General features: G+C 36.9%; 1 protein-coding gene across 1 annotated transcript; it reads right to left on the bottom strand.

Moving 5' to 3' along the window:
* Positions 1 to 39,529: 39,529 nt before the first annotated feature.
* On the bottom strand, positions 39,530 to 62,428 carry LOC131149922 (uncharacterized). Its single transcript, XM_058100718.1, has 5 exons — positions 62,184 to 62,428; positions 61,471 to 61,613; positions 61,192 to 61,321; positions 56,412 to 56,603; positions 39,530 to 40,127 (listed from the first exon to the last, which is right to left on the bottom strand). Exons 1-5 carry the CDS (start codon positions 62,355 to 62,357, stop codon positions 39,918 to 39,920), a joined length of 849 nt encoding a protein of 282 aa, XP_057956701.1. The 5' UTR covers positions 62,358 to 62,428; the 3' UTR covers positions 39,530 to 39,917.
* Between the last annotated feature and the right edge of the window lie 9,661 nt (positions 62,429 to 72,089).

Raw genomic sequence — 72,089 nt, 5'->3', positions numbered from 1 at the left:
ATGGAACCTGAATTTCTACATAAGTTTTGTCCCTCACAGACAATTCAATTTTTGTAGGAATAGATCATTCAGTTTATGCAGAAGGGTGACAAGACTTTTCGGGCTTGCTAGGAGAGGTTCAAGGATCTAATAAATATTTGTCCACATCACGCGTTTGAATCATGGAGGTTAGTCAATTATTTCTATATAGTTCTTACTCTTGATTGCAAACAATTTTTCAAGACTATGTGCAATAGAGAACTCTTCAGTAAGGAACTGGATCAAGCACTATCATTCTTTGATTACTTAGCTAAAAGTGTCAAACAATGGAATACACAATACAATCAGGCACCAATGGCAATACAACCTATCAGCGCAATTAGTGGTAGAGGTAAATATGAGCCAACATAGTATCCTGACGCTCCTTCGCATCAGTATCTACCACAGTAGATCTATCAAAGCTATGCATTTCTAGGATTTCAATATAATGAAGCTCCTGTTCCACCGACGACGTCTTGTAAGGATAACATGGCACAAATGGCTAATACACTTTAGGAATTTATGCAGATTAATACTCAGACCATGAATGAATTATGGGACACCATTAATGAGATGAGCACGCAGTTGAATATCTTAGAAAAATGGGAATTTCGTGTAGAACCTTAGCCTAATCCTCAAGAATACCAGCATCAACAGCAACAAATACATAATGTTTCTCTTGAGACATCGGAGGCCGTTATTACCTCGAGAAGTGGAAAAGAAGTTTCCTAGCCTGAGATACTCATCGATGGATAAATAATTGTCCTGACACCTGAAGTTACGACTGAGACAGATGAAGTCAAAGAAAAATCAGAAGAAGTGAGCCTAGAAGTGAAGAATTCAGTTAATAAGGAGGTTGAGACTAATAAGGAGTACCAACCTATGGTACCTTATCCTCAGAGATTGGCATACGTGGAACCGTTACTTCCTACTAGAGTAAATGTCAAGGAGTGCAATGCTAAAGCAAATCCCTGCAGTGGTAAGGTGATTAGTACACCTGATAAGGAAGTTGCGCAGAATGGTGAGAATTTAACTTTCAAAGAATCAGGTAAAAATTTTAATGTTGATGCTTTTGAAGAACTAAAGGTAACTGTTCCGACAACTTTTCCTTAAAAACCAAATCTTAAAGAAGTGAATTTCCTGAAAAATATACTGAATAAAGACTCTTTCTTGTTAAAACAAGGAAGGCAGTCTGCACATGTTTTGTCTGGTACCTTAGAACATATTGATTTATTTGAGGCTAACTTGTGTGCAAGTAACAAAATTGATTCATTGTGACGAATCAAATTTGGAGACTCGCTGATTCAAATTATAGTCCTGCACCCACCAGATGAAATTCCTCCAGAGCCTCCGCCAAACAAACTATAATGTTTTTCTTTTTTTTCTTTTCATTTTGTTTTACCTTGTTTTATTCATAGTTAATTTTCAAGTACATTTTTCCTTAATTTTAGTTTTATTTTTAGCTACTTCTCCACCCAAGTACGCTCTACTTTCCCTGCGCACATCTTTTCTATTTCCCCTATGCTTTCACATTGAGGACAATGTTTCACTTTAGTTGGGAGAGGGGGTGAGAAAGTACATTGAAAAAAATTGAATATGGATGATTAGGCTATGATTAACACTGACTTATACTCTTTACATACTTGCATATAACCTAAAAATTACACACTTGGGTTATTTATGTATAGTTTCTCTTTATATGGCTAATCTAGGAATTGTAACTCTATGTAGGTTGAATAGTAGTTCATTTGTGTAATTCTGGTTATATAAACTCTTGTATTTACATGGTGTCTTATGAGGCTAAAAATACACGTTCACGTGACTTGTACCACTTAGGGTTCCTTGTGAGCACTGAGAGAGCGCCTGTGGCGACTTTGACACCTTGTGAGATACTGTTGAGTCATTTATCATTCTTTTGAGTTTTTGGTGTCAACTCAGAGTTCATGAAACTCAACTTTTCCTTTTTTTTTTTTGGATACTCTTTGTACACTAGTCTGGATTTTTTACTTGCTAGCCTAAAGGTGACATCCAGTGGAGAGATAGAAACCTAGGCCTTGTAGCCTACTCAAGAGATGAAGGTTGAGCCACCCTTAGAAATAGACTTAGTTTATGAACCACTGTTCGAGCTTAATTTACATGGGTGATATGAAGACAACAAAAAAAGTGTAATAATTTTCCTAATTGACCATGAAAAGAAAGAAATTGAAAAATGAGCAAAAGAAAAGAAAAGAAATAGAAATGCACCAGAACGAGGTAAAAGATTAATACCTGCTCCACACAACTACAACAAAAAGTCAAGGACACGACACATGTTCTCCACATATGAAGACTCATCAAACGCCTAATGCTTCATAAATATTCACGTCTGATTTGTGAATAAGTTGATCTAGGGTGGTCTTGGTTGGATATGGTGAGTAGGTGAGAAGATGCTAGGGTGAAGGACCCGACACCTCACAAATAGGCTAGATCCTTTTCAGACTAGTCCACTCCGTACATCTAGCGTTGTTCCTTGCAATATGTGGGATGTTTGATCATGACACTCCTCCTCACATATGATGAGTGAACTCATCCTTTTTTAGTATTTTTTTTAGAGTATACCAGTTAGGCTGAGTCAAAACAACCGTTCTATAAGTGTTCATAGATATCCTGGATGTAAGGAGTCATACACATTACACATGCCTTGAGATTTCGCCTATTTATACTTGAATTTATACAGCTACATTAACTCTAAATTGAATTGCTAGTTGATTCTAAGTGAGTATACTATTTGTGACGATTATATAATGATGAAACTTGCATGAATGACTTGCTTCGGAATTGTGTGAATTGTGTATGATCTTGTGTGTAATCCGGTGATATTCATGTATATGAAATGGTATATTCGTGTTGCATGTACATTCATTTAATATTCATTGGAATTGGTGCTTATGGGTGTCGCCTTAGAAACCCTCACAAGACTACAACTCGTCCACTAGGATCGACCTAGAGGTATAAAGTCTTGTTGCATTTGGTAAATGCAACTGTGTTTCCTGCGAAAGAGAAGGTAGATAGGGTTTGGTAGTTCTCTTAGCTTTTGGCTTGCTCGAGTACTAGTAAAACATTATGGCATGTGGTTTTCATGAGTATTGGAATTTTAGTTGCTACTTTCCTAGTCTGATTGCATTCACATTATTTGCTTCAAGTTATTTTTTTTTCTTGCTTTAGAATAATTGTTGAACTTTAATTTTGTTTGGGTTATTCAGTTTATTTTGTTTTTCTTTCTTTTATTCAAAAATCTTTGCAGAGATTTAAATATTATCTTTGGGTAATTTTATTAGTAAAGTCAGTATTTTTCTTCAGTAATCTTGTTAGATTTTAGTTTTGCTTGATCACGAGATAAAATTTGGTACTTTTATTTAGTTAGATTTTCATTATTGCTTAGCATAAGTTAGTTTTTATTTAGTTGAATGTTTGCATGTTTATTTCTTTCATTATTCTGGTATTAAATCTGGCATTTATTTAGTTATTTTATGCATGTTTAATTTTTAGTTAGGGTTTAAGTTTCAGTACAAAAATCTCAAACATCCTAGGAAACTGAATCTGAACTATATTCAGTAAAATCTTCTTTTTCTTTTTTCTTTTTTTTGGATTTACACGAGTTTGTAATTAAACTGCATTCCCTGAGGAGACGATATGACCCTTAGGCTAATTATTACACAACTGAACTCTTATACTTTGGATAGCTTCTGAGCTGCTCATTTTTCGAGTGAGTCAACTGAAGATTTAAATGACATGATAAACTTGGTTAGACCAGAAATATGCACAAATCATTGTAATTGAAACATTTCATAAGATCCGTGAAAGATTTTAGTTGAAAGCATACGGCATATGAAAGCAAAGAGTAGGTTTGAGCATAATTTCAGTATAACTAGTTCACATGCCTTTTCATATGCAATCACCAAACCAGTTATGCAATTTTAAAATACATACATATATAATAAGGCAAGAAAAAGAATTTTAGTTTTGGAACATATTTTTTGCCAAGAAAACGAACCCCCTTTGATATTTTCAAAAATGCCCTGGGGGTGTGCTTGCTAAAAGATAAACTTTAACAAAGAAGATCAAGCAAGCATTATTTTCATGGTTAAGCAATATAAGCACACTTCATAATATAACCAGAAAAGGACAACCATATAGATCCTAAAAATTTAACAATCAAATGCAAGATCATACGGCAAAGAAGAACCATTGTGGCTAAGCAATATATTTCAACTTATGATTTTCAATGAAATCATCACAATTTAGCACATGCCACAATATTTGAGATCTAAGCCTAAAAATTTTGGTGAGCAGAATAAGATGGAATTTTAATTTTAGATGCTCCCCCTTTCGATTTGAATCCTAACTTAGAGGAAATGAATTACTTATACCTTTTTTAACTTATTTTACAAAGCCTACCAAGAAGTATAAGTAATTATCTTAAGTTCCTTAAACTAACTATACTGAATATTTATTAAGCATATTTATCATTTGAATAGTATAGTCGTCCTTGTTGACTACAAATGCATCAGAGAAAAGATATTAAGGCATGATATAATGCTCATAAACCTAGAACAATCTACATATAATTATGAAGCCTTTTAAGAGCTAGATATGATGTTGAGGGTTTCTAATAGAGCCTTAATATTTAAAAGAAAAAAAAAAAAAAACCAAGCACGTGAGATGCAAATGAGTCCTCTATGCATTTTCTAAAGGATGAAGCTCAGCTCTCCTAAACATTCGATGATTATGTAAAGATGAAATTTAATATTTATTTAACTTTCACCCATCCTTTCAAAAATATTTTAGTATTAATTTTATCATAATCATCTTTGTACATAATTTTATGTTGGAAAAATTTTAGTAAAATTTCGGCAACATGTCGTCTATAATTTGGACATTTTCCCATAAAAGATGCATATGAAGTCTGGTTGTATTTAGCAAATAGTTCATATTAAGCACGCAACAACCTAAATTCACTACTAGCATGCAATTCACATCACTATATCAGCCATGCAGGTGTCATTCAATTCAAGAATGCACTCCAGTAGTATTTCAATAGCAGTTCAAAATATCCCATGGTAGTTCATGCTATAAACAAAATAAAAATATAATTACCATCCATCAAAGAATTTAAATACTATGAATAGTAGGTTGAAGTGCTGTTTTCATAAAGGCATGCGGACATAAAATGATTATAAGAACTTTTCAGTTTATATAACATGAAAGAAAATACTCCCCCTGAGTTCTGCACTTATCCATTTTATGCCTTTTTTTCTATTTATCAAATTCTTTAGCCAAGAGTCCTAAGATTCTCAATGATTTAAACTTGGCTTTGCATGCATAAGCTTAGCGGACCAAAAACTCACAATGAACATCTCGTCAGAGTCATAAGCCTACATTTTCCTCTTTTCTTATGAATTTCAATGCGTGAGAGGCACACATTGGAATGACTTTGGACTTTTAGTGACCGTGCATAGGTTTCCTTTGAAATATGTTTTCTTCTAGATTGAAACCTATAACAATCAACTTAGCCATTCAGCTCATTCACAAACTCTAATTGATTTGATTCAAAGTTGAAGAGCTCATAAAGGGAATAGAATAAATACTCTTAAAGATTTAAATCACTATTGAGTTCCGAAGAGTATTATGGAGTAGGAAAATATTCAAAATATTTTCGTGTTGGGAAGAATGTCCTAACAACTTCAGCAAAGAGCATTTGAGAGAATATGACTGTTGTGAACAATGCTCCTTGGAAATTGGAAGGTATCCTTTAGATATGATCACAATTTAGAGTAAGGATACAAATCAAGGAATAAGTAAGTCTTTACCAGATGCGATCGTGGTGTGATAAAGAGTTCCTATGGAGGATAACATTACTCATATCAAAATTAGAGAATTTTTTGCATTTAATGCACAAAGGGAATAATTTAATTTAACAATAAAACTTGAGTCCCTTAGTGGATGCCTCTAATTTTGATTACTAGAAGGATATCTTTTAACAAGCATATGAAAGTTATAGAATTTATGATAACCAGTGCATATGGCTAGAGTGATGACTGATATTTGATCAGACTTTTATGTTCAAGAATAAGCTTAGGGTTAAATGATATACAATACAGGATGAATTCCCTAAGACTAAACTTGTGCAATGGACAAAATATGCTTAACGTAATATTTATATTTAGGCATGAATTAATCATTATGAAATATTTATCAAGTAAAGATTGCTTTGTCCATTTGGAAGTGGATTTGACTTAGCATGCTTCTGAGATGTTATTCAAGATAATGATTTATGGTTTATATCTCAGAAATGAAGGTTCCAAATATATTTGACAGTTAAGTTCTCAACCTTTACTTTGAACAATATGAAGGAATGATACGAATTATGGTGAGACTAACGTCCCATTCAAGCAGAGACTAACTCATTCCTTTTTAGTTCAAAGTTTGCATGCTATGGCCAATAATTTCATATTTTAACTAACCATTATGATGTGTATGCTCAAATTGGATATATTACTTGAATTTTCATATTGGCTTGATTTTCTAATGTTCTTAGTATACCAAAAATGTATAGTGAATCCATATACTAAGATTTGACATTTTAGGCACAGACCACTTTCTAAGCCTCTTAGTCATCACTACCCCTAAACCTAAGAACTGAGAAAAAATTAAATAATTAAGTAATTCCAATTGGAATCAGTTCTTTCTTAGGTCCTAAGAGGTTTTTTTTCCTTACAACCCACATCATTTCCTTATCCATGCTCCTGGCACTTCTAAATAGACAAGCAGCAGACATGCCCTTTTCTTTTAAAATATAAAAAAGTTTTGTGTATGCGTGAAAGATCATGCTTACTAATCTTATTTTTGCTCGATGAAGCATAAAGATTGCTATGGGATTTTTCAAATGTTTTTTAACCCTCTTTGAATGATTTGCTTCGTTTAACTCCTAAAGGCTTATCATGATTATTCTTTTCATGATTAACTTTGAATGTAATTCTAGAATAATCATCCATTTCTTCTTTTAAACAGATAATTTTCAATATCCTCTTAATATTTCTCTTTTCTAATGTGACATGATAATATTTTAGATGTTCTAATTGTGCTGCCAACTTTTTACTTTTGTTTTTCAGAAAGATTATATGCTTTGACATCCTAGCTAGAAGCTTTTACATCCTAAGTAAAGCAATTTTTAGTTTTGCAGAGGAGGGCAATGCTTTTTTTCATTAATTCCAACGATTGATTCATCACAAGACTTGTCAAAATATATATCACATGAATCAATGCATGCATTATTATCATCAGAAACAATAGATGATTCATCATATAAAATATCACAGGATTGGGCACAAGAATCATCACAATAAACATCTCATGAATCATTTAATAAAGGAGATTGAGACATGTATACCTCCTCCTCGACTAAAGCATTCAGCCCATGATTCACCACTTCTTGATGTTTGAACATGAACTCTACTGAGTGGTGGCCTCTTCTTTCCTAGATCCTCCATACCTCCTCTCTAGCTCTTCCCAAATTTTACTCGCAAGTTTACATGCCATAATTTCATGAAAAATATGAGAATAAGAAGCACGATATATCAACTCCATGGCTTATGAATTTACATGCACAAGAGTAGTATCATTTTGATTTAATTGCTTACACTCATTGATTTTATAAATACACTCATTCTTTGCTTTTAGGCAGAAAAATTTTCACCGCAAAATACTAGGGGCCTAGTAAATGATTGTCCCTCGCCAAATGGGGATGCACCAAATTGAGCCACTACAATCTTTTACAAAAAACATTTAAGTCTATACAACCTAGCTATGGTACCAATTGATGGAATTGGTGTATTCCTAAGAGGGGGGTGAATTGGGTATTTAAAAAATTTTCTCCTACGTTAGGTTCAAATCCACAATCAGTAATTCGCAACTTAGGGTCTGTCTAAGCAAATACCAATTACCCAACAGTATAAAACTGAGCAAATAAATAAAACAGATCAAACATGCTTAGTACTTCCCAATCATTCACAATACTTAAGATTTAAACATTCAAGTGCGGAAAATTAAATAGCATGGGGAAGAAAAAGCACAACATGATATGATATCAGGGTTCGGCCAATACTGCCTACATCCCCATCTCAACCTCACAAGTAAGAGGATTCCACTAATACTCACTTAACAGGTGGAGTGACACCAATTACAACCTCCTCTCCTTACTGGGCGAGGAATACCCCAGGTCACATTACAAGGCTGACCCCAACCTAATCACATCTTACAGGATGATGCACCTAGTTCTCCAAACCGGGTCTGAAGCAATCCGAGACTCTCCTAATCGGGTCAGAGCCAATCTAGGACTCTTAACAGGGCGAGTCTCCCTCTTCTAACGATCACACGCTAGGAATACAATAGATATTAAATAAAATTTTTGTACAAATAAAGTGCTTCTAACAAAGCAGAGATGTACAACTTTAAGCACAACTACACTCACATATGATATGCAATAAAGTTCAAGTGAGTTTGGGTACTTTTCTCAAAATAAGTATTCCAATCTTTGAGGTAAGAAATATATGAAGAGTGCTCAAAGATTTAACCCCTAATAAACTCTTCTCCTTAAAAAAATTTTTCAAAAGTGTAGGAGAACTTAGGGTTTTTGTTTTCAAACAATCTTTTGCAAAAATTACTATATGTGATCTTTGAGGTATAATGAAATATGCAATAAAAATTTCAAAGATTCATGTGTAACTAATATTTTCTCCAAAAATGATTTTTCAATAAAGAGTATTTGGAGAAGTTAAGATTTACGCTCAAAAATAATTTTGCAAACAAAAATCAAGTGAGCTTTTGAATCTTGCAATACATGTGCAGAGATTCACAAGCTTAAGTGAAGTTTTCTCCAACAAATATTTTTCAAGATGAAATGAGTGGAGAAAACTTTAGATTTACTCTCTAAAATGATTTTCTAAAATGAAGTAATGAATGAGAGTAAATGCTTGAGATGTTAAAAATCAATGCTTAAAATAAATGCCCAATGAATGTTCTCTTGAAATATTTTCAAAAATAATAAGAGTAGGAGAACAAGAATGAATAAATTTAAGAAATAATTTTGGAAGATTTTCTCTCTAATCTCTCTATTTAAAAATCAGTTATGAGGGGATATCTATAGAGTTTGGAAAAATTTTGACTGTTAGGGACATAACAGGAATAGTTAAAATTATTTAATGAAAAATTTAAGCCTATTAGCGTTGAAAATTACATCAACCTGAGAGATTCGATTGAGTGACGAACGTGTCGGTCAACCGTCCTCAAAAAATTTTGAATTTTCACACTGAGGTGAGTTGGCTATGTAAGGTGTGGGTCGATCGGCCAAAGGCAATTTCTGAACCTTCGTAGGTTCAGTCGGCTAAGGATCAAGGTCGGTCGATTGTCACTTAAGATCGGTCAGCCGTAGTTGTTTTAAACTAAATGGTTAGTCGGTCGAGGAGTCAAAACATTTCCAATTTTGAAAGTCACTTACACTTGTTAGCATCAAAACAGGGATCGGACTTAAAAAGTCAACAACGTTATTTTGAATCTGAACCACAAGTATGTAGGGTGGTTTTAATCTTCTCCATTATATTCAGGAAAGAATTTAATGTTGGATGAGTTTGTGCTCAAGATTGGACTGTGCAAATGTTTGCAATACTAGTAGTTGTCAAAGTCTCAACTTTTGGACCACGTCAAAGACCTAAACGTTGCTTTGTACTGTGTCATTATCATTTACGTGCATTCTTCTTCTTCTTCACGATCACCATAGCAGATGCCAGACACTACAGTCGTTTGCGGCTTTGGACTTTTCCTGTATTTTTTGTTATATGAACATAATTAATTTTTTTATTTTAATATGAATTTGTACTTGAATTTTGAACAATTTGTATTTTAATTTTGAATAATTTATTAATTTTTTAGTAATTATTGTTTAATTTTATGTATGCTAAAATGTAATTACAGGTTTTTACAAGAATTAATGAATGAAATCAAAAAAAAATTATTTATTTTAAAGTATTAATGATGGTTTGTTAATCGTCACTAATAAGACCACGACAAAGTATTAGTGACGGTTTCAAAATCATAACTAATTAAACAATTATTAGTGACGATTAAGAAATCGTTACTAATAGTTCATTATTAGTGACGGTTCTTAAACCGTCACTAAATATCTGGACCTGAGAGCATTAGTGACGGTTTTAATAACCATCACTAATGATGGACTATAAGTGATGATTTTCAAACCGTTACTAGTAATTGAGCTTTAGTGACATTTTTGAATCATGAAAATGTAGAAATTATAGTGACGGTCTTAGGATTTTAGTGACGGAATGAAACTGTCACTAGTACTAATTATTAGTAACAGTTTTGGAAATTTTCTCTAATAAGTATTAGTAACCGTAGATTTAGTGACTAATATAGAACCGTCACTAATGCTCATGAAACCGTCACTAATAAGTATTAGTGACGGTTTTGTATTATTAGTGACGGCTTAAAACCATCACTAATAACCTTGTTTTTTGTGGTGAAAAATGGTCATGTTTCCGACTAATATTGTATCACTTATACAATATGTTTTACTATGCCAAATGAGGCAAGTGGGAGGATATAACTATAAGAAACTTAATATGGCTCACTTATTATCACACATGTAGATAAAATAATATTTATCTTATGTGATAATTAAGGGTATTATCAAATTGTGATGATAATTATCACATTCTTATCTCCTAGAAGCAATTATTTTATCTACACTATAGAAATGTTTTTTCAATGGTAGGAAGAGCTGGAATAGGAATCCAATAGGATGTCTGACCTGGTTTATAAATAGAGTGTGATTATGATCAATTGAAGGCGTCTAGTTTAGACATAGGTTAGGAGACATCTTTAAATTACTATGAGATTGGGGATATGATATGATTTTACTTTATCAACTATTACTAGAAGTACATACTTATGAAAGATGGAAGTACTAATTTTTCATTCAAAAACACTTATCATATCTTTGGGTGAAGTTATGGTTTTGGATTTTTATTTTGTGTGCATTTGGATAAATTTAATATAAAAATATATTAAATTTTGTCTAAATTTATCTAAGAGTCAATTTAATGTATGCTCGGGTCTAGACAAGACCTAATCTTGGATTCATTGTGGGAATGCTTGGAAGATACCAAAGCAATCTAAGAATGAAACATTAATAAGTTATTGAGAAGGTCTTGAGGTATTTGCAAGGGAGCTAAGGATTACATATTGACTTACAAGCACACTGATCATTTGGAATTAATTAGGCATTCAAACTCAGATATTGACGATGGGGTAGACACGAGAAAGTATAGTGGAAGATACATCTTCCTTCTAGTTGGAGGAGTTGTGTCTTGGAGAAATATTAAGCTATTATAGCATCATCTACCCCGGAGGCATAAACCATTGCATGTCATGAAGCTAAATCACAAGACCTATGGTTGAGAAATTTCTTTTATGGGCTACTAATTGTCACTTCTATAACAAGACTAATAAAGATTTATTATGATAACTCAATTGCGTTATTTTTCTCTAAGAATGAAAATAGTGGAAGTCGCAGCAAGCATATTAATATAAAGTATCTTATTATTAGGATCATGTCGAGAAGTGTAAATTGGATAACCAACAAATTAGTGCTATACTAATGGTCACCAATCCCATAACTAAATTATTGTCAACTTAATAATGTAGAGATCATGTGAATTGTGAATAATATGGGACTTGTTATTTCATTTTGCATTTGAGTTTTCTTCTTCACTTTTGTTTCAGACATTATTTTTGCAACAAAGTATATATTTATGTATCATGCACATGCAATTCATATATTAAATTTTTTATTTGAGTGGGAATTTTTCATGACTAAAGCTATTCCAAAAATGCTCATATCTCAGGGTAATACTTTATCACTTATGCAATAGCTTTTACTGTGCCAAATTAGTCAAGTGGGAGAATGTTAACTATAAGAAACTTAATGTGGCCCACTTACCACACGTGTAGATAAAATCATATTTATCTTATGTGATAATGAAGAGTATTATCAAATCAAATGATAATTATCATATTTTTATCTCATGGAAGCAATTATCTTATCCGCACAACAAATATGCTTCTTTGATGGTAGGAAAAGTTAGAAAAGGAGTCCGATAGGGTACCTGGCCTAAATTGCCTGTGATTATAATCAATTGAAGGCGCCCAGTTTACACATAGGTTAGGATACATTTTTAAATAACTATGAGATTGAGGATTATATGCTTTTACTTGATCAACTATTGCTAGAAGCACGTACTTATAAATCTTATAAATTAGAGACCGAAGTGTCAATTTTTCATTCAAAAATGGTTACCCTATGTTTGAGTAAAGTCATGAATTTGAATTTTGTGTGCATTGGGACAAATGTAATGTAAAATTGTTCTAAATTTCGTTCAAATTTACCTAAATTCAAATTTAATTTTCAAAATTCATACTTTCAAAGGAAGACTTTGGATTTAGATCCACAAATCCATACTACCTAAACTGCACTTAAGAACAAGTGCGTCAAATACTAGATTTGAATTTGAGCAAGATTCAATAAAATTTAATATAACTTTGCATAAACTTTATATTCAAATTCACATTAATTTAAATTTAAAACTTCCCCCAACTGCAAGTCATGGACTCAAACCCTGTTCCCCCGGGAGACCGCAACTTTGAATTGGATCTGTTAACAATTTAAACTTGTTTAATCTGGCAACAGCAATGCGTGCAGCGCATTGGAGAGCTAGCCAGACTTTTTTCTTTTTCAAAGCTCTGCAGGTACCGTACCCTACATTTCCTCCTCCTCCAATTACTCTGGCTAATAATATATTATCTGCACCGACGTGATCGCTTACTCTGTTCAAATCACGCTGCTGCAGAAAATAATTGTAAGAAATTGCAATCTGAAGGAAGCAGTGAGATAATGGTGACGAACGCGAACGCATTGCAAAGCGCGCCGATGATTAAACAAAACAGAGGCTCGAAATTCAAGACAACAAATAACGATTAAACTAAGATGAACCAAAGGAAAACAGAGACTTTATACAGCAGGGAGGGTGAGGCGCAGAGCGCTGAAACCTGTGCTCATTAAAACTAACCAGTTAAGTATTTAGTTGTGCAGTTTAATTGGACAGGCTGAGAGGAGAGCGGATGGATCGAGGCCAGGTGCTTTTCACACAGTGTATCATTGTAAACTCTTTTGTTTTGTTTTATCGTGAGAGAGAAGATAATTTTTGTCAATGTTCAAACAGAGTTCTCTGAAGATTCAAAGTCTATTCTTTGATGACGCACGTTGATCAATCACAGCTAGAAATTTGACCGAAGTGATCTGTTTTTGTAATGAATTATTTAAAGTAGCATCTGCTGGCGTTGAACTCTTCCCACTTTTTTGGGTCATCGTGGAGGAAGCAAATCCCCCCCATCAAGGGCGTGTTTGGATTGGGCTATCCACTGTTTGGAAACTCACTGGAATCTTAGAAGTCCAAGAAAAGTCTTAAAACGCTAATTGGATGCCTCTCTTTGGAAACTCACTCAAATCTTACATGAAAGGCATTTTTAATTTTTTTGGAAATCCAAAATACCCTAAAGTATAAGTATATTGGAGTGGGAAATTAATGACCTCTAGAGATTTGATAATAAGATATGAATTTTCCTCGATGGAAAATTGGAAGGGTTTTATTTTTTTATGTTTGGTTATCAAGAAAAGTAAGAAAGAAAATAATAAATATACCAAATTAATAAATAAAATTTTAATCTTATACATCCTTAATTTTTTATTTTTCTTAAATCGTAATCATATTAGAATAATTTTTCATTTTCAATGGTACTTGTTATATAGAAAAAATATAGTTGGAAATGAATTTCCTTCTTATTTTCCTTTCCTTTTCTCAAACAAAATCTTTGATCCAAATTGACCCTGGATGTTTCAAGAATTTTATGTATCCCTCTGTTAACTTTACCGTGATCCCAAGAGGAGGGGTGAATTGGTATTTTTAAAATTTAAACCCTACGTTAATCTTCTAACACCAGTATATTCACAATCTTATAGATAATCTAGTGCAAGCAATGTAAGTGTATACCAGAAAGTAAATAAAACAATTTAATCAATCACACATCACTAGAAAGTAGTAAAGTAAGAGTGACACGCAGGAATGTTATCGAGATTCGGCCAATTGCCTACGTCCCCGCCTTGGCTAACAAGCACAAGGATTACCACTATAACTTACTCACTTAAACAGATGGAGCGACACCTATACAAACTAAGTCAATTAGCACAGGGCTGATCTCAATCTTTACAACAATCCTTACCAAACTGGATTACCGCCCCCTCAGGTCATGTCTGGAAACACTCAAATTTTACAATCAAATGATACAGAAAAAAGTGCTTTCACGTAAAGCAGATATGTACCCAAATGCGTTCAATCACATACACCACAAATGATTTAATACATACGCTCAGTGTGATCCAATAGTTCAATTCTCAAATGTATTTTCTATCAATGTAATGAGTTCGTGAAAGTGTCAACAATCAATTTTGTATTTCAAGATATTCTCAATCAATGTGCTCAAACAAAGATATCACTCTAGTTTCAAATATTTCAATGAGCAGAATATATTAATCACGCAAACAGTGTATATGCTTGGTTTGCAAAAGATATGCAATCTTTGTATTCAGCAAAATGATATGTCTTTGAATAAATATTGCAACAAAAATCAATATCATAAACACAAATATCTTATCACTAATATGTCAATGTAAATCCCACAAGATATTTGAGTTAGTTTTGAAAATGTTTTGCAACCCAAAACAAATACAAATTTCCTAAGATATTGCAACGAAAATACAACACTCGGAAGTTCAATACAAGTCTTCTTAGGATAGGCTTATGAGCAAAGCCCCCTAAGAACACTTAGGTTTTGCTCTCGTAAAAATCGATTCAATCACACAACAATGAGAGAGCAAACCTCTTTGCACAAACATTCAATACACTTACAGAAGATATGGAAACTTGAAGAAAGTAAGTTTGAGTGATTTGAGTGACAGTATGAGCAGTAGGGAGATTTTGGCTTGAGAGAGATTTTTCACTTTGTTTTTCAAATTATGTTACTAATTTCCCAAATGAAGGGGTATTTATAGACACCCCATGAATTATAACTGTTGGGGACAAGGCTGGTATTATTAGAAAAGATTAATGGCATTTTAATTATTTTAACCATGTTAAAATTATTTAACCACGGTAAAAAATATAGGGCAACCTGAAAGGCTTGGTCAACCATAAGACTTTCGGTCGACCGAAGTTCATATGGCTCGGTCGACTAGGCCAATTTTGAACTTCAGAGTCGGTCGACTAGGAAGGGCGATTTTTTAAAATAGCATGGTTCGGTCGACCAAGGTGAAAATGATGTCAGAACCCGAACAGTGATAAATGGGTTTAAATAAATAAGAGAGGGGCAAATTAGGTATGTGACATGTTTCGTCAACGAAGCCAGATTTCGTCGACAAGGAGAAGCCAAGGATTTTCAGAAATCGAGAATATCAGGACTCGTTGACGAGGCCATTGATTCGTCGACGAAGTCAATGGAAGATTCATCGATGAGAACACGATTTCATCGACGAATTTGCCCAGGTCAAAGGGCTATAAATATCAAATTTCATTACTTCTTCATTATGAAACTCAATTCCTATCTCTCTCTCTCTCTCTAGAACTCTCCCTACTCTCTCTTTCGCTAGAATTCTTCGTTGATCATTGCTAGAATCAAAATTTTGAGGTTACCACAAGGATCGTGGAAGGATTCTCTACAACTTCTATGGATTGGAATCTCGTTTCGGAGATTTTCAAGTTTCGGCGTAAAATCGAGGTAAGGCTCGGTTTTCATTTCTGATCCGGTAGTTTTGTAGGTAACTGTCTTGTGAGTATATTGTGTACTGTGATTTGTAGGTTTTGAAACTCGATACACTGTTTAGGGGCATTGGAGTTCGGGATTTGTTATTCGGGGAAAAGGTAAGGAGAACTATGTTTATATTGGTTATTTTTGAAATCGGACTCGGTGGAACTGTGGTTCACGGTCCTGTGTGTATTTTAGCTACTCATTTGGGGGGATCTAATGGAAAAAATTATGGGTTTTTCATTATTACAATTTTGGGAAAAAGGGGGCGACGGACTGCATCCCTGTTTTGTTGAAAACCGAGGGTATATGTTGATTTATACTGTGATATTGGGATGGTTGTGCCTTGACTTATTTAAACTGTATTTTTTTGAAAAATCATGATTTAGATTACCAAATGGCTGTGGTTTGTTTGGTTATATGAGCATGTATGTGTGTGTGATATGTTGAAATGCTAGTAGGAACGCAGTTCCGAAATTGTTCCAGGTACTGAAAGTGTCCGGCTTTATATTCGAGGGCATGAGCCTATACTGGCAGATCAGGCAAAAGGGTGTGGATCCACCAGTTAGGGCCGATGCGATGCCATAGGAGTCGGGGACTAGCCATGTGCCGGTGGCGTTGTGCTTCACGGGTTGGCTACGGGCCAACGCTGTATTGTCATGGACCGGCTTCGGGCCGAAGGGTGTGACGACATCAGGATTGCTGATCATGTGTTGTTTGTGCATGTATGCACTGTGTAAATTAGTACTAGATTGCATTCAACTGCGTGTATGTTGCATCATAATAACACTCAAATGCCACACACCGATATAACCTGTGTTCTTCCTTACTGAGAGGTGTCTCACCCCTACTGTGCGTACATTTTTACAGGTCCTTCGAGTAACCGGAACTAGTGTCCTGGTGTAGGGAGCGTAGTGGCCGATGTACTGCGTTTAGCGCTTGGGTAAGTGCTAGGACTGTATTGTGGTGGGTTGCCATTTTGAGATGTTTTTGGGCACCCGTTTGTACGTTTTGATAGAGCCATTTTTTGCTCTTGTATAGACTTTGGTATGGTACTGTATATGTTGATATAGAATGACCTTTTTCCACTGCGTATATGATTGTATTTGGATGTGTTTAGGGTGCCTAGGAACCCTACGGGGTCGGACCCTTATCCATTGTACTGTATCTTTGGATGCTTTATCAAATATAGGGACTGGTTAGTTACATTTTCACCCTTGGGTCCCATTTCGAGGTTTGGGGCGTGACAGCTTGGTATCAGAGCTAACCAGGTTACTAGATCTTGTAGACTTGGTTAGGCTTATTTGTAAGTACATACCAGAGTATAGGATGTGGATATGGGTAGACTTGGATGAGGGTTGTTCGGTTGCTAGACTGGGATTTGTCGATGGTATTCCATTTTTTCCTGGGATGACGATTCCAGTAAAAGTAGGGCAGATCATTGATGACTTTTGTGTCGGTGTAATAAGACAGACCTAGACTTGATAAGGAGTAGTTAACATGATTAGTGTAGATCATTGTGTTAACTGTATGTGTTGTAGGGATACTGATAGATTCCTATTGTGCTATAGAATGAAGCCCAAGGATAATAACCTGGGAAGTGGCTCCGAGGAGACTGCGAGTGATTAGTCTCCTTCTGTGCCTCGAGGTTTGACGAGGCAGGTCTTACAGGAGATCAGGCAAAGTGTGAGGAGACGCAAGGGCTCTCCTACTGCTGCGGGGTGCACCATTGAGAGGTTCACACACATGCATCCTCCAACGTTCTCTAGAGGACCTGACCCGACGATAGTAGAGGATTGGGCGGAGAAGACTAAGAGAATCTTGGAGGTCCTACACTGCACGGATAGGCAGCGAGTCCTTTATGCCACCTTCCAGCTGTCTGGGAAGGCGGGTTGATGGTGGACTGCGATGAGTCTGCTAGAGAAGCAAAGAGCTGGTCCTGAGGAGATGAGGTGGAGCCATTTCAAGGAGGTGTTCTTTGATAGATACTTCCTGGCTTCCGTACATGATGCGGAGGCAGATGAGTTTTCTGCACTGACTCAGGGGAGTTTGAAGGTGCAGGGGTATGCGGCTCGATACATAGAGCTATCCCACTTTGCATCTTGTTTGATCTCAAGCGAGTATGAGAAGACTCGGAGGTTCGAGAAGGGTTTGAGGAAGGATATCCGCAGACTGGTGGGTATGCTTCAGATCCGCGAGTTCTCGGTGTTGGTGGATAAAGCCACGTTGATTGAGACTAGTATCTGAGAGGACGAGGTGGATCAAGAATCGAGGAAGAGAACAGTACTTTCTGGTTCTCAGACAGGATCTCGTTAGGGATTGTGGAAGAAGAGGAATAAGGGCTCGGGCTACCGTCAGAATACCGAGCGCCAAGATTCTTAGGGGAGCCAGATTAGTGGTCGTTGTACCAATGCCATAAAGGGCACGAGGGTGAGTGTCGGTCATTTGAGGGTAACTATTATAACTATGGCCAGCCAGGTCACATGGCTCGTGATTGTCGAGCACCGAGGCGAGATGTGCCTACATTCAGTGGGGACCGAGGGAGCAACCAGATACCTCGGGGAATTGTTCAGACGAATACAGCTCCGGCCAGAGTATACTCACTTACTCCAACGAACGCTGAGCATGCAGGGAACGTGGTGACAGGTACCTTATTGTTACTTTCAAATAAAGCTTATGTTTTTTTTTTATTCGGGTGCAACCCATTCTTTTGTATCTGTGAATTTTATGGGATGATGTGGGGTTGAGACCCGAGACATGAATGAGGTATTATCTGTTACTACGCCTTCTGGGAGTGTATCTTTCTGTAGGAAGATGTTGGTAAACTGCCTAGTGGAAATTCAGGGAAAGCTACTACCGACGAATCTTGTGATATACGACATGTCGGGGTTTGATGTCATTCTGGGGATGGATTGGTTGTTCTCCAGTTATGCTGTGATCGACTGTCGTAGGAAGGTGGTAGTTTTTTGACCTCTTGGGGAGCAAAAGTACGAATTCGTGGGATCGTGTGTGCGTCCAGCGCCACAGATTTTGTCGGCACTACAGGCGAGGAGGCTACTCTTGGATGGATGTCGGGGGTACCTTGCTTGTATGAACGAACTGCCATGGGATGAGTTGAGACTCAAGGACATTCGGGTAGTCAACGAGTTTCCAGATGTGTTTCCAAATGATTTACCCGGTTTACCTCCAGATCGTGAGGTGGAGTTTGAGATAAAGTTGCTGCCTGCTAAGGCACCGATCTCTAAAGCTCCGTACCGGATGGCTCCAACAGAATTTCAAGAGTTGAAAGAGCAGTTGCAGGAATTACTGGACAGGGGATTCATTCGACCTAGTGTTTCGCCCTGGGAAGCTCCACTATTGTTTATGAAGAAGAAGGACGGGTCGATGCGGATGTGCATTGATTACCGTGAGATTAACAAGTTTACTATGAAAAATTGCTATCCTTTATTGCGTATATACGATCTCTTTGACCAGTTGCAGGGAATACGGGTCTTTCGAAGATTGACTTGCAGTCAGGGTATCATCAGGTGAGAGTTAGAGCGGAGGATGTAGCGAAGACTGCTTTCCGAACCAGATATGGCCACTACGAGTTCTTAGTCATGCCATTTGGGTTGACGAATGCTCCGGCAGTGTTCATCGATCTGATGAAGAAGGTTTTCCATGAGTACCTAGATCAATTCTTAGTGGTGTTCATTGACGACATTTTGGTATACTCGAGGAGTACGAAAGAGCACATGGAACATTTGAGGTTAGTGTTAAAGATTCTGCGGGAGAAGAAGTTGTATGCTAAATTGAAGAAATGTGAATTCTAGTTGAATCATATTACATTCTTAGATCATATGGTTACTGGGGATGGTATATCAGTTGATCCTAGTAAGATTGAAGTTGTGGTCGACTGGGTAAGGTCGAAGAATGTGCAGGAGGTTCGAAGTTTTCTGGGACTGGCAGGTTACTATCGTCTGTTCGTGGAGGGTTTCTCTAAACTTTCTGGACCTCTGACATGATTGACCAAGAAGGGAATCAAGTTTGAGTGGACCAATGATTGCGAGTAGTGCTTTCAAAAGTTAAAGCACCTGCTGGTTACTGCTCCAGTGTTGACCATTCCTTTGGGGGATGGTGGATTTGTGATTTATAGAGACACGTCTCTAAAAGGCTTGGGATGTGTGCTTATGCAGCAAGGTAAGGTAGTGGCGTATGCTTCTCAACAACTAAAAGAGTATGAGAAGAATTACCCTACACATGATCTGGAATTGGCTGCTGTGGTATATACACTGAAGATCTGGAGACATTATTTGTACGGGGTGCAGTGTGAGATCTTCACTGACCATAAGAGCCTTAGATATTTCTTCACATAGAAGGAGTTGAACATGAGGTAGAGGCAGTGGCTAGAATTGAGGCAAAGACTACGATTGCACCATCAGTTATCACCCGGGGAAGGCTAATGTGGTGGCTGATGTGTTGAGTCAGAAGTCAGGGTCTACGGCTATATCTGCAGTTGTAACTCAGTGTCACATCATACAGGATTTGGAAAGCTCATGTAAAGAGTTGGTGGGTGGTGATCATCAGGCTTATCTTTCTGGTTTGGTGGTCCATCCGACCTTGTTTGAGCGTATAAAAGTCGCATAGGCTAGTGATGCAGAGTTGGCAGAGGTTATGGAAAAGGTACAGCAAGGACTGACTACGGAGTTTAACATCTCTGATGGAGGTGTGTTGAGGTTTGGGATCAGTCTATGTGTTCCAAACAATGATGAGATCAGAAGGACGATTCTGGAGGAAGCGCATCGTTCTTTGTTTACGGTACATCCTGGTGGTACGAAGATGTATCGGGACTTGCGTGAAACTTTCGGGTGGTCTGGTATAAAAAGGCAGATTGCTTAGTTCTTGGAGCAGTGTCTGACATGTCAAGAGGTGAAAGCTCATCAGAGGCCGACAGGGCCGTTGCAACCTTTGCCTATTCCGGGGTGGAAATAGGAGCATATTTCCATGGATTTTGTGACTGGATTGCCACCAGCACTTCACGGGCAGAATGCTATCTGGATGATTGTGGATAGATTGACGAAATCTACTCATTTCATACCGATGAAAGTTGGCTATCCTTTGAGTAGGCTAGCAAAGTTGTATGTGCATGAGATTGTGAGAATGCACGAAGTACCGATGTCCATAGTATTGGATCGGGATCTGAGGTTTACTTCTAGATTCTGGATGATCCTGCAGGAGGCATTGGGGAAGAAGCTTACTTTCAGTACAGCGTTCCACCCCCAGACTGATGGACAATCGGAGATGACGATATAGATATTGGAAGATATGTTGCAAGCGTGTGTGTTAGACTTTGGTAGTAGTTGGATACAGTTTATGCCACTTGTAGAGTTCACTTATAATAACAGCTTCCATTCTAGTATCGGTATGGCACCATTCGAGGCTTTGTATGGTCGGAGGTGTCGATCTCCTTTGTGTTGGGATAAGGATGGTGAACGTCAGTTGTTAGGACCTGAACTTGTGCAGCAGGCGTCTGAGAAGGTGGGTTTGATCCGGGAGAGGATTAAATCAGCTTAGGGTTGGCAGAAGAGTTACACAAATGTCCCCCGCCGTGAGTTAGAGTTCGAAGTGGGAGGTAAGGTATTTCTGCGTATCGCTCCGATGAAAGGGGTGATGAGATTTGGAAGGAAGGGCAAGCTGAGCCCGAGTTATATCGGACTATTCGAGGTACTTGAGCGAGTGGGTCCGGTAGCCTATAGGATGGCATTACCTCCAGCACTTTCAAGGGTCCACAATGTGTTTCACGTATCCATGTTGAGGAGGTATGTGTTGGATCCTTCGCATGTTATTAGTTATGATGAGTTGGAAATTGGGGATACTTTAGCATATGAGGAGATACCTGTTCAGGTTATGGACCGTAAAGTTCAGAAGTTTCATACCAAAGAGATACCATTAGTGAAGGCATTGTGGCGAGACCACGAGGTTGAGGAAGCTTCTTGGGAACTAGAAACGGAAATATGCCGGAAGTATCCACAGTTGTTTTAAGCATTTGTACATGATGCTACTGTGGGTTGGGATAGGTGGTTAGTTGTCGAGAGTGTGTGTATTGTGAACTCCTAAAACCATTGTATATGTAACCATGGTATTTTTCCGCCATAAGTGAGGTATGTATGTGTATGTGTATGATGGGGCTATGCTGTAGTGGTCGCCAATTTTTCTCTAGAATGGTATATATGTGTTCGATTGTATATATAAATCTGTGAATGAGAGATAACAAATTTCGAGGACGAAATTTTCGTAAGGAGGGGAGATTGTAAAAACCCGAACTGTGATAAATGGGTTTAAATAAATAAGAGAGGGGCAAATTGGGGATGTGACATGTTTCGTCGATGAAGCCAGATTTCGTCGGCGAAAACTTTGTTCTTCTCTTCGACGAAATTCAGAGACTCATCGACGAGGAGAAGCCGAGGAGTTTCAAAAATCGAGAATATCAGGACTCATTGACAAGGCCATCGATTCGTCGACGAAGTCAGTGGAAGATTCATCGATGAGAACACCATTTTGTCGACGAATTTGCCCAAGTCAAAGGGCTATAAATATCAAATTTCATTACTTCTTCATTAAGAAACTCAATTACTATCTCTTGCTCTCTCTAGAACTCTCCCTACTCTCTCTCTCTCTTTAGAATTCTTCGTCGATCGTTGCTATAATCGGAAATCTAAGGTTACCACGAGGATCGTGGAAGGATTCTTTACAACTTCTACGGATTGGAATCTCGTTTTGGAGATTTTCGGGTTTCGGCATAAAATCGAGGTAAGGCTTGATTTTCATTTCTGATCCGGTAGTTTTGTAGGTAACTGTCTTGTGAGCATATTTTGTACTGTGATTTGTAGGTTTTGGAACTCGGTTCTCTATTTAGGGGCCTTGGAGTTCGGGATTTGTTATTTAGAAAAAAGGTAAGGGGAACTATGTTTATATTGGTTATTTTTGAAATCGGATTCGGTGGAACTGTGGTTCACGGTCCTATGTATGTTTTGGCTACTCATTTATGGGGATTTAACGGGGAAAACTATAGGTTTTTCATTATTACAGTTTTGGGAAAAAGGGGGCGACGGGCTGCATCCCTGATTTTGTTGAAAACTACTGTGATATTGGTATTGGGATGGTCGTGCCTTGACTTATTTAAACTATATTTGTTTGAAAAACCATGATTTAGATTACCAAATGGGTTTGGTTTGTTTGATTATATGAGCATGCATGTGTGTGTGATATGTTGAAATGCTAGTAGGAATGCGGTTCCAAAATTGTTCCAGGTACTAAAAGTGTCCTACTCTATATCATAGGGCGCGTGTTATTGCCTACCACGTAGGTAAGAGTGTCCGGCTCTATATCCGAGGGCATGAGCCTATACTGGCAGATCAGGCCAAAGGGTGTGGATCCACCAGTTAGCGCTGGTACGATGCCATGGGAGTAGAGGACTTGCCATGTGCCGGTGGCACTGTGCTTCGCGGGTTGGCTATGGGCCAACGCCAGATTGTCGTTGACCGGCTTTGGGCCGAAGGGTGTGACGACACCGGGATTGCTGATCATGTGTTTTGTGTGTGTGTATGCATTGTGTAAATTAGTACTGGATTGTATTCAACTGCGTGTATGTTGCATCATGATAACACTCAAATGTCATACACCGATATAACCTGTGTTTTTCCTTCCTGAGAGGTGTCTCACCCCCGTTGTACGTATATTTTTACAAGTCCTTCGAGTAACCGGAACTAGTGTCCTGGTGTAGGGAGCGTAGTGGCCGGTGTACTGTGTTTAGTGCTTGGGTAAATGCTAGGACTGTATTGTGGTGTGTTGCCATTTTGAGATGTTTTTGGGCACCCGTTTGTACGTTTTGATAGAGCCATGTTTTGCTCTTGTATAGACTCTGGTATGGTATTGTATATGTTGATATAGAATGACCTTTTTCCACTGCGTATATGATTGTATTTGGATGTGTTTAAGGTACCTAGGAAGCCCACGTGGTCAGACCCTCATCCATTGTACTGTATCTTTGGATGCTTTATCAGATACAGGGACAGGTTAGTTACATTTTCACCATTGGGTCCCATTTCGTGGTTCAGGGCGCGACAAATGAACTATCTGGTCGGTCAACCAGACCATTGGGTTCCCACAAGTGAGAACTCGGTTGACTAGGTTGGTGTAGTTCAAAAAGGTCTCGATCGACCAGGAAGTCAAACTATTGACTTCACGGTGTTTAGGTCGACCAGGGTCAAATGAATTGTCATGGCTCGGTCAACCGAACTGTGGTCAATCGGTTGACCCAGACCGGATTCAGTCGACCGAGGGCAAGATGACCTATGTAGGTCGGTCGACCGAAAGTACATAATTTGTGCATTTCAGTCTTATTTCAATACACATTCACCCTATTCAAGTGCCTATCACCAATAATTACAAGGGTGAGTGTCTTAAGTCTTTTCTAGGTCTAGTTTTAGTTATGATTGAATTCTGAGCTTACCTATTAGACCATGCACATGGGGTGTATGATTATTACGAGTAAACACCCTAATTTACTATTACAGACCAAATGAATGAATTATATATTACAACACAATGAGATATGGTCTTCAATCTTCACTTGCTTTACGTGCATCTTGATCTTGACGATTGAGGTTCCTGCACATAATCTTAAATACCCATTAGATATCATGAGTATTTTTCATAATCAAAACCAGGCGTGACCTATAAGGTCAACACCCTCTTATAGTTTGGTAAAAAAAATATGCAGCTGCCTATTAGGATTCGGGAAAAAAAAAGAGTATACAAACCTCCTTGAGCATTTGACTTTTGGAACAATTATACCAGTTTTTCTAATTTAACGTCAAATATGTATGAAATAAATAGAGAAAATCCTGCAGAACAGAAAACAGTTCAAGACACGTTACAACGTCGGTTTCCTTAAAACGTTATTTGCCCCCATCATATTGGTGTGTATTGAGTCAACAAATACGTTTCCAGGATATTATGAAACCCAGAATATAATTCTGATATCAGTTTGCATTATACGCAAAGGAAAACTTATCACAAACACCCTTAGAAGAATTTGAAATTAATTTATGGAATTCTATTTCTGCAGAAAACAGAACCCAAATTTGAAAAAAATATATATAAATTGTGAAAATTTTATGTGACGAAAGAGAAGGAAAGAATGACGAATTTTCTATATTGTTCTAGGAGTGAATTATGTCTTTACAGAATTATACATTTTCCAAAAGGTTGCATCTATTCATTCGCGAAGCAAATTTCTGAAATCGCACCAGGCATCAACCTGGTCACACCAGGTATCGACCTGGTTGAGCCTTGGTCAACACATTTTGAAAAAATAATTATTTTAATCATTAGATTATTTATACGGTTCTGGTCGCACCACTTGATCTTATTAAAGTATAAGATTAATTTTAAGTCATCCGATCATGATCAACGGTCACAATCTCGCAACGAAAGCTCCACCAACTAAATGCGCCACTAGTGCCCTACAGCCCACGCCACTCGCGCACACGCGTGCGTGTGCAGACGGTGCAAAACACGGTCCTAGGGTGCACTAGAGTACACACTAGCACTATTTTTTAATCAATTTTAAGAGATTATTTCACCTTATTGTTGATTTAGGTGTAATCCCAAGAGGGGGGTGAATTAGGCATTTTAAAAATTCTATGACCCTATTTACCACTTACTCCCTATTTGTATATTTAACAAATCAATGGTAAGGACTTATGACTGAATTAAAGTTATTTTTTCAATGAGTTCTGTTAACCTAATTAATTGTGTGTAAAGTAATTCAACATTCACATGCAATGCAATTAATATAATGTAGTGCGGAAAATAAAGAGTTAAGGGAAGAGAGAATGCAACCACGATTTTACAAGGTTTAGCCAACCCGGCCTATGTCTTCACCTTGAGCAACCCACTCAAGGATTCCACTAAAATCTCTGCTCCTTAAATTAAGACGGAACTTCCCTTACAATCCGCTGCTTACAAGAGGTATAACTTCCTCCTCACCCGCTGCTTACAAAAGATACAACTCTCTCCTCAAACCCCAGTTCACACACCGAACCATGTAGACAATAGAATCTGTAAAAACATTCAAAAATGCTTCCAAACAAAAACTTGTGAGTACAATTAAAATTCCTAATACGTTAACATATGATATAACTTGAAGCTCAGAATGTATGAAACGATACAATCGTTTATGTATGATATACTTCAAAACACAAATCCCTTTTTATTAAAAACTCCCAAGTAAAGATATATTCGAAACGCTTTGGAGTATATTAGGGTTCTAGTTCACTTTGCAAAGATGCACAAATATATCTAATGTGAACTTATTAAAAGCTTTATCTAGAATATTATATTAATCAAAATCAAAAAGCTTTCTTTCAAATATTTAATCACAACCCGATCTTTGTAATATGCAAATATATATATGATATGTAATTCAAAGATCAAAATACTGAGTATAAGGTTTTCCAAACAAAATATCCCTCAATAAAATAAATATTTATGAATACCAAGGATATATATTCAAGTGTTTTAATATATCTAAAAAATGAATCCTTTAACTGAATACACACTTGAATCAAACTATTCAATCAATGACAAAATCTTAATCAAGTAGTGAGATTATCCAAATAATCTATGTGAAAATATACTCAATATCAATCACCCGGCTTATTTCAACAATAGATTTGGAATGAGAAGTTCTTTAAAAGATAGATATACTCTTGAATCAAACACTATTCATCCAATAGCTAAAATCTTTCTCATGTAATGATCTCATTAAAAAAATATTTATATGTAGATGCACATTCAAGATCAATTTCTTAATACTTAATCAAAAATAGATTTTGCAATAATAAGCTCTATGAACTATATATATATACTCTTGAATCAAAAACCAATCAACCAATAGCTAAAAAGCTTTCTCAAGTAATGATCTTGTCAAAAGCAATTTTTTAAATGTATGCGCACACACAAAAACCAATTTCTCTAATGATATTCAATAACTAGTAATGAGATGAGTTCTTGAAAATAATAACTTGAATGATCAAACCTCAATACTAGAATGAGATAAAGTCGAATGAATGAATGCACTTTGATTTCCGAAGTAAATTTGCCCAAAGAAGATGAATGTAGAATGAAGTGAAGGCAATCAGTTCAAGTTTCTCTATGTTCTTGCAATAAGATGTGTTCTTCTCTTTCTTGTGTGTCTTGGCTTCGTTCTAGGGTTTAGATATTCAGTATATATAGTGTCCTACCCCTAGGATTGATCTCAACCGTTGGATCAAAGAAATAGCCCGCGAGTTCGTATAATAAAATTCAAATTTTTAAGTTTCCTGCAAGTTCAGGTGTAACATCCTCAAATTTTTAATTTTCTTTATATTAACAAATTACTCTAATATTTGAATATAATAGGCACCCCTATGCAGCGGGAAACATAAATCACATAACCACATATACATACATATATATAATACCAAAATTTAGTATTTTCAACTATAGCTACATAATATATATCTCTCTCTCCAGTGTCAACTACCCAAAAATACAAAACCCTACACAAAACTTACCCTATAACTAGGGTGACCAAGTGATCTCTATCCACGAGCCAGATCTGCTCGCCTAGGTGGCTCACCTGAAAAATGTTAAAGTAATGGGGTGAGTCGATGCTCCGTAAGTGGAAATATGTTATTACTAGTGTGTGGCAACCGAGTCATCAAATTATAATAATACTATTTAAAACTGCATGATCTGGAAAATCTATAAAATACATGTATAAAAGCTTAAAACATTTGTATCATTTGAGTTTTCTATCATTCATACTATTATAACATACTACATACGATAAAAACTATAAAACTGTATACATATTCATAATTGTGTTCTTTCCCTGGGATTCTATATGTCATGATTTGACCCCTCATGACAGGGTTGTGCGGCCCATAGGCAGGACTTAATCTGGTCGGCCGTCCAGATAAGTCACTATACTCTACACTACCTTAGCCCGGCCAAACAGCATACTCTCCTAAGCGCGGAACTGGATACTATCTCGTCAAACAGGCCCCCTCAACCCAGCGAACTGGGGAGTTGCATACTCTCCGAGCACGGTTGACGGTACCCTCACATTATCTGAGATATGTGGTTGCACTCTATCTGTATTAGCAACGGTACCGTGCTCTATAAACTGTATCTGTCTGTAATATTTCCACAGGGATCTGATACTATATAAGTACAATTATATCTATATCTTTGTTGTTTTCATCATGTTTCCAAAATAACCATAACGCTATAATTTTGTACCATAAATACTGTAATATTTGAGTACCTGTAGCTTCTTAATGCTATAACTATATAATCTGTCTTTATAAACTGTGTTATGGCATTTTGGAAAACATGGCATTCTGTAAAAACTATAATATACTAAACTGAATAAAATCTATATAAATCTATTTATTAATTATCTGTGAATATATGTAAATATATGCTATATAACATGATATGCTGAAGCACTGTATAAATTCTACATCAGGTAAATATCTACTCAGGTCACACAAACATTAAAACTATCGTTCTGTAAAAATTGTATAATAAACTAGTATATATATATCTATGAAATCTCTGTTAACATTCTTAAAACCCTAGCATAGCATATTTCCCTTACCTTAACTCTGAAAAGCCCCTACTAAATTCTGGCCCTATACTCACGAAGTTCTCCACTCAACACCCTGAAAACAACATCCCTCAGAACAAAACATCAGTATTTTTTTACCTACAACATTTCTTATAACTACAAGGAAGGCATAATCTAAATAAAATACCTTACCCTAGATTTGGGATGAATTCCAAACCAATTTCTCCCACAATCAGCTCCGGCAGACTTGCAGAGAACTTCGCCAGGAGCATCGTGGTGGCCTCAGATCTTCCATCTGGTGAGAAACAGAGTCGAAATCGAAAAGAGAAGGTAAGAGGGGCATAGAGAGAGAAAAATGGAGTTTCTTGCACCAATTTTTCATCAAAAATATGGGTTTCCACTATTTATAGTGTTGGATTCATCGATAAGACACGTCACCTCGTCGACGAGTCCTCTATTCATCGACGAACTTCCCCCTTTGTCGACGAATTTCATACTGTCCCAAAAACCTCTCTTGGTATCTTCTCATCGACAAGGCATGGCTTCGTCGACAAGGACCCCTTATGCACTCGTCGATGAATTCCCTGTGTTCATCGACGAGGCCCTGTGTAAGAATTTTGCCTCCTTTTGTTTCTGTTTCCATTTCCCTTCCTCTTTATTATTTAAAAACCATTATTTTTCAGGTCGTTACATCAGGCACCTGAGGTTGAATGCCCAGGCGACCGAAGTTCCTTGACCCTTTGAAAAATTAACTTGGAATGCAGGGTCAGGCACCTAAAGAGAGAGTCAGGCTCCTAAAGCCAGGTCAGGCGCCTGAGGTCCCAAGGTTAGGAGACTGAAGTGCCTCAACCAACTTGTTGTGTTTCCCATTAATTCTTCAGGCTACCGAACTTAATCTTCAGACTTCTGAAGAAATTCTTCAGACTACTAAGGTTGAGTTCAGGTTACCGAAGTCCCTTTTTTCTCAATTTTTCTTTTCTAATTTAAAAATATGCTTTGCTCTCTTTCTTGGGTCTTTTATAAAACATATTTTCCATGATTTTAAAAGTATTTCTAAGTCCATGAAAGTCCCTTAATGATATACATGAAATGCAAGAATCTTAAAATCATTATAAGTTATGTTGAGCCTCAAATTAAATCATATGAAAATATAAGTACATGAGTTCTAAATACCCATTCCCAAGATGTTCTTGAACTTTACCGCTTGCATCTTGATTCTCGTACTTTTGAGTTCCATGGATCTTGTCAAGATTTGTAAGCTTTACTTGAAGGCTTCCATGACTCGTTATCTTTCCATGCATGCTTAATATAAGTCATGTTCACAAACTCAATGCACAGATCAAATATCAATTGATTTGTCATTATCAAAATCGGATTAGACTCATAGAGTCAACACTTATCATTTATTAATGACTTTTATTAATGAATTTTCCTTTTTCACTTTTTCCAATGTGGACAAACCTACATAGTATTAAATGCTCCTCATGATTATTTTAGAAAATATTTCAAAAAAAATCCAAGGAGAGGATAAAAGTTCATGAAAAACAAATTTCTAAAAAGGTCTATATAATTTTTTACAAACAAGTTATTAGAAAGATATTTGTTTTTCAATCACCTTCCATGCACACATTTAGACAACAAAACTTTCATTTTCTCTTAAACATTTTTCTCTCTCTTTTCTTCAAAGTATGGGATCGATTCTACTTAGTCCCCATTTTTCATAAAGTAAATTTAAATCCAAAAATACAATGTAAAATTATATTAAATTTATTTAACTTAAAATGAATTTAAACCTAAAAATTAAATTAATGATTCCATGAACTATGTCAATGTTATTTCTCAAACCAAACCAACTTGCCATAAAAAAAATTAAAAAAAAAATCATCGGTGGATAGACCATCAGAGGAACTCAGATGTGAGTGCAATAATCCTAAACACTATCAAAACCCCAGATGAAGTAATCGTCATTATAGAAAATTTCCTCAAATAGGAGTTTATAGGATATTCGCTAATGGATAGGGGAGATGAATTAGTGGAGAAAGCCAGAATGGCAATCACAAAAATTCAAATTTGTGATATGTGTTAATTTGAAGAATACCTTTGTGAATTTCAACACTGGTATTATCAATTAGGCCCCCAGGACCAAGCCTATGCCAAAGAGGTCTTTGGCAGAAACTTCCATGCAGTTGGCCAAGATTGGTAACCCAAGCTATAAAAAAAAGATTTGAGAGATACAGAAGTGTTAGATACTCTCAGAGTATGAGTAGAAACAGTAAGGCAGATGATAAGGCTTTACTGTATGTAAAGGCATGTCTTATAGGACGTAAGAAGTGAAAACCAAGGTGTAGACCCAAGAGGAGGAGTGAATTGAGTTATTAAAATTTCTTTCAAATCTTTTAATGAATTCTTAAGCGCTTGATGATTTATGAACAACATAACACAAGCTTAATTCTTTATTCAATCCACAACCACAAAAACTTAAATGAACAAGCAATCCTCAAAACCAATCAACCAAACCAATTGATTTACCAAGTACAAGTGATTAAAAACTTAAACATCCACATAACCAATCAACATCTAAGTAATCAAAAACAAAATACTCAAGCAAATCTAATTTTCAGCACTTTGGTAATTTCAGCTTTTGTTAATAGTCATGTGTCTATAATTGTTTCAAGCCCTGTAGTGAATGTAATTTGATTCAATGCAAACCACAACTCAAATCCCAAACAACTCATAATTTAAATAAACTCTCAGTTAATTTGTCTTTGGGTGTTAACCAATCAACATACTCCCTTTGAGGTTTTTCGCAAAGTATTAATCAATCAACGTACTTTCTTTCGGTTTTCGCAATCCCAAAACCAAATTAAACTTTAGTTTATTTAATTTCCAAATTACGTAGTATATATGATTAAGAAATTAAATCACCCACGCAGTTTATATGTTTGCTAAAATTTGTATTAACATTTATCCAAATTAAAAGAATTTTTACTAATTATATTGCTAATCCATTCCTAATCTCTCCAAATGAATTATTATATATAGAATTCCCTTAATTTTAAACCGTTAGGGACACGAAGGGATATGATTAAGAAATTAAATCATCCACGCAATTTATATGTTTTCTAAAATTTATATTAACATTTATCCAAATTAAGAGAATTTTTACTAATTAAATTGCTAATCCATTCCTAATCTCTCCAAATGAATTATTATATATAGAATTCCCTTAATTTTAGACCGTCAGGGGCATGAAGGGAATTTTTGAAAATTTTAACGAAAGTTAATTAAAAATAACCCTGGTTTAACACGATAAAAAAATAAGGCAACCCGAAAGTATCGGTCGCCCGGTTCTTAGGGTCGGTCACCTGAACAAACACACAGAGAAAAGTTCACTTTTGGGTTCGGGTGCCCGAGGGTGAGGCTAGTTGGCTGAAGCCAAGGCGATTTTCCAAATGATCGAGGTTCGGTCGCCTAGTGAGTAGTTCGATCTACCGGACATCACAATTTGGTCGTCCGAGCCAATTTTGAACTAAAAATTCAGTCACTCGGGGACAGTGGAAAAACAGCTTTTAAGCATTCGGTCAACTGGGGACCGTTAGTTCAATTTAAGTTTGGTCGACCGAGCAAAGTCAAAAGTTGACTTCCTGGCCATTCGGTTGCCCAAGGCGTTTATAGTGAGTGGTTCGGTCGATCGAAGTCTCTTGAAAACTTTTCTTCTTCTTTTTACCTTATATGATATAATCCCTATTTGTATGTGTTTGCAATTTTGGCTTAAGGGACTTAGTCACGATGTGTCCTATGGATAATCATGGCCTTAAGAGTTAACCCTAAAAATCCAACGTCGATCAACCAGTGATCCCTAAGATCAATCTATGGTCTTGAGCATATAATCCTATCATGCATGATGCAGTTATTCAAATCATAATAAATTACAAACCAAACTGAATTGAATGCAATTACAAGAAATAAAAGTTGTCTTCATTCCTTTTACTTCTTCAAAAGCCATCTTAGACTTAAACTTTATGGACTGTATGGCTTCCTTGTATTCCTACCCTTAGTATATGCAAAGGATGATCCTATTCAAACAACTCAATGCACAAGTAAGATACTTTCTATTTGTCATAATCAAAACGAAATAAGACTCAAAAAGTCAACAGTGATGATATTGATGGTATTATGGACTTGAAAAAGATGTTGGCTCAGGAGTATGGCATGATGGATTTGGGGCCACTCCGCTATTTCTTGGGAGTTTAAGTAGCCTACTCTCCCAAAGGTTACTTGCTCTCCCAATCGAAGTATATTGCAAATATTATTAACCACGCTCGTCTCACTAAGAGTCGAACTATTGATACTCCTTTTGAGGTTAATGCACGCTACACTCCCACTAATAATATTCCCCTACCTGATCCCACCTTGTATCATACTATTGTTGGTAGTTTGGTTTATCTGACTATTACTCGCCCAGATATTGCTTATTTTTTCCACATCGTAAGTCAGCTTGTTACTTCACCTACATCTATGCATTGTTCAGTTGTTTTGCGCATCTTGCGATATCTTCAAGAGATTCTCTATCAGAGTCTTTTATTCTTTTCGATCTCATCGTTGAAGCTTTGTGCCTACTCTGATGTGGATTGAGCTACTACTCCTACTGATCGAAAGTCCATTACCAACTTTTGCATATTTTTAGGTGACTCCCTTATTTATTAGAAAATCAAGAAGCAAGCGGTTGTTTCGCGCTCTTCCACCGAGGTTGAATGTTGTGCGATGGCGTCTACAACGACTAAGATTGTGTGGTTATATTGGTTGTTGGCTGATATGAGTGTTATATTTTCTGCTCCTACTCCTTTGTATTGTAACAATAGGAGTACTATCCAGATTGCAAGGAATTTGGTGTTTCATGAATGGACCAAACAAGTTAAAATTGATTGTCATGAAACCAAACACCACCTTTGGCAAGGAACTATTACTTTGCCCTGTGTTCACTCCTTCATGCAGGTTGCTGACTTCTTTACGAAGTCCCACACCGTCGAACACTTTCGTTTTTTGGTTGACAAACTCTCAGTACTTCTTGCTGCCGCATCGTGAGTTTGAGGGGGGATATTAGTAATAATGATTATTTATATTATATCAGAGTAGAATAGTCTTTTTCTCTTTTTTATTCTTATAGGCTATATAAGTCATCTTTATCTCTTGTAAAACTAAGCTTTTCCTAATCTTTGGTTCCTCTTTGATTCTAACAAATCAAATCCTTTCATGTGATGGTGCTTGGCTTCCTTCTTCTGTGGCTACAGCTAGAGTGGTTTTGCATTGTGGTCGATAAAGTTTCCTTTGTTAGAGGAGTTAAATTCTTTACTGATTACCTGGTGCTAGCAAACGCGTTGGCCCTCAAAGAGGCCCTTCAGATTGCTTGTGACAAGAATGCCAACATGGCTCTAATTTGTTTGGGCCCGAAGGAGGTGATCTCGACCATTTTTTACCGTGCTAAGAAGCATTGTGAATATGTATGTTTTGGAAGATATTACAGCCCTCATTAAGTCGCTTTTTATATGTTCAGTGTATTTCTTTTCTAAACTTTTTAATGCTCTTGCTCATTATAGTGCAAAAGGCTGCTGCTAAGGCTCCTTCAGATTTTGAGGATCACTGTCCCTATCCTCTGCTAATGAGCAATGTGTATGGATAATCTTGGCTTACCCCATGGGTTACAGCCCTTTAACTAATGAACCAAGTTTCCTTTTCTTTCCAAAAATATATATTTAAACTTTTTAATAATTTTTTCAAAACTTTTTAATAACTATTTTTTTACAGAAAATAATGAAATCCACGTTTAAGAGCTGTCCTTGCAAGTCCCCATGACCACGTTTTTTGTCTTTTTCCTATCTAATTAATCACATCCAATAGCCATTTTAAACACATCTCTCTCTCTCACTCTCTCTCTCACGCAAACATTGGCTTGAATTTATGAGGTAGAGAGGTTGGACCATAGACCCCGTGCATGCACTTGAAGTCCGCGTGCTAAGCCGACCAAATTAAAAGCATGTGTTGATCAATCTGACGCATTCTCAAAATTTCTCCATTTGAGCAACTTGCTTGTGTGCGTCTTCATAGATTTTCACATTGCACCTGCCTCCCTACCTACCCCCAAACTCTCCATTTAACAAGAGCGGCTGCATGCTGACTGCAGCGGAGTGGAGTGCTGGGCTGGGCTCCTTTCTTTGGGCGCATTCCGCAGCACCCACTCCTTCGACGATATCTTCTCTAAAAAATAAAAGAAAAAGACTGGAAGTGACAGAAATAAAGAGAGGAAGAGGCCGGCATGCCAACATACATGCATGTGGACAGGCTGCCGAGTTTGGCTTCTTATGCCTGCCACGAGTTACACATGTATTCTGATAATTCTTAGATTTCATCCATTGGGTTGATGTTCGTATTTTCTTCTTCTTCCTTTTTTGTCATTATTGAAGGTGGAACAATTAAATTCGCAAACCTTATTGGGTCCAATCATCTGCTTTTTAAATGCCGAAAAATTCAGTTTACAATTTTATACATATTTTTTTTATTCGAAAGCATGAATTCAAATCTTAAATCTAAATTTATTTTATTTTTTATAATTTATATAAATTCACACAAAGCTACAAAATCTAAACTTTTGAATGAATCATTTCAGTATTTTCATGGTCAATCTAATTCTCTTTAAGTAATAATAGATTTGATTACAACTTTTTGTAAGTAAGTTTCAGCCAACTTTGTCGCCATTGTATTACATCAGTATAGCCAATCTTAACTTTATATCCTTTTTTTTTTTTTTTTATTAAATGAGGGCGGCACCTCTTTTTAATTATTGATATGTCCTCACTTTTGGCGGAGGAATATTGTAGTTACAAGACAAGTAAAGGGGAGATTACAAATAATGAAATTGAAACCCTCTCAAAAACAACACCAACAACCAATCAAATCAGGATAACAAAACCAAACAAAGCTAACAAGAAACAAATCTAAACAGACCTAGATAAAATTACAAAAAAAAAAAAAAAACAAATCAAAATCCACTAAACAAAAACTTAAGAGTTGGACTAACGACGAACGGAAGTGAGATCCAACCTATCCATCCGAAGTATACCTTTCAGAGAACGTGGTAAAAGATATTGTTTTTCGTACATGACATTGTTTCCCATTTCTCCTTCTTTAGCAAGAAAATCAACCGCACTATTATCTTCCCTATAATGATATATCACCATGAAATCACAACAAACACGCATATATGTGTCCAGTTGATTGGAATGATGGAATACATTTTTATATAGTTTAAATCTTATTCCTTTAAGCTATATTCATTGGGAAAAAAAATAGAAATATAGTTTAAATTTTGAAAATAAAAGGAATAATTATTCCTCATATATTTTTAATTATTTTATTCAATATATAATAAAAAAAAAAGATAGAGATCTCCATAATGAAATTATATATCAATGGTTGAAGTCCTAACACGGTTTCATTTTAATAAAGTAGTGAAAATTGCATAAAGGTTTCAAGAACATAGGCACATTGTCAAACTATATAAATTGTTGTGTTCTTCTTTCTCTTGCATTTCTCTATGTGTGTGCATAATCTTAGGGCACAATTTCACAATAGCATTCAACATTTGGTCAATTATAAATTATACTACCTTTGATTCACAAAATAAGGACATGTTTCATAGCATTTATATTTCTTGCATTTTATTTTCATTTATGTATATTGAAAAATAGATTGTGAAATCCATTTTTTAATGTATCTTCAATTTTTCATTTTTATTGTCGCTTTTCATGCATCTAGGAAAAAAAACCTAAAACCAGAATTAAATTTTTAAATAAAATCATTCATTTTATACATACATTTTTAATGAAAACTAAAAATAATTATGCAAATTTAAAATATAATTAAGATAAAATTTCCATGATATTTCGAAAAGGAAAAACCAAAGCTAATTACATAATATTTTTATTATTGTTCAATTGTCCATGTACAATAATATTGTTCTTGTAAAGTGGTTTTGGAAATATAATAAGTAGGTAATTAATTATAATTATAATTAGTTTTATTAGTATTTTTTATAGAAGACATTAACCCCCCTTAAGATTTCGTAAAAAGACAACGATCTTTCCTGAGGTTTCAAAAATTCTATGAATCTCACCTAAGATTTCAAAAAGTTCCACAAACCTCTCTTGAAGTTTGCCAAAAAGATAAAAATTTTCTCTTATATTTTAAAATATATATATATATAAATTTTTTTAAGCGTATAAAGTGTCCAAAAAATCAAATGTCAAAGGAGGTCTATGGAATTTTTGAAATCTCTTAGAACATCCTTATCTTTTCACCAAACATTAATGTAAGTTAGTGTCTTTTGTCCTATTTTTAATTTTAATTATTTTATACTTTTTTTCATTTTAATCATATTTTTAATTTTTTTAAAAAAAAATAAGAATAAAACTGAGCATTTACTTAATCAAGTTTTTAATTTATTTTAACTTTACAAACACTAACCAAACAAATTGTCTAGTTTCTACTTCTTATTTTTTAATTTTAATTTATGATTTTTGTTCTCCTAACAAATTTTGACAATGATACCAACTCTCTCTAAAATAGTGTGAAAATGAACTAGAAATAAAACAATCATTGCATAGGATACCCATTTTAAGCAATAGGATTATAAAAATTATATAATAACTTTAGTTATTTTAACCAACATGAAATCGTGCGGTAGCCGATTAAGAATACCAATCAATCCCTTGTTTATTTCATACTGATTGATATATATATATATATGACCATATATAAATTATTTGCTTAGAAGGAAAGTGTTCATATTTTGTAAACTACCATATGCGTATACAAACTCACTATATATTTTCACTCCATTTTCATTTTACAAACGTAACTTCAATCAACTCTTCAAGTAAATTATGGTTTATGCATGATTGTATGATTCACAATCAGTTTTTGCAGAAAATTTTCAAGCCTCGATATTTTCAACTACTTGAACTAAATTTTTTTTTCACTCAAAGATTTCAATAAATAAAAGCAAATGGTTCTCTAGTTTTTTTTTTTTTTTACTTTTATATCACTTTTTTCTTTTTTTCTTTAAAAAAATAAATAAAAGAAGGAGTCAAGCTCTCCTTCATTGTTTGCATTCATCATACTCATTCACATTTAGATGGAATTCACTAATATATATTCTCATGATTATATAATGAATGGCAAGGATTTAAAATGTCACTACTGCTTTTATGAGCCATGAAATTATTAGTAGAGTTGAGGAAGATGCAGATGCAGATGCAGCCGCTTAAAATCAACAAAAATTTTGCAGCATTTAGCCATTTTGGGGCAATGATGAGACACCTGAAAAGTTGGGGGAGGGCGGGGGGGGAGGGGGTGCCCAATTTCAAAAGCTGTGGGCGCCTTAACCGCCCTAGAGGATAAAGTGCTGAATCCCACCGCACCCTTTGTTGAAAAATATGGGACAAACAAATCTTACACTTTGGAACTTGAAAAATATGAAAAAATAAAATAAAATAAAAGAATTTAATTTAATATTTTAGTTATGAAGAAAAGTAAAAGAGAAAATAATATATATTAAATTAATGAACAAAAATTTAATTTTATATATCATTAATATTTAATTTTTTAAAATTTCTAATTCTATTAAAATAAACTTTTATTTTTAGTTATATTTGACATGAAAAATATTCAATGAAAAATAAATTTTCTTTTCATTTTCCTTTTCTTTTTATCATTCATAAAAATCTTTAATCCAAATGGACCCTATAAGAAAGACCGACATATGTGCTCTTTCTTCTTTTTTATCTTCCCTACTTACCCGTTTCTCCCTCTTTTCTCCTCTTTTCCTCTCCTTGTTAGGCTCCGTTTCCAAATTGAAAATCGGAAGCATTTATGTTTGATCATTAGAATATAAAAAATATATTCATTATCAAAATTTTAGTTTTACACATTATTAATAGTTAAACTTATTTTTTATTTTTAAAATTTTGTTAGAATAATTTCTCCTTTTTTAATAGTATTTAATGTGAAAATTATATAGAATAAAAACTAAAATTTTTCTTACCTTTTCTTTTCTTTAATAAAATCCTTAAATGAATTGTTAGCCATATTTGAAATTTGAAAAATATGAATATAAAAAATACAAACACAAAAGAATTTAGTTTTTAATGTCTCATCTTCAAAGAAAGTGTGAAAATAAAATATATATATATATATTAAATTAATAAATAAAAATTTTAATTTCATACACGATAACTACTTAATTTTTCTTAATTTTTAATTATATTACAATAATTTTTCAATTTTAACAATATTTGATATAGAGAAAAAATATAATAAAAATAATTTTTATTTTTATTTTGTTTTCTTTTTCCAATCAAAATCCCTAATCCATATTAACCCATATTCTAAGGTCTTAAATTTGAATTTATATTAAATTTAGATAAGATATAATATAAAATTATATTAAAATTTATCCAGATCAACTCAAATTCAAAAACCCCAAACCCCAAACCCCAAACACGGGTACTTATTAAGAGTGAAAAGCAAAGAAGCTTCATTTGATATAACAACCAACAATTTTTTTAGCATGTCAATTAATTTTCAATATATGTAGAAAATTCACTCTGAACGCTAAATGGCATTGATCAGCACAATAAAATTTAAATTCCTTTTATTTGCTCTTTTTGATTTTTCTCTCACAAAAAATCTTCCATCCAAACAGTGCCTAAATAGTAACTGAAATTTAAAAAGGTGGAAAAAGACGTGCTCTCCAAAACAGAACACACAAGCATAACCTACCAATGATAGAATCAAAGCAAGTCATAAAGAAAATTACGTCTTGTTCAATTTGCAGAATGAAAAGGAAATGGATTATTCCCCACCTACCATGTACCGCACCAAGTATATATAGTAACTGTTATTTTCACCAAAAGCTAGGAGAGATCCAGGCAGTGGGTTGTAATTAGCAGTCCAATACATATAGGGCGCAGGCTGCAGACCCCCAAGGAAACAACATACATTTGTACAAGAGAAAGATAAGCCAAATACTTCATAACAATAATAATCTACAACAAGAGAAAGATTGATAAATAGCAATCTGCAGAAGTTGTCCCAACACACCCTAGCAGTAGCAACAGAACGCACAACTCCACACTCTACTATGAGCCCAGGGGAAATACCAGGCCATTATAGTTAAGGAAGAGCAAGAGATGGAAATATAGAAATACCGAGTTCCTTAGGAATACAAGTAGCGAGTCATCCACGAACTGAAGCGAGACCATGCAAGCTGGACTGCATCTTCATCTTCATCAGTGATTCCCATACCCTTCCTCCTTTTCACGCCCTCTGGAGATCTGTTCATGAAAGCATGCCCAATGCCAGGATAAATGTGCACCTCATATGGAATTCCTGATGCTTTCAGCTTTTCCTCCAACAATTTAGCAGCCTGAAAACTCAAGACGTCAACAGACATGTAACTACTTAAAACCATACAGAACCATTCAAATTTCATTGTTGGATGTTTATAGAAGCTAATAATATTTAGCTAACAAGCCATGAAGTTGGCAAGATGCTATGATGATGATGATGAGATGAAAGTACTTCAACAAGCCCCAACAATCAATCTGTTCACGGTACCCAAACGGGACCGGCCAGCACGACCAGGTTCGACCAGAATCAGTCACCTAGCCAGTCCAGGATGGCTATGAACCAGAATTGACGTGACCAGGTGAGAAATCAGGCAAACCAGGGCAGGAGCTGAGTCAGCCTGCCCTTAAAGAAGAACATAAAACACTACTAGTTGAGCGCGCGCGCACACACATAAAACACACGTAGATCTTAAATAATTTTTTATTGAACCAAACACCACTAACTACGCTCCCTACCTTAATAACAATAATTATAGTAATGATGGCAATAATAAAATATATTTCAGGAATACAATTTGAAACTACCAGGTTGGACCGGTTGGATTCATGGGTTGAATCAGCTAAAATATTACCCTTTCCATCTTCCAATAATAATATTAATATTAATAATGGTAGTCATGATGTTTACCTAATTTACTGGTAGGTGATTGTGATTATGACTAACATCTTGGTATAATAATAATAATAATAATAGTAATAAAGGAATACACTTCATCAAAGAGGATGCTCTGGCCCCCTGACCACAACTATCAAACAATTATCAACAATTCGAAAAATGGTACTACAGTTAAAATATTTAATTCTTTAACAAGTTTGATAAAGATAACATGCAATTCAACAAGGAGATCTATCGAGGTTTCTCTGTTCTCTTTATTTTATGGAGTATGACTGCAGGGGGGAATTTAAAGAATATAGGAAGATAGAGATGAAAAGCAAGTATTTCTCAATCTTCTTCTAAAATTGACGTGCCATGCACATTCCTGAACTGGCCACTCCAACCAATGCCAATTACTTCGACTACAGAAAGAAAGCAGGAACCATAAGAAAATTCTTCAGCTGCATCTTGTTTCTAATTTCAGATATTATTATGTTAAAGTTTCCTTTTAAAAAAAATCTGAGTGATTTAAGGACTAATTTTGGGGGGAGGATGAGTTTGGGGCACGGGTTGGGAGAAGGTATATGATATTTGTTCCCAGCTAGCTCACTCAAATCATTGGCAAACGTACAATGTGCCCTTCATTTAATTATTTACAATTTTAGAAATACTTAAAAAGTGATACTAGAGTTAAATTTTGACAATCACGATTTAATCAAACCGAACACCCAATCAAATGCCCAAATACACAACATATATATTTCTTCTGAGAACAGAAATATAAGATCCATTTCGATCAAAGATTTTGTTTTGGTAAAAAACAAGAAAGAAGGAAACTCATTTTCCACTACATTTTCTATCTGTATCAAATACTATTAAAAAAAATTGTTGAAATTTGATTAAAAATTAAGAAAAAAAAAATGCTAACGATGATAAAATAAAAAAAATTTGCCCATTAATTTAATATCTTTTTTCTTTCTCACTTTCCTTGATTAACCAAAAAACATGAAAAAGTGAATTCTTTCAAATTTTCCTTTCCTTTTCCTAGTGTTTTTCAAGTTCCAAACAAAGGCTTACTAAAAGTGGGGAAACAGAAACTACAAACATCATAAACAACAACAACAACAAAACCAAGCCATAGTCCCACTAAGCGGGGTCGGCTATATGAATCATTTTCTGCTAATTTATGCGATCATGGAAAACTACGAACATCATGAGCACAAGAAACCCTCACACAAAAACCAAAAGAAACCAGAAAAGGTAATAAAAAGAAAAACCTAACACAGCTAAGACAAAAATTCCCTCATAAACTCCTTCCCATAATAATTAATTGAGCACTTTAAATTAGCTAATTCATCTTACCTTTCATTGCCTTACTCTTACCACCATCCAGCTGAACCTCATTACCTCCATCAGCAGACACGCATACTTCTCCCATCTTCTCCAACTGTTGTGCACTTCCATACCCTTCAACTTCCTTCACAGAAGATGGTACCATCCTGTTTATTATCATTCGCCTGATTTTCGTTATCTAACCCCTCAGCTGCAAAGATAGGAATACCTCCTAGACTTTCTAATATAGCTAGAGACATATGAGAATATCACCCAATACATCTGATGAATCTGTTTTGTACCCAAATTCTTTCTGAAATTTATATACTCAGTAGTACAATTACTATCACATCATCAGAAGCATCACCCAATTATTTTAAAACCCCGTCCCATTTGGTTGTCCTCACATCGATTAAGTTGTCTCTCTTCAAGCACTTTTGCCTCTTAGCACCAGCTTGAATAAGAGCTCTCTGACTATAAATTTCAGAAAATCCAATCAAACCAATTTCTTGACAACACCCAAAACATTCCCCACACCTACTTTTGGTTCTTCAATGTCTTTACCACACATGATTGCATTGTCAATGGATTTACAATTGGAATCCACCCACTCAAGTCTCTGATTGTGGCTCCTCCAATTCTCAGCGTTCCCACAAAAACTGATCTAGCATCAATCAGAGGTCTATTTGAAGATTCCACTTGCTGCCCATTCTGCACTGCCATAATCTTATAAGAGCAACTTCCTTCAACTCCTGCCTCCTTTACAAAGAAAACCCACCTTCAGAGCCTTGCAAACCCGAATGTCACATCACCACATGCTGGATCAGAACCGTACTACTACTTGAAGAACCAAGATTATACCCTATGCTGTGACTTGGGAGGAGATATTAGTTGTCGGACCTCATCATTAAAAATGGGCTGATCATAAGATTCTCTTTTCAAGCAACCCAAATCCCTTAAGCCCACATTGAGTACCATGTTTGGGCCTTTTATGTTTGAATTTTGTACAGAGTCCAGAATCACCCACACACCTGAACCATCTTCTGCAAACCAAGCAACCAAGCCCCATAGAGACCATCATTGATTAGAAACAACACAACCATGCCTGAGCCCACATAGCTCTTCTCTTCCCTCTACCTTGCAAACCAGCTAACCTAAATTCCCACCGCCTCTTCCTCCTTTCTGCCCATCAAGACACCCAAATGTGTGCTAATCTTCACCATAACTTGAGAAGCTAATCTCCAGAAGAAGGTATTTTCCACTGCACGAAGCACAAACTAACAAAATATCACCCAAACTTAAGTTATTTAACCCAATCAAAGCATCCTTCCAACATTTTGGTTGATTGTCACTAGAATCTGGGATGCTTGGCCCTTCTGCTCCTAACACCCTTTGTAATCCCCCATAAATATTCTCCAGCTATGACTTTGCTACCCCCCAAAATGAAAATTGAATACATCTAACCTCTAGATAGCAAACCTGCTTTAGAATTTTTCCTGCTTGAGTTAGTCTAATCACCACCAAATACTTGAATCGATCAAACTTTTTCCTATGAATGAAGCTACCCAAACAAGTCCAAAACAAGGACAAAATTCAAATGTTCCACCGAACAGCCGACAATGACATTTTCACCCATTAATTCCTATAATCACAAGCATCTCTCCTCCAAGTTTCTCTAGCATCAGGTTGAAGGATTCGATCTGGACGACTTGCTTCCATGGAGGATTACTTTCCATCACAATGAATCATCATCCCTTGAAGAGATATCGATGATGTACCTGTGTTTTATCATCCACATGACATAGTATTTAAAAACTCAAAAAGTAATTTCATGACCATTAAACATTCGACTTAAATAATTTTTAAAATTTTAGATGCGAAGTCATGTCTCGAGTAGTGGCTATTTCATGAAAAATTGGTTATATTTAGGCAATTAGGCGATGCTAGGAGCAACAGTGACTGACAACAGAGAATTCAGATGCCAAATAAAGAGAAACCAAAAGAAGGTAACAAAGAATAATGGGAAAAATAAAGAGGAAGAAAAATCAAACCAAGACACAATTTAGGGCTCAATTTAGATCTGCCTCTCATGGTTACAAATCAACCCCTTATATAGTATGTCTCCTAATACCAAATATGGAAACAATCTCTAGGAAATATATCAAATCTCATAAGGAAAAAATGTCTAGGAAATACTATCAATTTGTAAAATCTTTAAATAATAAAAGCACTGGATAATCCACTGGATTATTAACTTATAAAAACCTAATATAAAAATGCTACAGGAAAAGGGAAAATCCTCAGAAATAATAAACTACAAGATTGCACAACAATCCTAAAAGTACCAAATGTTATGAATACGGCCCCAAAGCTCATATTGCATCATTCTCCACCATTTGGTAAAAACTCAGCCTTGAATTCAAAACATTTGAAGGATGAAGAATTGACAAACCGAAAAAACTAGCAATGGAACAATATAATATGCATGCCACAAGGGAAAAAAATGAAAAAAAAAAAAAAAATGAATGCAAGTGAGCAAAGGGAATAAAGAAAATTGTAGTGGGAAAGCAAAATTCGATATCCACATATGCAGTCTCACTCTTCTTCAGGCATTGAACTAAGGAAACTTATCTTCCAGCTTAATCTTTGCAATTTCCTCCTCTAGTTCCTTTGTGGAGTCTTTGGGCTTGAAGTCAGCTTTGGCACGTCCCTCATGCCCTCAGATCCTGTTGCTAATACAATTAGCTGCAGCTCTGGTTTCAAATGATACACTATATACAACTCCACAGACCTCTCCTCTTCTCCAAAAATAAACGTCTTATGGTCAACCATATTGTGAGCAGGTTGCTTGCTTGAGTAGTTTCTTTGATAGTTGTTTGCTTAGCTCAATAATTGTCGTAGTAGTTTGCTTGGCAGTAACTAATGTTGTATTGGCGGTACCATGTGCATTCTCAGTCCGCTTTTTCTCCATCAGCTTACCCGAGTAGGCCATAACATCTGTTAGTTTAGCGTTCCCATCTGCAACTTCCTTATTGCACCATTAGAAATCCAGACTAATGTGTTCTGAAAGGACATGAGTCTTTCACCAAACCTTCAATTCAAGTACATCTCACTGAACAGGTTTAAATTGATCTATGGACACCATAGTTTTCTTTTTTCCTCTTCCCCCTGTGAAAACTGAATTGGGTCAACCATGCCAAGGCTGGATTAGTCCTGTTTGAGTACCTGAGTTGGGCTCAACAGATTTGGCTTCACTAAAACAAAATGAAGCAATGTATGAATAAAGGAGTTCGGGCCTAAGTTTTAATAGGTGGGCACAGTGGTTGGGCTTGGGCTTGTATAAGGTCCAAAAATTTTGGGTGTATATTGGTTTATGAACTGGATTGATGGTTGTCTGATGACTAGGGTAGTAGTGGCAGATGGTGATTTGTTTATGGTATCAAGGGAGGATTGAGGTGAGGATCTGATACCATATTGATGCAAGAATATCTCACAATTTAGAATATCTCCTAATGCTAAATAAGGAAACAATCTTTAGGAAATAATAGAAAATCCCTAATAAAGAAATATAATTTTAGAAATAATAGCAAATCCCTAATTAAAGGAACATAATAGAAAATCCCTAAATGCTGAAAATTACATAACCAGACCCAAATATTCTAAATTATGACAACACAATGATAAACATGAAAATCTCTGCCTTAATTTTACTCATACATGACCTCTTAACATTCCCCATCAATAGACCATCTGGAAATTTTCTTTGTTCAATAGAAAGAAGGCTCTCACAGGACAGAAATATATATATATATATATTCTGCATTATTAATCTGAAATTAGTTTTTCAAATTATGTTTTCCTCCACCAAAACAGAAGAAAATAGCTTCCTTACTTTCGTCCAAACAATCAAAAATTTTCTGAGAAACAAGCAAAGGACATAATATCTTACCATTTTGGTTCTCATTCACAAATAAGCTATCAAGACAAATGCTAAAACTTTGCACTAACATAAAAGGAAGGCTTGTCATCAACAGATAATAATTTGGATGGAATGCTTGATATGAAATGCAAATTTGGAGGGACATGAAAAATGCTTGTGCCTTGCACGTGGAGTTTATATCGTTTCAGAGGCATATGAATTTTTCACAATCTAAAATGCACCTAGGGCATTTATAACATGTTACATTGTACAAGAGACCTCCACACCAATTCATCAATTTATAGAATAGTCAATGATACTTACTTGAGTTTTATACAGGAATGGTTTGTCCTATCATTAATGTGTTCTGCTCCACGTGCATTTACAAATTTACAATTTCTTCTCTGTAACTAAAGGGCATTTGATTCCAATAACCATGAAGCAACACGATGATATTTTGCAGCCCATGGAGAGTAGAGTCGTGTGCTTGTATTCTACAAGCAAGGGCAATTTTGATATGCCATCAAATAGAAATAGAGCTCCATACATATTAATTAAGTGCAACGGGGTGCTATCACTGCCAGAGCTTCGAAAGTCACTCAAATCGTTAAGTCTAATGGAGACCCACTTTGGGATGGACAAGGCGCCCCCTGCCAAAAGGGAGCCCTCTAAGCTCTACGGTTCCATCTTCTAGGCATTTGAATGGGATTGAATGTGGTCACAGCATATCGATAGGTATGGAGAAGTTCAAGTCCATAATGAAAAAATCCTACTCTCCATTGTCAACAACCTTGGAGCTTTTCTATTTTAGATGACTCTTGAGACAAGGATGATCATCAAAACTTCCTTAAAAAAGCAATAGAACTCAAAGACCCCAGAATTTCTCAAGCCTAATTAAATCTTGAAGCTCCTCACATATTGATGTCAGTGCCCCAAAATTAACAAAGCACTTCGCTCGCGTGGATGTTTCACAAATCCCATGTCACTGATCTCTCCCTGAAACAAACTTACAACACCAGCTAATGCCAAGTCTGCTTGTTCCTCTACTTGATGCTCCCATTTAAAGCCACTTTGTTCATCAATAAACTTACATCACCCTAACAACATTTACAGAGAGAAAGTGAAAGGGGAATCAATTCAAGGATTCACAAGGCTTCAAAAGAATAAAAGAGGAAGATAAAACAAAGGGGGTGGATGGAAAACATTTAAGATGGTATAGAGGCATTACAGTAATTAAAATTTTAGTTAATGCATTTTATAGGACAATTTTTTCATTATTAAATTTGATCACGAAAGGACTATGGTGAAAAGAGCTTTGTGCTTTTAGTAGTAGAATGGCTGAACTTGTCATGCTTGCCTGTAATGAAGGATTTGCTAAGCTGAACAAGATGTTAAAAATAATCAAATGCCTAGGAAAGCTAACAACCAAAAAAATAATTAAATAAAACCTCTTTGCTAAATTTGGAAGACAAAAATTTTGTTTGCAACAAAGAATCGTTTATTTTATGCCCCATCAGATCTCAAAAAATTATAAAACAAGTCTACTCTCTCCTCATACCAAGCAAAAAAATGGCATAAAGCCTGTACAAAGTCCTCTGATATAGCCTTTAAAGGAACAATGACTAAATGAAAAATGACATTGACTATAAGACAGATTCACGTAGAGTCAAGGATTTAACATCAATATGTTGTCTTTTGTGGATGATTTTTCACGCATGACTTGGATCTAGTTATTAACAGACAGGTCAAAATTTCTTAATGCATTTACTCAATTCTACCAAAAACAAAAACTCTGCTTGCCATTAGTACAAAAATTGTTCAGTCTAATAATGCACTTGAATTTATTCAAAATGAGCTTCTGTCTTTTTGCTTGGCCAAAGGAATTATCCATCAAACTCATGTGTACATATTCCTCAGCGAAATGAGGTAGTTGAACAGAAAAATAGACATTTACTTGACACAGCATGAGTTCTATTCTTTCACATGCATGTTCCTAAAAACCTTCTGGATCGACGCTCTTCTTACAACCCTTTTCTACTTAAAACAATGCCCTCCAATGTTCTAGGTCGAAAAATTCCCTACCCTATCATACCCAAAAACAACCATGTTCTTTATTGTAGCCCATGTCTTAAGGTGCCCTTTTTTGTTCATGTTCCACACACCAATTAGGGCAAGTTCTTTCCCTATGCTATTTAATGTGTCTTTGTTGGGTACTCAAGAACTCAAGAAGATAGATTTTTATGGTCCAAGAAATATGTGCCTTCTGAATAAAGGATAGTGAAATGGGTCTCTCTTTCTCTTGCGAAACAACTCTCTCTTTCAAACACCAACATGGCTGTGCAGCAGGTGGTGATGTTAAAGCGCTTGGTGCAGATCGAAGGAAAATCCTTCAATCTGAGATTGGATAAGGAGGAGGAGACTCCTTTACTGTGCATGCTTGAGAACGTCTCTCAAAAAAGGTGGGTTAAATTCATGGAGGCAGTTTCCTGGCTTGCTGATGGATCAACTTTCGTTTGGCCAGAGAGGGGCTCCAGAAGCATTCTTGACAGAAACCTCCACTTCTGGATGGTGATTAGGTGGACGAAGGTGAGGAAGTTTTTGGATTTAGGGTTAAAAAGGAAAGATGAGAATTTTTCGGTGTTCATTCCTGGAGGTGCAAAAGGAATTGGATGGTGAAGCTTAGAAAATGAGTTCTGTGAATTTACAAAGGAAATTTGTCATAATTTTGAAAGAGCGGGCCCTACAAGCATTTCAGCTCTCAGATCATGGAGTCAGGTGGTGATGGAAGGAAAGAAAGGCGAAGGTTGCTCTACTAGTCTACAATCAGAAAAATTGTGTCTTCTGTGCAAGGATGATCTGCAATTGAAGGAATTGGGGGTGCTGTTATTAGATTACAGCACCACTCAATTGGAGATGAACGTTCATCAGGTGCCAAATAGGGTTCTGGTGGCCGCTGCTAGTCTTGCAGAGGCAGCTAAGGTTGCAATGGGGGATGATGAGGCTATAAAGTTTGGGCCAGGTCGTTTGGTACTCATTGGGCCAAGTATGTGGGATAGGTGGTGCTTCTTTTTTAACAAAGTTAGACCACTTAATAGAACAGGACCAATGTTTTGACAAGGATGCTATGGGCCTTTCTTTGGACTCAAAATAAGGCTCTAATAAACAGGGGCTTTCATAGACAGACCCCATATCTAAAAAGGCCTAGTGCAAGGATATCACTCCCTTCCCCTGTATGACCTTGTTACTGAACAAGTCCACTGTCTTTGCCAAAATTCACAGAAGTAAGATATAGGAGAGGTGGGTAATCAGCCAGATGCTAACAAAATCCAAAATCTCCCTCCAGTTCTCCAAGATGAGCATAGAAATGGATCAACATTCAGAGCGTAATCAAGAAGACTTTATCTTCGTTTTAAAAACAGTTTGTGGCGAAAATGATGATAAATAATATAAGTGTCAGATTGGATGTTGATTCTGGTTTTGCAGAGGGATTATAGGCTGGCATCGCCAGGATTAATAAAAAAGAAGGTGGATTGGGTAGGAAACCTGATGTTTCAAGATTTAGTTCTGAAAAATCTAAAGGTCCTAAGGTGTACGCTCATCGGAAGGCTGCAATGATGGGTGCAGAAATGAGGCACGTAGATGAAGCAAAGAGAGAGCACTTTAGAGAGAAAAGGCCAAAGATTATGAGGAGAGATTATGGAGAGTTTCGTATCATGGAAGTTGCTAAAATGAAAGATATAGCGTGATGGAGTTAGCAAAGGAAAGGATTCTAAGAAATGGGGAGATTTTTCAGATAACAATAGTGATGACATCAGTGAGTTTGACTCTGATGCAGGTTTGCTATTGGATGAGATTCAGGAACAATATGGATATGTTTCTGATTCTTGTGATGTTCTCAGAGACCTATCATATGTACATTCTGCCCTGTTGGAAGGATTGGAGGGGGTTCCTATTTTTGAAAACAATGGGTTGGATAATAAACTTAGATGCAAGGATGTAATTTTACCTACACTAGTGGAGGTGATTCTAAGGACTTAGAAGCCCAAGATATAATGGATAAATTGGATTTAAAATTGTGTGATGCTGGTGGAACTGAAGAGCACTTTGATGGGAGTAAGTACAAAGTGTAGAAGGGTCAAAGAGAGCTAGCAAATTTAAAATGCTCAGTGAACTATGGCAGAATGGGATTGAAAAGGGGTTTTCTTGGTTAATTGTACTATTCAATTATTTTATTTTATTTTTATTTTTATTTTTATTTTATTTTATTATAGTTTTGTTTCTGTTTTTTATTCTTTTAGGTGGATTTTTTGTCCCTTCAGGTTGTGACTTCTCTTTCTCAATCTAGTATACCTTCTTTTGTTATCAAAAATAAAATCTAGACTTTTAAGATCCCTCAGTTGCTTATCCTAGTGTTGTTTTAGTTCTTCACCTTCCTAGTCTTATACATTCTTTTACAGTCTAGGGGCAAGTGATGCCTTGACCGCTCAAGGGACATGGTATTTGGTGGATATTCCTCTCAGTAAGGATTTGGTTAGGTGTTGTTGGGCCTATACCGTCAAATATCTTCCCAACAGCCCTATTGAATGGCGTAACACATAGTGAATTGCTAAGGTATCCATTCAAACTATGGTAATGAATATTTTGAGACCTTCCCTCCTATTGATTGACTAAATTTTGTATATGTATTGATGTAGAAGTTAATTTTGATTGGCCCTTAAGACTGCCTTCATTGTATGGAAATTTGCAGGAAGAGGTACGCATAGAGCAATCTCCTAGGTTTGCTCCTCACGGGAGGATGGTAAGGTATATAGGTTGCGAAGGCCATTTAAGATCTTAGACAATCCTTCGAGCCTGATCTATATTGTATGGTGGTCTCTACATTTGGTTTTTATCCCACTCTTATCATTATCCAAAGAAGGCATTCTTGAGGGCCATTGAAGATCTTAAGCAATCTCCTCAATCCTTGTCTAACAAATTTTGGTTAGTGCTCTCTATATTTGGTTTTTATCTAATGCCACTCTTAGTAGTTTACGTTGATGATATGATCATCCATAGTGACTTAAGCAAGATCACACATGTAATTCATGTGAAGCAGTGGTTTCAAGAAAAATTTCAAATCAAGGACTTAGATACTTTGTATTACTTTCTTGGTACCAAGATTGTATGGTGTAAGAAAAGGTTGAATCAATCTCAGCAAAAATATACCTTGGACATGCTAAGTGAGATTATATGTTGGTAGCTAAATAGACCTATGATCCCAACGTGAAGTTTGTCTAGGGATGTTGGACCATACTTTGAAGACAAATGTCGATTTAGGCAATCGGTTGGCAAGTTGATCGACTTGTCTGTCATTATATCTAAACTACCCTTTGCTATGGGGATGGTTATCTAGGTAGTTCATGGAAAATCCCAAACAATCATGCGATGTTTTATAGGACTCCATGGTGTGTTAGAGGCTCTCCCAGTGTTGACAGAGGTTTGATCTATAAATGTGATAGAAACAGTGAGATCAAGGGATACTCTGATGCAAATTAAGCTGGCTCGATTGATGATTGAAGATCTACAACTGGAGAATTTACATTTGTAAGAGTTAATCTCATTACTCGGCATAGCAAGAAACAAAATATTGTAGCAAGATCTAATGCTAAAGCAAAAACTGCGATATGGCTTACACAATGAGTCTATGAGTGAGCTTATGTACTTGAAGGCTCCTATGTTATCGATGCCCATCAATAAGTTTTGGAATGAAGCTACCATTTATATTGCTAGCAACCCAATACCTCTGCAGAGGACAAAGTAGATTGAAGTTGACAATCATTTATAGGGGGATGTTGTGTTGAAGAACGTTGTAAGAACTAAGTTCGTGAAATTTGTGTACTTGGTGATATTTTCAGGCTTTACGTAAGCTTCCCTTGTCTTGTGATTGTAACAAGCTGGGGTTAGGTGATATTTATACATTTCCAACTTGAGGGGCAATGAGAATAGGCCATTTTAGCAAATCATATGGTGTAAGAGGAGTTATCTTTGTTTTCAATGCTTTTTTTTTATTATTATTATTATATAAGAGGGTAGACCTAGAGTTACATGTAAGGCACCAAGAAAGTTCTGCTAGCTTGTCTCTCCAATTCTTATTCTCTTATTCGTTCTTCTCCTCTTTTCTTTTCTTCTTCTCTTCTCTATCTCTAACTATACAACAAATTCCCAAACCATTGCCCCTCCCCTGACAAATCCTTTATCTATTCTAATAAGTTCACATAAAGGTTGACAAGACCATGACCAAACTCACAAAAAACAGCATAAGCATCCTAAGCATCCCTCTCATCCCCTAGAAGGTCCATAGTATGCAAGTCTTCCTCACTAATTAATCCCTTTTTGCACAAGAGTGATTATAAATTAGAACTAGAATGCACCAAAGCAGGAAACATACCTTCAAAAAATTGCAACATTACTCAATAGTGTCCCAAGTAGTTCTTTACTATCATGACAGTCCATATTCATTGATTGAACTAGGAATCACAAAAGGTGAAGCAACTAGATTAAATCCTAGATAAATCTAACTAGGCCCTTTCAAACTCAACACTCATTTGAGGTTTGAGTTCACCCAGTAGGGCTTCTAGTGTTGAACCAATAAAGTGGCATCACAACACAACCCCTCCCCTACTTTATTTCTCCTTGCAACTTGGATTGGCCTTCGCTTTGTAGTCTCTTCCCCATACAGACTTTCATCACATTTTAACTGCACCATGAGTGGAAGGATGCATCTGCCCTCCACATATTCTCCCTTACACAAAAGCTAATCTCCTTCCTCTTCAACTTCAATTGATCCCTTGCAACCCCCATTATTGCCTTTGCTTTTGTATAAGCTTCCGAAATTCAATGCAAAACACTCTTGAGGTTTTCTCGAGTCCCAATTGTTGCCAACAAAGATATCATACAATGACCCTATTTTTGGTTTGGTGACCTACCGTGACACCATCGAACATCTGATGGAGACATCAAGATCATGGAAGAAGTAGATTTGCAAAGGTAATCATTTAACTACAAGAAATAAGCGAGTTAAAACACAAGATACATAAATATATTTCATAATGCAACAAAAAAAGGTTTTACTTTCATTGACAAGCTCTTCACATGTGGTTGTACTTTATACACAAAATTTACATTACATTTCACTTTATATACAACATTTTCCATATTCCCTAGGCTAAACACATGTCGCCAACAAAACACATGCTTAGTAATTTTTTGTCAACCTATAGTACATGTCAAAAGTGGCAATCTCTCAAAAGACTTAAGCAGGGCTTTCCTTCAGCTCAATGGCTGATATTGTTATGGATATAAGGTAACCAACCATGAGCTCAATAGATATTCTTAAACCCCCTTTATTCATACAAGGATTTCACTAATTTAAAATGTGATTCCTTTATATGCAAGCATAATCACAAAGTCATGAAAACATTCCTTAAAGTCTCCTTATCTAGAGTTGCCATCACAAGACATTCATATAGCATGCATTCCAACATCATTTCAACATAATAGCACTCTCACAAACAAGTGCAAATTTTCATCTCAACAAGTGCCAATTTCCAGCTTGGCCAACCACCATTTAAAGTGGCAATACCCTCCAGCAGTTTAGGGCCTTTCACCCAATGTAGACATCATCCCTACTTGGTCAGATTTCACAATATCACAGCCACAAACAAAACACACCCAGTGCAAGCTATTTCACATAATAGCAATTTAATAGATGCACAGACAAGCGATGCCATACTACAGCCATAGCATGTAAAACTATCATCCTTACAAGATCAATATCCATCACATGTAAATTTCTCAACTAAAACAAAAATGTGCAGCTATAAAAACCCATGAGAACATATCAGCTGCCATATCTAGTAATTAGAAAAACAAGATTAAAATCCTTCCTTACTAGGATTAAATCTCATGCAAGTTTCAACCATTTAAAAAAAAAAAAAAAAAAACTCCATTTTTAACCAAAATCCCTAAATGAATTAATGAAAGTACATCTACCTTGATTATCAATTTCTCCAATTTATTTTGAGGTTCCTCCGAACTTTACTTTTTTTTTTTTTCCTGAATTTCTGCAGAACTCCCTCCCTCCCTAGAGCTAGGATTTACAGCAAAACTTAATGGTATATTATGTTGTTGCTGGTAAGCATGGCTAGAAGTGAATCAGGACAGCAGAACTTGCAGCCAGCTGCGTGCCAAGTTTCCCCTTCTGAGCTGGAAACATGGCAGGACAGCGGCAGCAGGCAACAAGGCTCTGCAATGTTGCCACCTTTTTACCAAGAATCCCCTCCTCTCCTTTCTTTTTTTTGTCTAGTTCTGACCCAACTCCCATGCTTTGGTTTTGACATGGGCATTCTTAATTTCCTTTCATCTAAAGCCCCTCCTACCACTAATAAATTAAATGAAATTTCTAATATCAATTAACATAACTTAATCAATGCACAACATGCTTAGTATCAACTCATTCAATACAAACACAAAAGCTACAACCATGCAATCTATGGTTATCACATATTATCTCCACCAATTTCCTCACAACCACCATTGTTGCTTCCGCCTTTGTATAAGCTTCCAAAATTGAATGCAGGACACTTAGAGGTTTTGTCGAGTCCCAACTGCTGCCAAAAGAGATATCATCTTAACCAATTTCCTTCAAGCCTCCACCACGCTTCTCAAGACCATCAAGTTGCAGCTACTTTGCTTTGGACATCACAACAACTTTCTGCTGTGGGCTGGCAACCAAGGAAGATGAACCAAGCCTAGCTTTGTCCTCATGAGCCCTTCAAGAGTTAGGCCAGGTAGCCTCCATTGCTTTGTTTAGAATCTGAGGCCCATTTGCTCTCGACCCATAAGGCTCTTTGACAAGTGCAGCATGTCCATGTTAAGGCCTCTAAAACCACATCCAATACACCACACATGTATTTTCAGCACAACAATTTTCCATAAGTGTAGGCTTCTCCCACATTTTAAATTTCTATGATTGGCCATCACCAATTGTATCGTGATTCCTTTTGCTATAAAAGACTCACGATTGAGGTGTACCACAAGTTGCTAAAAGTGGACTCAGAGTACAAATTCATACCTTGCCCCTTGATTCCCATCTATCCTGGTAGGATTTACTCTCCCATAATCTCAATAATTGGAAACTGCCCCTCTCCATCTCCAGCCGCCAAAAAACCACACCCTCCAGCAATCATGAGACTCTAGACTTAGAAAACCACTGCCAATGACCTGGTTTGTGGCTTCCCAATGCCCCCAATCCTACATGGAAATTCTTTGAGCCACAATCTAAACATCTCATCACCATTTCATCCCTGTAACTTCTGTCCAAGATTTGCCACCACTTGCGGTTATTTCTTTCCCCTTGCCAAAGAACACTTTCCAACCCATCAACTTCCTTTCAATCAGGAACACAAAGCCACTATGTTCTACCTGTGCGTATAGGAATTTCTCTGGAGATAAAATCTTCCATGATCGTCAGCTCACAGATGAAGCAATGAAATATTGTTAGGTCCCCAAAATCTTATTACCCATGGATGGTAAGTTTTTGCAAAGATAAAGAAATGCAGCTCTGATGATAGCCTTTGTTGTTCTTCAAGAGTTAATATAATAAAATACAATCAGTGATTATGTTTATCCATAATTCCAAATGACCTTCCCCTGTGCTCAAACAAGAATTGTTTTGTTGATGGTTAGGGTGTTCTCCCCTGTGGTTCTAAAATGCAACTATGGTATTAATGATTGTAGAGATGGAGAAGCATAAAATTGACAGAGGATTGGAAATTTCACACCCATAGTTTGTGCAGCATCTCCATTTTTCCTTTGTATTATAGTAATACCTCATTTCAAAAAATACCTCAAATAAATCCAAAACTTTCAGTTCTTGTCAGCATCAGAAAGAGATGCAGTTAGGGATGTTCTTGTAATTGTGGAATATGGTTATTTTGTGATTTTTAGGACCTTTGAGGTTGTTTAGCAACTTTAAATTTAGATCCTTGTTTGTTAAGGCTAGCTCAATGCTAAATATGTGATTTGTAACTGAGACAGTTTGCTTTTGGCGAGACAGTTTGCTTTTGGCAGTTGATTGAGAATCTTCTTCTTCTTCCCTCTGTTTTTCCCTTTTCTGTCTCTTGCTGTCATACAGTATGAAGCCCCTCATTCTCCACAAGGAACTATACCCACATGCTAGAACTAAGCCTCATCATGAAGGCAGTGAACGTTGCGAAGCCAAGCTTCCAAAATATTGAAATGAAAAATTGAATAGTTGACATTTTCTTTGTGTCATGAGCTGACATTTTTTAGCAAATCAAATTTCATTGGCATCACATTTAAACTCAACGAAGGCAACAGAAATAATTCAAGTATCCATTGTATAATTACCACGTAAGCAATTACAACTGAAATACCAGAGAGGAACTACCATACCGTCACATCTGAAAAGCCAACAAAATTATCGAGCTCCCCAAAGTGAGCCTGCACAGGTGCCTTTGCTTGGGCAGGATCCGCGAGCTCTGATGAAGGAACTCCATAGAATGCAACAACTGCATCAACCTCGGGACTCAAAACAGAACTTGCAATAGAAAGAGCACCCCCCATGCAATACCCTGTCACACCAACCTATTTCCACAAAATCATTAGTTTGTTTACCAACCTCTTCAATTTTCTGGTGTTCAAAAAAAAAAAAATTTAATTATTCCCTCAAGGGCAATTTCAGACTGATTGACAGGTCCAGAACTTCAACTTTGTTCAAAGAAGAGATATTCAAGAGAGCATGGAACGAACAACATTTAATGAAGCATAAATTTTAGTAATGATGCCATTGAAGATTCCATGTAAATTCTATCCGTGCATTAATTTTTCATTTTCACAAAAGAAAATAAGATCTTGAAATATTAAAATATAAAGAAACCATTGTCATAATTCTAGACCATCAACATGCCCACCCGCTGCCCCTCACCAAAGAAAAAATCCCATCACAAAAAATAAATAAATAAATAGTAATAATAATAATAATAATAATAATAATAATAATAATGATAACAAAGGGAAAAGAAATAGACCTCTTTTTCGAGAGGGGGTCGAGAAACCTATCATTGTGATTATGTCTTCCAATGTACATCAACAATGATATTAGATTTGAACCCAGTTCAGATTTGAACCTAGTTCAAAGGGCCCCATTTCCATTCAAATTTGAGACTATATGGTCGATACACATACACCACTCTTTAAGGGATAGAGCTGAGAATTAGTGCAGGGTGTTAGGTTCAGGGTTGGGAGGGTTTTAAACTAATGAAAAAATTGAAGTTAGTGAAAAAATAATAAATAAGATGTAATAAAATACTTCTAGAGACATAAAAGAGTGAAAGGGTCGTATTCTTTTCAAAAAGGAAGGCTTAGACACATTGGAGGAGTTTATCAAAGAGGAGGATAGGGTTGGAAGTAATCCATGGATGTGCTTCTTATAAAAGAGGATATATGTTAGAGATAGGAGCCAAGGTTCAAATGGGTTAAAGACATGGATCATAATTCTAAAAATTTTTACCAAGTGGCGAATGGGTAGAGGACGAAGAGTTGAGTTAGATTTTGGTTCCTTGGTGAGAGATCACGAGCAAATAGGAGAGGCAATTACGTGGTTCTACAAAAATTTTAACCCTAAAGAGTGTCAAAATAGGTTGATGGAGGGACTTGATTTCTCATATTGAGTAGGAAAGAGCCCTTTGTTTAGAAAGGTTGAGGTAACGAGGCAGTGTTTGAGATCGAATAAGGCCCCAAACCCGAAATTTTCACATTTGCCTTTCCCAGGATAATTGTTAAGAGATTGGAGAGGATTGTGAATGATTTTTTTATGGTTTGGCACGATGATTGTGTGACAGATCATCTTATTAGTTGTGAATTGTGATGTGGTTAGAAGAGAAGCTGAAAGCGAATTGAGACATGGAACTTTGAAGTCTAGAAACATGTCTACAGGGGGGAAAAATGGTTACAAATAGTATAGTAGTCATTAGAATGGGTGGGGCATTGGAGGTTGGATGATGCTTCTCATGAAGAAGTTTATTTCTTATGTTTGCTTATTTGTTATTTCCTCTTACCTTTTCAAGATTCGTAGCAGTAATAATATTCAGCTTTGGGAAAATTTTTGGGCAGGGGAGATTTTGGAAGTCTTCAAGCCTCATCCTTTTAGGCTTTCTTCCATTTATATCACTTCAATTACTTCCTTTTATATTTAGAGCAAGGCTCTCTCTCATAGGATTTCCGTTTTTCAAAATCTAAATGAAAGAGAAGTTTATGAGCTGGGTAATTTGTTGAGTTTTGTATTCATTTGTATGTTAATCTAGGAGTGATTCACATATGTGATGGAGTAAATTCTAGTTCTTCTCTTATAAATATATTTTTCTCCAGTCATTGAATTCGACTTCATATATTTCCTTTGAATAACATTTTTTTGGTGGCTAAGGCTCCTTTTAAGATAAGGCATTTACTTGGTCTTTGATTATCAAGAAGGTTAATAAGGATGATTTATTGTACATGAGGAGACCAAGTCTACTAGCCCAGATATCTGCATGATATGTTTAGTCTCATGAGACAAATGCATTTTTATTTTTTTTTCACATTTTCATGTGGCTAAACAGCTACAGGGTTTCTCCTTGTTTGATGAGGCGTGGGTACCACCCACAGTGATGTCGGGAGAAGCAAGAAAGGTAGAATTTTGTGGAAGTTTGCTTTTAGCTGCTATTTTCGGACATCACAGATTGAGAGGAATGCAAAGATTTTTAATGATAAGATATTGTCACCATATTTAATTAGGCTAGAGTGATTTTCCTAAGTTCTTTTGGGTGCTTGCTTTGGGGCATTTTGGGAACTTTCTTTGTCTGAATTGCAGAGGGCTTGAACGGCTGTCTTTTGAAATTGTATTTAATTTCTTAGAACAGTACACCTTGCCTCCAAATTTTGCAGTTTTTCTTCTCTTTCTCATTAATCAATCAATCATACACACACATACAAACACTGCCTGTGGCAAGCAACCAACTCTACATATTCAGCTCAGCTCACAAAATTTGATGTGCGCACAGAGGTCTGGTATCACTTTAATATCATAGCAGTCTACAATTGGAGAATGATGCTCACCTGCAAACAATTAATCAGCCATTAGTGGGACAGGTTTGGTTGCAGCTAATGCGATGACTTCCACTACCATATGACTCTTTCGTGTTTGCACCATGATTTTTTTCCTGTCTTCTCTTTGTTTGGAAAGCTTTTCACGGCTAGGGTAGAATTTTCTTGTTTGTTTCTGTAATTAGTCTTTTTATTGTGCAATGCTTCATACAAACAAAACAAATAAGGTAATGTAATCAGTTATCACACAACATTTTTTTGGTAAAAGTTGCTAAACTCTTCGTACTAAAGCTATCAGTTATCTCTATCAAATATGCCAGTTACTTGGTTGTATTGATCTATCCTTAAAAGTGTTGGTTTGCAAGCTTATCAGTGTTTATGAGATTAATGAGGAAAAATATGATTCTTAATTGAATATAGGTAGATGCAAAGATTGAGAGTATTGTAGAGCATCTTTAACTCTTAGAACTATTAACTAGTTTAATTAGTAAACACTTACTTTCTTCTATGCATAGACATGCCATAATTTTGACAACACAATCAGAGATGTGCATCATTAGAGCTTGAGATTTTATAAAAAAAAGCTTCAAATGACTAAAGTCCTGTACCTTTGCCCTATGGTTTCCATGACCCTCATCACAAAGTGGGACTTCAACATAGCCCAAAAGCCTTATAAAGTAAAGCATGGCTGTTTATATAACATACATGAAGAGTTCAAAAGCCAGCCAAAGTAATTCGACAAGGCCAAATCAATTTCCTCAAAGCAACAACAACGTTTTTTTTTCAGCACATTAAAAAATTATCATGAATAAAAAGGAGAGACATAGGAATCAAAAAAATCATCTGACCCTTGGTGCAGCATGTTATTCATTTTTTGTGGACCAAATCAAAGTACATGTTCTAAACTTTGCAGGGAACAAAAACATCCATACACAGCACAGAGAAAACAATATCCTCACAAATATATACTCAAACTTCATAAATAAATACTAAAACATACATGTTAAACCGTCTTTACCATGCATGCATATGATAGAAGTCTTAACCAAAGTTGCAGACTCATGGCTGTCCAATTCAGACAGTCAATAGTGAGCAGCACATTGCGTACTGCGTATAGGTCATTGCAAATTATTTCATACGGCAGTTGTGACTGCATACAGCATTCTAACTAGTCTATATAAAGTATGTTTTCATCATCCAGAAATTAAAACAATCAAACTAAATGCACAACTCTTAGTTCAAATTTAACTCCAGTTTAATGTAGTTAGGACTTAGGCAATCAATCAAAAAATTTTCAAGAAACAATTATTTTGGGTAATTGCGGCGTACAGCCAACAAGAATGCATGAATAGTGTAAGACCTAAGGTTCTGTTTGGTATCGTTTTTGTTTTCTATTTTCTGTTTCTGTTTCTCCATAGTGAAGAAACAGAATATAAAAACGTATTTCTTTATGTTGTTAGTTTTGTATTTCTGTTGCTGGTTTTCAGCTATTTGCCAAAAAACTGAAAACCAAATTCTATTGTTTTCGGTTGTTTTGGCAACCTGTTCCCAAAAAATTTAATATCCATAAATAGTTTTTTTGGATTAAATAATTTATTTTATACACTTTTAAATTAAAATCAGAATTAAATGATCATATGAATTTAAATATAATTAAAATAAATACATACATAAATTTCAAAAAATAATAATAAATCCAATTACAAAATACTTTTACTGTTTTTCAAGTGTCATATCCAATAAAATTTTTATTGTAAAGTAAATTTTGAAAGTAGAACAATTAAGTAAAATAATTATAATAAAGTTTATTTTTATTATAGTAATTCTTTAAATGTGCATCATTTGTAATTTTATTATTTTAATTATATTTTTATAATATTATTTGATTTAAAGATGAAAATGAGCATTTTTAATTAAGTTTTTAATTTATATTAATTTTACAAATGTTAACCAAACAGGTTGCTGGTTTCTAGTTTTTAATTTCTGTTTCTAATTTTTTATTTTCATTTCTGGTTTTTGTTTCTCTAATTTTTGAAAGCAATACCAAATGGCCCCTAAATTAGTGGATTTTTTTATGAATTCTGTAGCACACCTTCTGCGAACCATTAGCCTTGAGCCAGTTAACTGAAGCTCGGATATCCTTTACAGCTCCTGGCCAGTCCAGACCATCCATTAAGTGTTGCGCTTCTGCAACATCCAAGCCAACTTTTCCTCGATACAGGCTGAAATAAAAAAGAAAAGAATAATAAAAATACATTAGCAGTAAAGACTGAAAATAAAAATGTAGGAAAAGTATCTATTTAAATATTTGTAGCAAACACTCCTAGCAATATATATATATATATAGTTGTAGCAAACACAAACATCTTACTCCGGGATGAGTGCTTTAAAACCAGGACCCAGTTGAGAAATTTTCAAGGCATGGTTCTTGATCTCATAATCCACACCCCACCACTCTTGAAGCACAACTATCCCAGGAGCATCTTCTTTTCCCACCACGTATGCATCAAATGCCTGATTAATTAAAACAATCAGAATGGGAGTTTCTTCGTAGCAATGTCTCACAGGTCACAAAGCCATACTAAGTATTCTAACATAGATGCACAAATTAAAATAAGTTGAACACTAGGAATTCCAGTATCTAGAAAATACAATTTTCTCTTGAGATATATCACCAGGGCTGCTGAAAATTAATATACATAAAATGACACGTTAATGGGCAACTATATGTTTGCGAAAGTCCGTTGAATAACATGTGCAGGGCTTATCAAACTACTCAAAACAGGTTTAACATATCTGAATTGACCTTGCCGGAGCTTAGTGTCCCGTCAGAACCATTCTATAAATGAAAATATTCCAATTATTTCTCCCTCTCTCTCGGAAAATGCTCAGAGACAGTCCAACAAAACAGTGTGAGAGAAAAGAAGAACCCAATACAAGTACACAACAAACCCACTTACTGATTCGAAAGCCCAACAAAACTGATGACGAAAACCGAACAATAAACCCATCAAAAACGATAAGTAACTGATAGGTTTGAACCAAAAATGAAAGAGAATGAGGGAACTTTAGAACCAAACTCACAGTATCATCCCTCTGAATCTGAACCTTCTTGAAGGGGGAGGAGGCAGAGTCCGCCATTGCTCGGATTTGGAAGCGTAGAGTTGAGGCAAAGGCTGTCCGTACAGGACTGAAGCTATTGGAATTTAGGAGGGTTCTGATGAAAACTCTAGACGATGATTTGAGAATAGCTACCATGCTTACCGAGACCCCTTTGCTTTTTTTTTTTAAGGGGGTGGGTTTAATGGGCTCACTGGGAATTAAAATTGAGCCCCGATGTCCTGACACGTGTCCCTACAGGTTTTATACAGTACTGTGAAAATCAAAAGTAGACTGGTTGAATCACTTAAAATCTGTTTTCTATTTTTTTTTTTTTTTATATAACTATAAAAACGCATTATCGATTTTTAATTATTGTTATTGATTTTCTCTTATTTGCAGAAAAAAAACTCTAATCAGATTTTATGATATTAAACTATTTTGACAATTTGCCGTCAAAAATTTTAATACCCAAAACTAATTTTTTTAGAGTAAATGATTCAGTTTATATACTTTTAAAGTAAAATTAAAATTAAATAATTATATAAATTTAAATATAATTAAAATAAAAAATATATAAATTTTAAAAAATAATGATAATATCAATTACAAAATATTTTCACCATTTTTCTATTGTCATATCCAGTAAAATCTATATTATAAAGTAAGTTTTGAAAGTATAATATTAAATAAAATAATATTTATTTTTATCATAGTATTTTTTTAATGTGTAATACTTTTCAATTTTATTATTTTAATCATATTTTATACTATTAGTTTATTTAAAGACAAAAATGAGCATTTTTAAAATTAAATTTAAAATTTATTTTAATTTTATAAATATAACCAATCAAGTTGTTGGTTTCTAATTTATAGTTTCTATTTTTATTTTTTAAGTTTTTTTCTGATTTTTCATTTATGTAATTTTTTTTATGGCAATGACAAACGGCCCCTTAAATTGAGAAATTGTTTTTTATATGGTCTAATTCTTATCAATTTTTTATGATAGTCAAACTCGATCAAAGCTGAAAATTTTGAACAAATTGGATGAATCGATCAAACTGAACAAAACCAAATAGAATTTTTTTTTTTTAGACCAAGATTTCTTGACCATAAAATTTTAGAGGTTGTTTGGTATCAGTGTCAAAAATATATAAACAAAAATCAGCAAAGGAAATTGGAACCCAGAAACAAAAATCAAAAATTAAAAATTGTAATGTGTTTGGTTCTATTATTGAAATTGAAAACTTATTTAGCCTTTTGCTTTTAGTTTTTTCTATATTTTGAAATTATAAAAATACCTTATAACAAAGCATCATTACCAAAATAATTAAAATAGATATTATTCATAACCTGCTATGAGGGGGGTACTTATTGGGAATTGGAACAAACTATGTTGCTTTTTTAAACAAACCAATTAACTCTTTATTAGAAAAATTGTTTTAAAAGACTTTTCTAAAACAGATTTTAGATTCGAAAATGTTCCCAAATTTGCCACCATTTTTTTGAAACATGTAATCCTTAAAGAGTGGAACAAGACACCATGTTTTGTTCTTGGATTGCAAAACTACCAATAGGCTAGATTTTTTATTTGGTTTCTCCATATGCATCCTACTATTAGAGGAGAATGCGTTAAAGGAAAATCTGGAGACAATCAAAAGGATTCTCCACTTGTATAGCAATTTTTAAAATTTCGAATTGCAAATTTATTATTTTGTTGTAATGTTAATAGTTGTAACTGTAAATTTATTATTATGTTGTAACGTTAACAGTTGTAAATATTTTTTCAAATATGAATATCCTCACAACAGTTATGCTTGAGGCGTTACCTTCTCATGGTATCAGATTCACTTTCGGTTAATACCTTAAATTTTTTTTTCCCATGGCCGATTCAAGCTCCAATCAGCTTCCGCTCAATATGATGGTTCACATGGTGACCATCAAACTTACTTCTACCAATTACCTCTTGTGGCGTAGCCAATTCGTTTCACTACTTGAAAGCCAAGATCTCATGGGCTTCTTGGACGGGTCTTCACCTGCACCCACAACCTTGGTTCGAGAGGGTTTCAATCAAGTTCCTAATCCAGCTTACAAGATATGGCATATGCAAGACAGGATGTTGCTCTGCCTTATTTACGCTTCTCTTACAGAGGAATGTATGGTTGAGGTTGCTAATTCCTTAACTGCTCGTGATGCTTGGTTGACTCTCAAGCATCATTTTCTCACAGCTCCAAGATAAGAGAAATTCAATTAAAAGACGAACTTCAATTAATGCAACGTGGCTCTCGCAGTGTGGCTGAATATGCTCGTTCTTTTCGCTCTCTTTGTGATCAACCTAGTGATATTGACAAATCGATTGATGACACTAATAAAGTACATTAGTTTTTTCATGGCCTTAGATCAGATTTCAAAATTTTTTCGACATCGATGTTGTCTTAGATGCCACTGCCTTCCTTCACCAATTTGGTTCCCAAAGCTCTGAGTCATGAGCTTTTCTCTCGGTCCATTCCTAGTGATTCCTCTTAGCAGTCGGCTTTCATTGCATAATGTCGTTCTTTTGCCAATTCTAATTGTTGCGGGGTAAAAAAAAATAGTTGGGATGCTCCTTCGACTCTCGTTGACCTGAAAGAAGAAAAGAACAAAGGCTTGGAGGACCCGGGGTGTACTCCGGGGGATCACTCCAATGCCTAAGTAAGAGGAAGGCTTTTAGGAAGGCTAAATGCAACAGTAGAATAGTATTAAGTTACTTACCTTTGCCTGTACTCCCAATCCCTTCTTATAGGGGCTTGAGTTGACTGCTGGTTAGCTCGGATTTATTGCGTGGGGGTGCGAATCGCTTTCCGGCCATAAGTGCGTGCGCCCATTACTCGGTTTTTAAGGGCGTCGGCGTGAATCTCTCCTCCTCTTTATTAGGTCGGAGCTAATCACTCGTCAGAAAGTCAGACCTGGAGAAAGTATGAGATAGGCGTTGACCTGCCCTTATTAGCGTGATTTATTATGGGCATATCAGTTGTCCCCCCCTCAGTTTCAAATTTCTGGATAGAATTTTGAATAATTATTTGTCTGCATCTTTCCATTTAGAAGTTTTAACACTTCCTCTTGTTCCCCTCTTTTTTTTTTTTTTTTGGGAAGAATAAATGAGTAGCTCGTGCCGACTGTTGGCGCCAAGCTGAATTGTCCGACCTGCTCGGGCCGAGCTCCTTTGTGGAGCTCTTTTAAGAAGGACTCGTGCTGAGCTGTGTTTGTCCGAGCTGTTTTGTGCAGAGCTGTTTTGTCCAAGCTGTTCGGGCCGAGCTCTTTTGTCCGAGCTCTTTGAAGCAGGACTCGTGCCGAGCTGTTCGGGCCGAGCTCTTCGAGGAAGGATTCGTGCCGAGCTGTTCCTGCCGAGCTCTTCGGGCCGGGCTCTGTTTGTCCGAGTTCTTCGAAGAAGGATTCGTGCCGAGCTGTTCCTGCCGAGCTGTTCGGGCCGGGCTCTGTTTGTCCGAGCTCTTCGAAGAAGGATTCGTGCCGAGCTCTTTGAAGAGAGACTCGGGCCGAGCTCTTCATGCCGAGCTCTTCGTAGAGTGACTCGTGCCGAGCTCTTTGAAGAGAGACTCGGGCCGAGCTATCTGAGAATGGCGAGCTCTTTGAAGAGAGACTCGGGCCGAGGTGTTTTTTCTGAGCTTTTTGAATAATCAGGTCGAGCTAACCAACCTACTCGGCTGTGTGGCACTACAACTAGTGCTCGTTGCTTGGGCTTTCCGCGTGATGAGTCGTGCTCATCTATTGGATTGTTTTGGCCTTACGAGTCGTGCTCGTCAATTCGGGCCATCCTCCTGATGAGTCGTGCTCATCTGTTGGTTGGTCTGGCTTCACGAGTCGTGCTCGTCATTTTGGGCCATCCGCGTGATGAGTCATGCTCATCTGTTGGGTTGCTCTGGCCTCACGAGTCATGCTCGTCATTTTGGGCCGTCCGCGTGATGAGTCGTGCTCATCTGTTGGGCTGCTCTGGCCTCACGAGTCGTACTCGTCATTTTGGGCCTTCCACCCGATGAGTCGTGCTCATCTGTTGGGTCGTCCTTCGCGTCTATCTCACTTTCCCGAGGCATCGTTGCACGCATCTGTCTTGCGAGAGATACAAAAAAGCATGTTTTAAATGCGTTCTACCTCGGAAAGTGGGTTGGAGAAAAGCATTATTGATGGCCATCCGTCCAACGTTGTGTCCGAGGCAACTTGGTGTTTCCGAGGTGGCGTTTGTCCTCGGGAAGCCTCATCTGTGCACTTGTCAGAGATTTTATGTGTCCTTTGCCTCCCTTGAGACGCAATCCTTCTCGTAAATGAAAATTCTTGAGATTCCCGCCACAGGGATTCGTGCCCTCCTCTCTATATAAAGGCCAGTGGACTCGTTCATTCCACACTCGTCTTCATTTCAAGAGAACTGCTTCCTTCTCTACTCTCCTCCATTCCACAAGTCTCTTATTTGGTGCTAGGTATGCTTTTCCTCTCTATAGCATTTTTGTCTTGTTGTTCTTCATGTTCTTCATTGTTCTTGCACTAGTTTTGTATGTTTGATCTTATCTTGTAAGATTGCCTAGTTGTTTGTGTGAAATTTTACTATCTTGATCTGTCTTGGCCTCCTTTCTTCTTGATCTTTGCTGTTGCTTGCTCGTTTGACCCTTAGGTTTAAGTGGTGTTTCCTTCAGGCTTGTTTTTTTCCTATGGAGACCTCCTCACAGCCATTAAGAGTACCTACAACAGTTCGGAGCGCTCGTTGTAAGCTCACCTCTTCCGACCTGCAAAATGTTCGTTATTTTTTTGTTATACCATCCAATGTTACTGTTAGGTTACCAACTGCTTCCGAATCAGCCCTTGACCAAAAATACGAGGAGCTCTGCCTGTATACCGATTACTAGATTTGGGTCTTAGGCTCCCTTTTCCCTCCTTTGTTTCTAACGTATTGCGTTTTTATCGCATAGCACCATCTCAACTTGTTCCGAACTCTTATCTTTCGCTCACCTGTTTTGCTGTGCTTCTGCTCCTCTTGGGCCATCAGCCTACCGTCCCCCTCTTCAGAAGTTGTTTCCAAATGCGATCTCACTCTGCGGAGAAAGAGCTATATTATTTTAACTCTCTACCAGGTTATAAACTTTTCTCACCAGGCAGTTCTTCCATCCATAACTGGAAGAGCCGTTACTTCTTTGCGTCGGGAGAGCTGGATTACACAGGCTCCTTTGTCTGGTCTTCTCCTCTTGATGGTAACGTGGTTATCTTTTTCTACCCTCTTTTGCAGGGCTTACACGTAGGTGATCAGTCTAACTCATCTTTTCTCCTTTCACCCCTTTTTCCTTTGTAGTTCGAGTGCGCCATCTCCTCCCCAGACTTTCCCCCGAAGAGCAGGCCATCCTTAAAGAACTTCGTGCCCTCAGTGAACAGGGGATTATTCCTCACGAGGAGCTGCTCCAGGAGCGTGTCCTCGTGCAGTGGGGGATCAGCCCCGTTTCCTCAAGTCATTCTCCCCCCTTATTATGTATATGTGTGTATGTTTGGTTGTCGTCTTTAATGTTGGTGTTCTTACTCCTCGTCTCTTTTATCCTTGCAGACATGGACTTCAACAGGTATGAATCTCTCATGGGAGAGGCTAGAAAGCAAAGGGTTAGCAGGAGCAGGAAGAAGAGAAGGGAGGTCGAAGGAGAATCCTCTCACAGGGATGCACCCGCAGTAGGGGATTCCGGCGCCCTTACTGATGAGGTCCATGCTGCTCCTCCTACGAACTCTCAGGCTCAAGTTGAAGCCATCTTCCACGAGCCGACCAGTTCTGCCTCTGCTCTCCGTCGGGCCGTGCATGCTGAGGATTTTGTGCAGGCCCAGTGTACCCTTCCTGACGCCATCTCGGCGAAAATCCGCCATACTTCGTACCAGGTGCCTATTCAAAGTGAGCTTTATACTTTTCGACTTATGCATAGCCTTGCTAACTTCCTTACTTGGAATTTTCTGCAGCTGGCGACGATAGCTCTAGCCCAGGAGGAGAAGGTCGCGGAGATGTACCGCCCGACCCTTGATGCCCAGGAAAAATATGTCCTTGCTCAGAACGAACTGCACGAGGCCGAGGCCCGCGAGCGGGCTCTGCAGGCAGAGATCGATCACCTTCGTAGGGAGGAACTTCCTTCCAGAGAGGTTGCTGCTGCTGCTTCTGCTTCTCGAACTGCGGTGAAGAAGTACAAAGAGTCGAACCAATTCGTTATCGACACCTCCAAAGCTTATCGAATTGGTTTCAGAAGGTCCCGGGATCAAGTAAGGACTAAACATCCTGAGATTCCTCTTGACGGTGTAAGCTCTCATGGTTATGGCGACGAGAGTCCCGAGTCTGCAGAGGACCTAGAGGAGGATGAAGAAGGGGAGGAGGTGGAAGTTGGAGAGGGGAGTAAAGCAAACTAGCATGTAGGAACCGAACATGTATTTTGAATTTTTCAACCTTTATTGTTATAATGCAACTTTTTGTAAAAGACTCTTTTATTACAGTGCTACAAAAAGCGGTTCTTAAGAATAATATTTCTTCAACATTTTGGAATTCCACGTGTTCTTGATTTCTTTCCCCCCTACTTCTTCCAACTTGTAGGTCCCAGGTTTTATCTCAGTGGTGACCTTGTATGGGCCCTCCCAGTTAGGTTTTAGCTTGTGCGACCCTGACTCGGACGGGTTGTTTCGCCTCTTCCTCAGGACTAAGTCTCCTGGCTGAAAATTTCATACTTTCACGCGGTGGTTGTAGTACTTTGCTACCCTCTGTTGGTACGCGGCAACTTTTACACTCGCCTGATCCTATCTCTCTTCCAGTAGGTCTATTTCTGATCTGAGCTCCTCGCTATTGGTCTGTTCGTTAAAGTATTGCCTTCGCCAAGAGGGTATCCCCACCTCTGCTGGGATAACTGCTTCTGCGCCAAAGACAAGCATGAACGGGGTTTCCCCTGTTGGTGCTCTTTTGGTGGTGTGGTACGCCCACATAAGGGAAGGGAGTTCCTCTGTCCATCTACCTTGCATGGATTCGAGTCGCGTCCTCAGTCCGTGCAGAATCGTCCGATTCATGTTCTCTACTTGTCCATTGCTTTGGGGGTGTGCCACTGACGCGAAGAGAAGCTTAATAGATAGATCCGAACAGAACTTTTTGAAGCGGTCGTTGTCGAACTGCTTCCCGTGGTCTGTAACTATCGCTGAGGGAATGCCATAGCGGCAAACTAATGAGGTCCACACGAATCGTGTAATATTCCGCTTTGTTATGGTGGCTAGGGGTTCGGCCTCTACCCACTTAGTGAAATAATCTATTGCTACCAATAGGAATTTTTTCTGGCCGGTCGTCTGTGGAAGAGGTCCGAGGCTATCTATCCCCTACTGAGCAAAAGGGCAGGGACTGGTTAGAGGGGAGAGTAGACTAGAGGGTGCGTGTGGTACCACTGCCCACCTTTGACATCTGTCACATTTTTTGACGAGCTCCACCGCGTCCTTCTTCATTGTGGGCCAGAAAAATCCCTGTCGCATAGCTTTGTGAGCTAGAGCCCTACTGGCAAGGTGGTTTCCGCATACTCCTTCGTGGATTTCCCGTGGTATGTATTCCCCTTCGTCTTTGCTTAAACATCGAAGGTAGGGCAATGTCAGCGAGCGCCTGTAAAGCTCTCGGCCCATCAACGTATATCTTGCCGCTTTCCTCCTCACCTTTTGAGCCTCCTTATTATCTTCTGGTAAGGATCCGTCCTGGAGGTATAGGAATAAGGACGCTCTCTAATCGTCCTTGTTGAATTCGGACGCCACTGAGTTAATTCTGTCCTCCTCGTACGAGGGTTTCCCTATGCGTTCAAGATAGATAGTGTCTTTCCATTCCGAACCGGTAGCCGAGGCTAACTTCGCTAGTGCGTCCGCCTTTTTATTCTCTGCTCTCGGTACGTGTTCTATGTCGAACTGGGCGAATGCCTCTATGTACTCTCTTGCCTTGGAGAGATATTTTTTCATTCTTGGATCCCTAGCCTCGAATTTTCCTTTAAGTTGCTCTACCACCAGCTGGGAATCACTCAGTACTTTGTTCTGTGCCACCCCTAATGCTTCCGCCAGGCGCAGGCCGGCTAACAAGGCTTCGTACTCCGCCTCGTTGTTGGTTGCTATGAACTCCAGTTTTAGGGCGAAGAGAGTTTCATTGCCCTCCATGTCAGAAAGGATGAATCCGGCTCCCCCCCCAACAGCATTAGAGGACCCATCAACGTGCAATGTCCACTCCTCCGACTTGGTAGATGACTCGGGGAGCCTTTCTGCTGTAAAATCCGCGAGTACCTGAGCCTTGACTACGGGCCTTGGTTGATACTGTAGGTCGAATTCACTTAATTCTATCGACCACCTCGTCATCCTTCCCGAACTCTCCGGTCGTTGTAGAATTTGTCTCATGGGCAGGTTTGTTAAGACGACAACCCTATGGGCTTGAAAATAGGGTCTTAATTTTCGCGCTGCACAGATGATGGAGAAGGCGGCCTTTTCCACCATACCATAGTTCTTCTCGGTGCCACTTAACACCTTACTTGTGTAATATATAGGCTGATGCTTCCTACCCTCTTCCCAGACCAAGACCGAGCTGACGACATTCTCTGTGGAAGCTATATATAGATAGAGGTCTTCCCCATTCTTTGCTTTTGTCAAGAGAGGAGGGGATCCGAGGTATTGCTTAAGCTGCTCGAAGGCTTCATCCTGCTCTTTCCCCCATTCGAATCCTCCCTTCTTCCGTAGTGCTCTAAAGAAAGGTAAGCCTTTGTCCCCTGAGCAGGAGATAAACCTGCTGAGGGAGGCTATCCTCCCGGTCAGAACTTGGATTTCCTTTTTAGTCCTTAGAGCCTCCATCTCAAGCAGTGCTCATATTTTATCTGGATTTGCTTCTATACCTCTATGAGTCACCATAAAACCCAGGAATTTACCTGCAGAGACGCCGAACACGTACTTTGAGGGATTCAACCTCATGTGGTACCGGCGGAGGAGCTCGAACGTTTCCCTCAGATCTTTACAATGTTGCCCTACTTCCATGCTCTTCACCAACATATCGTCCACGTATGCTTCCATTGTTTTTCCGAGCTGTTCCTTAAAAATCTTGTTCACTAACCTCTGATATGTGGCCCTCGCATTTTTTAAGTCGAAGGGCATCACCCGATAACAATATAGACCCCTGTCGGTGACAAAAGAAGTTTTTTCTTCATCAGCTGGATTCATAGGGATTTGGTTGTATCCTGAGTAAGCATCCATGAAGCTGAGGAGCTCGTGCCCCGAGGTCGAATCCACTAGCTGATCAATTCGAGGGAGAGGAAAGCTGTCCTTTGGGCACGCTTTATTCAAGTCCGTGAAGTCTATGCAGGTTTGCCATTTTCCATTGGGCTTCCTGACCAATACCACATTGCTCAGCCACTCGGAGTAGTCCACTTCTCGGATAAAGTTGGCCTGCAACAGTTTCGTCACCTCTTCGTCAATTATTTTGATTCGCTCCATTGCGAAGCTCCTTTTTTTCTATTTCACAAGTCGGTGGTTGGGGTTGACCTGCAACCAGTGCTTTATCACAGCAGGGTCGATGCCGGGCATGTCTGCTGCCGACCATGCAAACAAATCAGAGAATTCGTCCAAAAGTTCAGTCAACTCCGCTTTCAAGGTGTCGGGCAAATGATTCCCGATCTGTGTACTTCTCTCCTGGTGGCCTCGCAGTGGTATGTGGTTGATATCTTCATGTAATGTACTGATCTGGGGATACTCTCCTCTGACTTCTAGGTCATCCACCGTTAGAGCTCCTTTAGCCTCCATCTTCCCTTTCAAGGCCATTACATAGCAACTCCGGGCAGCGGCCTGATCTCCTTTGGCATATCCTATCCCTTGTGGTGTAGGGAATTTAACTTTGAGGTG

Source organism: Malania oleifera, chromosome 2 (assembly GCF_029873635.1).
Source record: "Malania oleifera isolate guangnan ecotype guangnan chromosome 2, ASM2987363v1, whole genome shotgun sequence".
Lineage (NCBI taxonomy): Eukaryota > Viridiplantae > Streptophyta > Magnoliopsida > Santalales > Ximeniaceae > Malania > Malania oleifera.
The sequence above is the reverse complement of the archived record's forward strand: the minus strand, read 5'-3'. Positions and strand labels throughout refer to the sequence as shown.

Bases quoted from the DNA above. Each gene is read 5' to 3' on its own strand.
- LOC131149922 (XM_058100718.1), bottom strand. From the start codon at position 62,357: ATGGTAGCTATTCTCAAATCATCGTCTAGAGTTTTCATCAGAACCCTC. The intron at 61,614-62,183 runs GTGAGTTTGGTT...TTAATTAATCAG, and splicing joins AGATTCAGAGGGATGATACT to GCATTTGATGCATACGTGGT. The intron at 61,322-61,470 runs GTAAGATGTTTG...TTTTTATTTCAG, and splicing joins TTTAAAGCACTCATCCCGGA to CCTGTATCGAGGAAAAGTTG.